Source organism: Setaria viridis, chromosome 2 (genome assembly GCF_005286985.2).
Source record: "Setaria viridis chromosome 2, Setaria_viridis_v4.0, whole genome shotgun sequence".
NCBI classification, from domain to species: Eukaryota; Viridiplantae; Streptophyta; class Magnoliopsida; order Poales; family Poaceae; genus Setaria; species Setaria viridis.
Window position 1 is genome coordinate 23,698,183 of NC_048264.2, and position 70,645 is coordinate 23,768,827.

Below are 70,645 nucleotides of genomic sequence, written 5' to 3' on the forward strand. Positions count from 1 at the left end.
CGTGGATCGGCAGCGAACTAACTAGAATTTTCTATCTAGCTCAACGGATCTAATCCTAACATGAAGCATAGATTGCATATGAAGGGTAATCTTGATGTAAAGATTAATATCATGAATAAGAGTAGATCACATCCACAGATATATATGAAATAACACCACCAAGGGTACCAAGAGCCTATCATCTTCTAGTTGTAGTTCTAGCTAATAAGTAAGCACATCATGCATCTCATCTAAAGCAATCTTTAAACTATTACCTCCGGTCAACCTCTCGAAAACCCCCACCTTCCACGGGAGAAGACCCCATCACGATCCCCCCTATCGGCGCAGGCTGTTTCAGGGCACTAACATAGGTGAACGAGTCTAGATAACATGAAGGGTTAACATACTAGATCTAATCACCATGATTACATAAAGCATGCTATGTAATCTAACCACGAATTAGACTGAGGAACAAGTATATTCATGATAGGTAGAAGAGCATAAAAGGAGGCATCGAGTCGCTAACATATCAGATGACATAAAGAACAATGCTCATATAAAAGATATATTTAGATCATCACCTCCGAGTACATACCATTGATGATCACAGCTAGCTCCTGAACTCCACCATGGCACAACTGCGCAAGGAGGCCATGGTGGCTAGGGTCGGCCTAAGCCATCTCCTAGACAACTTCGAAGACTTGTAGCGGCCCCTGAACTCCACCATGGCACAACTGTGCAAGGAGGCCATGGTGGCTAGGGTCGGCCTAAGCCATCTCCTAGACAACTTCGAAGATTTGTAGCAGCCTTCAGCTCTCTCTGGTGAACGCCCTTGGTTTCGTCGAGTTCTGGTGGTGGATCTAGGTGCTCGATGAAAAATTGGAGTATTTATAGTCTGGAGGATTTGTGCCTGAAATTGAAAGGTGATCGGGTGAAGGAATACCCTAGGCTGATCGGCTTAGGGGGTCTAAGCCGATCGGCCTGAGCCTTCCTTTCGTCGTCTTGCGCCCTCCTTCATCCCCAAGTCATCTCAGGTGTTTTGGATTCTTATTTTCACTTTCATGTGGCCCTGGCACGTCGATAGCTTCGGGATGAGATTGATCTTTGATGAAAGGATCTAGAATGTCAACTAGAGGGGGTTGAATAATCGAACCTGAAAATTTTACACAACTTCGAACAAATTTATCAGCAACTTTCGGAGTTTCCGAAGATTGTTCTAAAAATTCCACAACTTGCGAAATTTTCAGAGAAATCTGCGGATTCTTCGGAGATTAACGTGAAATCACTACAATCTTATGAAATGCTTGACCAAAAGTAAATCGCCGAAAATAGGTGATGCAACAGGTATACTAGGCCTCAAGGACAAGATAGAACAGCAAGCAACTTTCTAGAAAAGTAGATCAAGCACAAACCTTAGAAATATGTTTTATGCTTGAATATGAATGAAATGAAGAACAACAAGCACAAGAGACATGTGGGGGATATAACCCCCGGGGACCACTCAGATGGGCCTAGCCGCCCTCCAAAGGGGGTGCCACGGCCCATACGAGGGGAACTCGAGATAGGCGTACGGATCAAGAAAAAGAATCGGCATCAAGAGATATAGTTGCATATATGCATGTTTAAATATGTTAAGAGATAACTCATACCGAAAGGCAGTAGATTTCCTTGTAACTGACTAGGATTAGGTCGAACCATATCTACAACCCTACCCCTCGGACTTAGGCAGGGACCCCCTCAAAAACACAAGCCATATTCGATGCATTATATGCTGAGAATACAACCTCGAGCACAGGACGTAGGGTATTATGATAGAGATGTAATTCCTCGTCTATTGGGCTAACCCTAGAAGGGTAGCTATATAGTAGTCATACATAAGCCTTATTGGGCCATAATACACACATACTCCAACACTCCCCCGCAGTCTGAACTACCGACGCAGCGGAGTTGCAGACTGGACATGAAAAGAAGAAGGACACACACACGAGCCCCCCCACAGATGCAACTAGCCACTGGTGATGTTGAGGCTGGAGCGAAACTCGGTGAAGGCAGACGACGGGAGGCCCTTGGTGAAGATGTCGGCAAACTGAGAGGTGGTCGGGACGTGGAGGACCCGAACATCGCCGATGGCGACCCGATCCCGGACGAAGTGAAGGTCGATCTCCACATGTTTGGTCCGCTGGTGCTGAACAGGGTTGGTGGAGAGGTACACCGCACTGACGTTGTCGCAGTAGACAAGAGTGCTCCAGGAGAGAGGAGTGTGGAGCTCGGCAAGGAGCTGTCGAAGCCACGATGCCTCTGCCACGCTGTTAGCGACAGCGCGGTACTCCACCTCGGCACTGGAGCGGGAGACCACCGGCTGACGCTTGGACGATCAGGACACCAGGTTGCCGCCCAGAAAGACGGCATAGCCGGAGGTGGAGCGCCGAGTGTCCGGACACCCGGCCCAGTCAGCGTCGGTGTAGACAACGAGCTCAGTGGAGGGAGACCTGTGAAGGAGGAGGCCGTAGTCCACAGTGCCCCGGAGGTAACGGAGTAGGCGCTTGAGAGCAACGAGATGGGGCTCCCTGGGATCATGCATGTGTAGGCAAATCTGCTGAACCGCATAAGTGATATCCGACCTGGTGAAGGTGAGGTACTGAAGGGCCCCAGCCAGACTCCGGTACGCAGTAGCATCTGTCACAGGAGTGCCGTCGGCCTCTGACAACTTGGCCTGAGTGTCAACTGGAGTGGAGCAAGGCTTGCAGTCAGTCATCCCAGCTCGCTCCAGGATATGAAGAGTGTACTGCCGCTGGTGAAGAAAGAGGCCGGCCTGACGAGGCTCAACGGTGACCCCGAGAAAGTGATGGAGCACACCCAGATCCTTCATAGCGAACTCCTGCTGAAGTGAGGTGATGATCTGCCGTAGGAGGGACGGACTCGAGGCAGTGAGGACAATGTCATCAACATAGAGCAGCAGATAAGCAGTCTCAGCACCATGGTGATAGATAAACAGAGAAGTATCGGACTTGGCCTCCACAAAACCCAGCATCAGTAGGTAGGCAGCAAACCGCGAATACCAAGCTCGAGGGGCCTGCTTGAGGCCATAGAGTGACTTGTTGAGCCGGCAGACCATATCAGGCTGAGAAGAATCAACGAAACCCGCTGGCTGGCTGCAGTAAACTGTCTCAGTCAGAGTACCGTGCAGGAAGGTGTTCTTGACGTCGAGCTGATGCACGGGCCAGGAGCGGGAGAGAGCCAGTGAGAGAACAGTCCGGACGGTAGCTGGCTTGACCACCGGACTGAACGTCTCGTCGTAGTCGACACCAGGGCGCTGAGTGAAACCCCGGAGAACCCAGCGGGCCTTGTACCGATCGAGGGTACCATCAGCCCGCCGCTTGTGTGTCCAGAGCCACTTGCCGGTGACGACGTTAGAGCCAGGCGGACGGGGCACCAGATCCCAAGTCTGGTTGGCGAGGAGCGCCGCGTACTCCTCTTCCATCGCGCCGCGCCAGTGAGGGTCCGACAGGGCGCCGCGGACGGAGGAGGGTACAGGAGAGACCGGCGGCTCGCCGGGCATTGCTGTAAGAGCCCGGGGCTGTAGGGTACCAGCCGCGTGTCGCGTCACCATAGGGTGAACATGACGCGGGTGCCGGTGTAGGAGAGGCGGGTGGTACACCGATGGCGCAACATGGGCAGTCGGGGCCGGCGAAGGTGGTGGTGTAGGCGTCGCCGGCGGAGAAGAGTCCACAGGTGGTGACCGAAGCGGCGACGGCGGTGGCGTGGCCGGCTCTAGGTGTAGTGGAGCCGGCCGCGCGCGGCGCTGGTAGACGCGCACTGGCTGCGCGAACCGTGCAGCAGGTGCTGAGGGCGGTGCCTCCGGCCCCGCGCAGGGCGGAGGGGTAGGGGCAGCACCATAGTCTGGCGCCGTCGGACCCTCGCTGGGCACAGGGTCAGGGGCAGCACCGGTGGACGTCGAGCTCGGCGAAAACCACGGTGGAGCAGTACCTGCAGGACACAACGTCAACGGTGGCTGGTCCACCGGGTCAGTGGGAAACAGGGAGGAGAGATTAGGGTCGGAGGTGGAAGGGGGTGGGGAGGTGGTGGAGAAAGGGAAGACGGACTCGTCAAACACCACGTGGCGAGAGATGAGGACCCGCCGAGAGGAGAGGTCAAAGCAATGGTACCCCTTGTGATCCGGGGAGTACCCGAGGAAGACGCACTGAGTCGAACGGGGAGCCAGCTTATGAGGAGCGGTGACAGTGGTGTTAGGATAACACGCACACCCGAAGACACGAAGGTGATCGTAGCGGGGGGAGGTACCGAAAAGAGCGTGGTGTGGAGTGGGAGCGGGGCAGGCAACGGAAGGTAGGCGGTTAAGGAGATAGGTGGAGGTGTGAAGACTCTCAGCCCAGAAGTGGGCAGGGAGAGAAGACTGGAACAGAAGAGAGCGCATGGTGTCGTTCGTGATACGAATCATGCGTTCAGCCTTACCGTTCTGGGAGGAGGTATAGGGATAGGACATGCGTAGTTGCACACCGTGAAAGAGGAAGAAGGCACGGGAGGTGGTGTTATCGAACTCGCGGCCGTTGTCACATTGGACGGCCTTGATGGTGAGGCCGAACTGAGTGGACACCCAGGCGAAGAAGTGGGCAAGCGTGAGGAAAGCATCAGACTTGGCACACAAGGGAAAAGTCCAAGAATAATGAGAGAAATCATCAACCACAACAAGATAATACTTATAGCCAGAAATGCTCAAAACAGGCGATGTCCATAGGTCGCAATGTACAAGATCAAAAATATGGGTCGCATGTGAAGAGGAGGTAGGAAACGGAAGGCGAACATGACGGCCCAGTTGGCACGCCTGACACAGGTGCTCATCGTGAGCCCGAGTACATGGTATGTCGGAACTACGACTAAGCTGTGTCAGGGCATCACGGCCAGGATGCCCAAGACGCCGGTGCCATGTAGTGGAAGAAGTGGTGGCGGCAAAAGCAGCTGACGAAGCGGAGGGCGAAACGGAAGGAGTGGACGCAGGAAACCGAAGGGAGTAAAGGGGCCCGGTGCTGTCACATCGGAGAAGAGATTGCCGGGTAGCCAAATCCTTCACAGTAAGACCAGAGGAGTCAAATTCAACAGAACAAGAATTGTCAGCTGTAAAACGGCGAATAGAAAGAAGGTTGTGAACCATGGAGGGAGCAACAAGAACATCAGGAATCCGAAAAGAACCGTGAGTGTGAGCGGTACCCACGGAAGTGACAGGAAGACAAGAGCCATTTGCGACCATGATGGACGAAGGGTGGGAGGAAGAAGGAGGGTGAACAGAAGAGAGTATACCAGGGTTGGGTGTAGTATGGAAAGTGGCACCCGAGTCGGCGATCCAGTCCTGGCCGACTGGAGGAGTCAGGGTCATGGTGCCGAAAGAGCGGGCCAAGGCTGTCGGGTCCCACCCGACAGGCCCAGGCGAGGCCCCGGGAGGTGGAGCCCACGGCGACGAAAACGGAGCAACCGGTACAGCGCCAGCGAGCATGGCGGCCGGTGGACGAGGCTCGCCGCCGGTGGCCTGGAAGGGCCACATGGAAATGCGCCCTGACCATGGGTTGGCAAAGGATGGCCAGGAAGAACCCCGTGGAGACGCCGGTGTGCCCCCACGACCAGTGCCCGCACCACGCCCTCCGCCGCGGCGACGGCGGCCGCCACGCCCCCCCCCCCACCCCCGCTCGGCCCAGGAGGAGGAGGACCAAGAAGGGACGACGGTGGCGAAGCGGAGGGACGTGGCGTAGGAGTCACGGCAAGAGCGGTCGAGGAAGACGAGGAGCCCGGCGCGGGAAGGGACCCAGGCTGGATGCCCTGAGTAAGCTCCTCCATGACAAGGTCATCACGGACCTGCAGGAAAGTGGGGAAGGGCCGCTGTCGGGTGATCTAGGTGCGGAGGTGGGCGTAGCGCTCGTTGAGGCCGCGAAGAACGTTGAGAACCAAGATCCGGTCCTCCACGGCCCAGCCAAGGTCACCGAGGGAGTCCGCCATGGTCTTCATCTTCCGGCAGAACTCGCCAACGGAGAGGTCGCCCTGGACGAAGGTGCGGAAGCTCGCGTCGAGACGAAGGGCCCGGGCTTCGGCGTTGCCCAGGAACTGGCCCTCGAGCGCCAGCCAGGCCCGGCGGGCGGTGGTGTCGGGGGTGCCGCGGACGAGGTCGTGGAGGTCGAGGGAGATGGTTCCCAGGATCCACGATAGGACGATGCTGTCGAGGCGAAGCCACGCAGCTGTCCGAGCCGCAGGGAAGGTGTCGGTGAGGACATGGTCGTCGAGGGCGTAGCGGCGAAGAATGAGAAGCACCATGTCCCGCCAGCGGGCGTAGGAGGGCGACTCAGGGTCGAGGACGACTGGGACCAAGCTCTTGATGTTCTGAACGCCCTCGGCCTGGTAATGCAGCTGCGCGACGAGTGGATCGGCCGGGTCGGTCCAGACAACCACAGGCGGACGGGGAGCGCCGAAGCCGGAGGAGGTGGCAGTGCTGTCGTGGTACACCGGGTGGACGAGGAGCTGCTCCGCCTCAGCAATCTGACAGGCCAAGACGTCGGCCGCATCACGCTCGCGCTCCCAGGTCAGGGCCGCTGCGCGCAGGCGTGGTTGGCCCTCTGCGGCAGCAGCCCGGGCGGCGACGAGGGCCGCAGCGAGGGCTGAATCGGGAGGGCCTGCTGCGTGTTGGTGAGGAGGTGGCAGAGGAGGCGGGGCAGGGAAGGGAAGGCGTGGCAGCACGAAGCCAGCACTGGGCCAGACGGCCGCCCGCGCCCGCAGCAGCCGCGGCTGCGGCTGGATCCACGCCGGCTGGATCGACGCCCGCGCGCCCGCCTGCGCTCGCGTGGAGGGCCGCAGCGGCGGCTGCAGCGGCGCCGTCAGGGTCGCGTCCCGCGCCCGCGCCCGCGCGTAGGACCGCAGCGGCGGCAGCAGCGGCGGCTGCGGCCTGGTCCGCGCCGTCCAGAGCCCCATCGTGGCCCGCGTCATCGCCGGGGGTTGGATCCGCGCCCGCGCCAGGGATCCCAGCGGCGGCGGCCAGCGCCGTGGAAGCGGCGGCCGCGCCCGCGGGAGGCCTTCCCGAGGCGACCTGGGCCCATGTGGAAGGAAGGGATGGGAAGGCATGGAAGTAGGAGGGAGGAGGGGGAGGAGGGCCGCCGACCATGGCGCCCACGGCTGCTGGCGGCGGCGCCCTGGCACTGGCGGCTGGGAGAGGGAGGTGAGGAGAAAACCTAGTCTGATACCATGATAGAGATGTAATTCCTCGTCTATTGGACTAACCCTAGAAGGGTAGCTATATAGTAGTCATACATGGGCCTTATTGGGCCATAATACACACATACTCCAACATATTACACCAATCTGGTAGCCCGAACCTGGTAAAGTTCCTTGTGTTCCCTGTGTCCTTGTGTTCATCCATCTAACTCTAGGCGCGGCGATCCGCTCCACATCTACCACCTTGGTCTACCCCGTGGTGGATTGCCAGACTATTCCCCGACAGTTGGCGCGCTAGGTAGGGGTTCGCCATATCAGTTGGCGAGCTTGATGGACGCTATCAAGATCCCGAAGAGTTGCATCATCTTTGCCGCAATGGGACTGGCAATTCCCTTCTGGGGACATCACGTTGTCTCCGCCGCCGGCGATCGTGCGGCCAATCACTCAGTCCCTCTCAGGGGCTAGCTTCTCATCGAGGAGGTGCCCTGCATCATCCCCAGTCTCTCGATCGAGAAGATCGAAACCTCCAATCGGCCTACAGTACCGGTCGCGAGTAACTCAGGTTTGGCTAACAAATCCGATTCCTCCAATCGGCCTACAGTACCGGTCGCGAGTAACTCAGGTTTGGCTAACAAATCCAATCTGATTGGCAACAAGGATCTAGCTAACCGAGCAATCCTCGGCAGACCGCTGCAGACTAGGAACCCTCGAGTTCCAGTCAACAATCTGCTGTACTCTGCAGCAAAGAAGGATGGAGCCTCCATGGCTCTCTCCGCTGACGATCTTGTCCAAACTATGGATCAGATCGCATCTCAGTTGACCGAGTGCATAACCCTCTGCGAGTCTACTCTCGGAGGGGCGCCGACTGGTTCAACCCCTCGGATCCGTATCCCTTATGGGCCAAGGAATGCCACCGCCACCTTCCAGGAGGTGACGAGGAAAGCTATGGCAAGATCGAACTTCTTTGACTCGGTCAACGACCAGTCGGACGAGGATGAACCGTAGATCATGACTTATTCCGCTCAATTACAGCAACGTTTTTCAGCCCATGTGGCTCACTCTGCAGGCATCTTTTCCAGCTGCTTTAGATACAGAAGTAGTTTCTGGATTGACGCTCATAAGATTGACGCTCATTTTTACTTTTCTGGGTGACCGCAAGATAAACCATGGCCAACAAGAAAATTTTCAGCCTTCTTTTTCTTACCCGAGATTGTGATCCAAATAACCATACGTTCATACCAAATGATGCAAGCACGGGCATGCCTGCGGAAGAAGCCCAACGCTGCAGCAAACCCAACAGAACTGGCTACTATATTCCGAGAATTTTCTTTAAGGAAGAGCCATCATGCAGACTTTATTAATTATCAAATATGTTACGTTGACCACGATCCTACTAATGATAAAATATGGAGGACCCAATTGCATACAATCTTATGTAAGAAAGGAATCAAAACCTAGCTATATCATGAGCAGCGTCATTTGCTTCCCTTGGGCAGTACACTGAGCTCTCAATCTTTATTACCTCTGAGCATGAAGATCGCCATTTGCTTCAGACCATATTTGATCCACAATTATGCGAGCTGTGTCAATAAAAACATGCAAGCAACGCTAGGTGAAATGAGATAACTCATTGCAAAGAACCATATATGCAAGAAACAGCAGCAATTGACCAACAGCAATTTCTTGGATTACACATCCTTCACGACCGTTTCATTCCATCCCATTAGCAACCACCAGGCAAATTACAAGGAACAAAGCTCACCCGATACATTATCAAGGTGGTTAACAGATAGTAGGCACACAATACTAGAAATCAATCATAGGCACAAGGTGCCGAAGCTGTTTTTTGGAGTCACCATGGATGCACAGGAGTTGTTGCTGTTGGATCCCGATATGGCCAGCAAACACTTTTTCAGAAGAATGTCCCCTCTGGAGGCTGCACTAGCTTGCGGTTCTGTGGTGACGCCATCTCTTTCTTGAGCTGGGTTAGAATGTACTCCATTGTGTACTCACGCTGCCAGTTTGCCAGCACACTGAACTTCTTCGGGTCAACCTACATGCCCACCAAAAAAAGGGATGTATCAATCAGAAAGTATCCTAAACATCAAATGTGAAAGTTATATTCTGCATGAACCACTGTAAGACAGTTGTTACCGCTCCAGTCTCATGATTAACACATGTCATGTTTATTCTTGAATGAAATCTAACAGATGGTGGCTTCTCAGGGTAGTCCTTGTCACAGAACAACTTCAGCTGGTAGATACGACCCTCATGGACAGTCTGCCAGTTGACGAAGATGCAGGAGTGTAAGACAACTCAATAAAGAAGTAATAACTGAAAGAAGTCATTACAAAATGAACAGAGTGCAACCTTTTACTACTTCTATCTTATATTTTAAGCAGAGTGCATACTTCCAATATGTGTTGGAACATGTAAGTGGCTTTGCAGGCCTTGTGTGAAAATTGGAAGGAAGTTGAAAGGCTGAAGAGCATCTCTACATATAAGTTTTATGTCGTGACTCTCTTCATGCATATATTGCAGCCTGTCAGTTGTTTAATTTTTCCACTAACAAAGACCAAGGCAAATGAAGGTAAATGCACTATTAAAGGAAGAACAACATAAAAGAGGTATATATAGATTTTCAGCTCTTTTTTAAGAAAAAATTCATATTTGCATTCTTTCCTGGGCTCTAGTGGTTAGGAAACCAGATTTGATTTGAATTCAATAAAATCAAAACAACAAAAATGACACTTATAAATTCTTAACCAAAACCTACAAACCAAATTTTCTGACCCAGGTTATAGAGAGGAAAAGGGGAATATACTAATGGATGGATTTAGAGTAAAGAGAGCCATAATCTCACGTTATGTGGGCCGATGATTGTGCCAGTCCATGACCTCATGTAGATGTCATCTGCATCATCCATGCCATAGCTCACTGTACCATCTCCAATGCCCTTCTCCCCACGCTCAAGCTCTTCTAGCAGTCTGAAGTTCCGAGGAACTGCGGGCATTTTACATTTTAGTCAGCTCCAGTAATGTAATAAACTTTTGATACCTATATACATGCAGTTTCTTCTGCCATTGGGAAAAAAGAAGGAATAGTATCCTCCGTAATTGAATCAAAGATAATTAAAAGTTAGCCATAAATATGCAACCTGTTTGTGCAGAATGTGAACTCATAAAATAAAATATCTGCTTCTAGGAATGAAAAAAAAAATGCAAAACAGACTCAGTGCATTATTCTGTAACAGGTTTCATTTGAACAACAATAGCTGAGTTATTATTTGCACGCGATCCAAAAGAAATGGAGTTGTTGGCAACAAGGGTCCAAGGATTGGTCCTACTATGCAAACATAGAGAAAAACAGAAAGTACAAAAGTATTAGAAATTGCTGCTTATAAAAAAATACTATATACATAAAGCGAAGCAATTTGATTTGTGGTTGGGAAAAGAAGGAAATCAAAGAGTGATCAAGCAGCCTTGCAAGAAAAACCCGCACTCAATAACCATCTGATCTCTTCTCAATACCGAGAGAATTTGTGATTAACACCACATGTACACGTGCCCAAAAACAAAGGCAACAAAAGAGGAGTGGCTATATACAATGTTAGAAATGCATAGCGTATTTTTGTGGTCATGGGTTCTTCTCTGATAATTCTAAAAGTGGGCGGTACCATATATTTGGATGTCTCCTGTAAGGCACTTGAATCCTAAGAACAAAAGGGATATTACGGTTTTCTTATAAACAGCTGCAATACATTTGGCGATCATCTCAGCACAACAATTTTTGCTTAGATCCACAGAACAACAAATATACACAGCACAGGTAGAATAATAGTGGTGGCGGTGACAGCACAATAGTCAGTGTGCAGCATAAGCTAAATGCCTAAATTGTGTACAGACTGTGGTACAAATTATATATATCCCCAATTCACAGCTCAAAGGGATACCTAATGGAAAATACACCTGTGGTATCGTATATTTGGATGTCTGCTGTAAAGCACTCAGAAATCCTAAGAACATAAGAGATATTCTGGTTTGCTTGTGAACATCTGCAACACAGTTGGTGATTACCTCATCTAAAGAAGCTAGTTTAGATCCTCAGCACAACAAATATAAGCAACATGGCTAGAATAAGAATGGTGATGGCACAAAAGTATGTGTGCAGCACAAGCTAAATGCCTAAATCGTGTACAGGTTTCTCAGTTCAAAAGGAACCCGAGCAAGAATACCCATTCTCTGCTTTTATGAGTAACAAGGCACCAATCAGCGTAGCACATGTACACACGCTTTGGTAGGCACCTAGAGCTATGAGCACTATGTACAACAAAGAGACAAATTATTGGAAAATAGCACGTCCATCTGATGTATCCCCTCTCTAGTCTTTTCTAAGAATTAAATGTCGTAAATCGCATTCACCACTTGGAATTCCTCCGCATGTATTACAAATCCCACCTCCCCAAATAAAGCAAAATACATAACGACTGATGCAAGCCCACCGCCACAGCACAGGCCGTAGTTTCGTCGCGCCTTCGATCTAAATTCGCCGGAGGACAACATCTGTGGCCAGTCAATTAACACGTCCGACCGCTTGGAATCCCCAAAATTCCCCGCGATCCGCGTGGTACGAGCGGGAAGCGCGCCGGCGTCGGGCCAAGAGGCAACCAGATCAGACCCGCAGCGGAGCACAAGATGAGGCGGGCACGACCGAACCGCGCGATTTTTCGGATAAAAATCGCGAGCAAAAATACGGAGCGAGATGGAACGGAGGAGGGGGATCGCTTGCTCACCGACGACGCCCGATCCGGCGGCGGAGCTTCCTGGCGTCATCGCCGGTGGATCGGCGGCGGCCGAGAGAGGCCGGGGAAGGAGATGGGGTTGGGTTTGGGGCTTGTTCGATCGCCTTGGATGGGAGAAGGGGGAAAGTGGTTCCACGCCGAAGCGAAGCTTCTCCTGATGTTGCCTTTGCTTACTCCTTCGGCCCCGAGTCCCCAACGGCGAGCGCAACGGAACGGAATTTATTTTTGGGCCGGCTACGCACCGTTGGATTCGGCATCAACGGCTCCTGTGGAGGAAGGCACGAGAAGCAGAGATCGGGGTGAATGGAAGATCGGGATTATTTCGTGTTTACTAAACGAACAAATGTTTGATGATAACTTTAGGTTTATTTTAAAATTGAAATAATCAGAAATAATATCATAATTTTTCTCTATGAACCTAGCAAAATCTACGCCGGCTGCCCCGCGTCGCTCACGTGGGCAACGCAGGGGCAACAGCACCACGCGCCACTAGCCTCCTCCCTTTCTCGACTAATGGCCGCCACCGCTAGGCTCCTCCCACATCTCTCTCCCGTCCCTATTCTCTCCACCCTACTTTACCACACAAAGTCTAGGTTGTCATGGACATTACCTCATGTTCACCTCCATCCCACTTGCACGTCGTCAGCCACTAGCTGCTGCCTTCCCCTACTGGACTCGGATGTTGGGAGCCGGATCCACCGCCCCTAGGTCCGGATCCGCACGGCCCCGATCTTGAGGGGCTTGCTCACGTTCGTTGCCAACCCTGATCACCGGTGAGTCCACCCCTAGTTGCCGGGATGGAGTGGCTGGATCCGTCTCTCTGTGGCTTGGATCTATACAGCCCTACCCGTACAACCGGTGGTGCCACCCACCACCCCCGCTAGGTTGCTCGGCTAGGCTAGCATGATGCCGCCATGTGCGAGGGGCATGCGAGCCTTGCCCAATGACTTTCCTGGTCCACAGCGGCTCGAAATTAGATCTACACTTTTGCAGCCCCCACCGACCATCGTTGAGGACTTGTTGCGGCCATTTCGACCCCAGCTCGTTGTGTGGTAGCGGCATGTGGGGTCAGTGCCCATGGCTAGTGGTGCCCCCTCATGCATCATGGTGGCTTGCTTGGGGAATAGGGCGTAGGCGAAAGCCTTACCCACTTGCCGGCTGTTGACAACTACATCCTCGGGTGCCGCTTACCTCCTAGGAGGCGCCAATCATTTACCCCTCTGCCCCTCCCTCCTCTTACCATCAAGGGCGGAGCTAGGTTATATGTGCTGGGTGCAGCCACACCAAGAAAAATTTCGTAGTCTCTTATCATCTCTAAATTTTCACCATGTTAAATTGAATGTTTATGTGTGTTGTGAAGGTGTCGCGCTGTAGCGGAACCATCCGACTTAAACTAGCTTAAGTGCGCCTAATCGCTGTTGGAACAACAATTATCTAAAACACATTTTAAACAATTTAAATCTGATAGTCCATCGAGTGTCCTCAGGACGCCTCGAATCATCCACAACTTGAATCTTTGTCGTACATCAAGATTGCTTCCACGATGGGAAAGCATCAACAAACATTTTTAAAGTTACAAATTATTACAAACCATAGATTGAAATAAATTTAAAGTAGTTAAACCATTCTAAGAGTTTCAAATTTAAATAAGTCTAGAGTTTCAAATTTAAATAAGTTGGGAAGTAAAGTAATTAAACAATTATGTTCAACACTAAGGCATTATGAGACCCGAAAAATACCCTAGTTCTTCGGGAGGAAGCTCGGGGCCTTCCTCTTCAGTAGATTGCTGCTACATGTTTGAAAACAACAACATAGGATCCCCTGAGTACAAAGGTACTCAGCAAGACTGACTCGTCTAACCAGTATAAATAAACTAAAATAAAGTTCCAATGAGTATGATAGCCTTTTAGATAGCCTTTTAGTGTATTGGACAACTCAACATTTTGCGAAAAGCTTACTACTTGTGAAACCTTAGTTTTATGATGTTAACCACAATTAGGTCTTACCTAACCAGACTAGATGAATAAAAATATTTTGATCAATCAAGTGGAACTAATATCATACAACAATATTAATTCAAGTGCATTCATAACCGAGAATTGTGGCGATCTGGACCGATTTACATCCTGCAGGAGATACCTAATCACCAGATATACACAACTGATCGGGTTGCACATAACAACCTTTCGATTAGTCGTACCCAAAGACTGGAAATATAGTTACCCGAACCCAGGGACGCACCCCCATATGGGACTTCACGTCTGGCCTGATCTCCATATGAGTTTCAGGCTATGCACCAGCCCTTCCACTGCACGCCAAGCACGAGTAAGGATATTTCTACTCAAAGAGCCAACTAACCTACCGGGCTTTGCTGGTCCCATAAACAGTAAGCAACCAGGTAATATCAGTTGATCAAAGGTTAATACAATGAACGAGCCTTAATTCATTAAGCGAGTATACGGAACTACAGAACTCAAGACTTCTTTCTCGATTCCATCCAAGCTTTCGTCCACTATTTTCACAATAGATCATTTCCTTCATACAAACATGTATGAACAAATTACCTCAGGTTGCTGAGCACCAGAGATACTTAGAATGGCAAAGATGTCCTTAATAAACAAGGTCGGATTGTGCATAAAAGTAAGGTTTCAATCAACTTCTAAACCTAATGCATAAACAAGGAAATAACCATTAATTTGGACACATGAATAGTAATTTGGACACATAAATAGTAATTTTTGAAATTAGATAGGTGTAGATGCTCCGGGGCTTACCTGGGGTCACAAAATGTTAGTTCCTGCGGAAAACCCTTCAGCAACTTCAACACCCTCCTCGAACTCCTGAGAATCTTCAGATAAATCCATTAATTTGGACACATGAATAGTAATTTGGACACATGAATAGTAATTTTTGAAATTAGATAGGTGTAGATGCTCCGGGGCTTGCCTAGGGTCACAAAATGTTAGTTCCTGCGAAAAATCCTTCAATAAAATGAGCAACTTCAACACCCTCCTCGAACTCCTGACAATCTTCAGACAAATCCACAAAATCCACTTCAGGACAAAATCCACTTCAGGAGTTTCAGGTTCTACGATATGATGCCACTTCAGAACAAAATCCACTTCAGGAGTTTCAGGTTCTACGATACAATGCAAGTCACAGTTAGGATATGCAACAGTTAGGATATGCAAAACCTTTTTGACACACTAACTGTACAACTTATCAACTTATCTTCATGATAAAGTTGCAGGTCAACACTAACTACCCATAAAATATTAACCCACAATTTAATTTCTTACTAACCTAACTTAAGCCTTTTCTTTTATTTAGAAAAGTATTATAAATAATTTCTAATCTTAAAACCTAATTCCTATGGATTAATAAATATTTGTGAATAATAAAATATTATTCAAAATTTATACATTTTATAAATGTTAAGTATTTATATACATACCTTAAACAAAGGCACTAAATAAATACCTAATTTTTATTATCTTTTCCTAGGATTTAAGAATTTTTAATGAATAAATGAAAATAAAATACATCTAATAAAATTAGTTTTACTAATTTTGGATATTTCTACAAATTAAAATGAATTAAATACGAAAAATGAATTTAAAACTAATTTTTGAACACCTAAACCATTTTCCCAGAAAACCCCCTTGGAGACTCTCTTTTCTCACCCGAACTCCACCTAGCCGAGGTCACTGACGTGCGGGCCCCCGAGTCAAGCCACAGCTGCTCGACCCTTGACCGTGGGTGCCCAGCGGGTCAGAGCAAAAGCTCACCGTGAGGGTGGTCACGGCGGCCGGCGGATGGGAAGGGCGGCGGAATCGGCCTCGCCGGTGATGAGTTGCAGAAGAGAGGGATGTGGGGTGGATTTTAAGTGGTGGAGGAACTGTGGAAACAAGGAATCGAAGCGGAAGGCAGCAGAGCGCACGGAATTGAACGCGAGATGAAGTTCTGTTCTTGCGTGCGTGAACAAGATGGAATTAATCAAGCTTGGCGCGGCGGTTGATTTTGTGGTTGATTGATGCAGTGTTCAAGCTTGTGGTGTTGCAGAGAAGCCATGGACAAAAGAAACTGGACGGCGGAGGAGCTGAGCTTGCAAAATTGCACGGTGGCGGTGGACTGGTGGAGCTCGGTGTTCTTGCGGCAGAAGAAAGGAGAAAGAGATGAGCTCGTTGACGCCTCTGGCCTATTTATACGCAGGAGGTAAGGTTTTCCGTGGCTTGACAGCAGCTGCTTGATGAGGTGCTGCGCTGGCGCTTGCAAACGACACGTGTTGCGATGGACTAAAGCGGCGCCGCAAGAGAGGCGGCAAGGAGGCGATTGCGTCGACCGTAAGCAAGAGAGGCGGCCAGCAGACTTGCAGATCAAGGTTCAGCTCCTCCCTTTGAGATGCAGTTTGCCCACTGAAATTCTTCCAAAACTGAATATCAACTTGCTGTACACCTTTTTCAACTTTTGTAGCTGATGTATAGAGCTATAAGTGATAGATAGGTCTTTTGTCCCAAGGATCAACAGATTTGCAGATAAAAATCTCTGATTTTTAGGCAGAACACGAGCTCATACTGAACCTTTGAGCCTGTTCTTCAGTTACTCCCGTCAATACAAAGTTCAAACTTTGAGCTCACATTTAAATATTTAAACCTCCTTTTTCTTGTACAATAGCTACTGACATTGGTTAACCATAGATTCTACGGTGGACAACTGTTACAACAGTTGATATCCGGAGGGCGCTGGGAGCTTCCCGTCGGTGACCACCCCGGTCCCGACGTCCACTTCTCCGACGACGGTCGCCCGGCTCGTGGGTCTTTCATCATCCCTAGTGGCCTGCCTCCCTTTGGCTGGTGTTTTCCCCCTTCTCCTGGTTCATTTTGGGTAAGATCCCATGGCTTCTTTCAAGTTTGTGCAGAGTCATGGCATTGCCTTCGCTGCTAAGGTGAGAGATCTGCTCGGATCCCAAGTGGTTCATCCTCCGTCTTCTCAGCAGCAAGGTTTTTCTCTGGTGATAGCTTTCAGCAGGAACAACTTCAGATTGACTCCGGCTTCTGTGAGTCATTGCCTTCAAGCAGTTCTTGGCGGGCATGCTTCTGGTCTTCATGTTTCTCACCTGGATCAACAAGTTTACAAGTTTCATGTGTCCTCCAAACATGTTGGCTTTCTTTGTCTGGATCTCAAGGATTTTTCTTGTGATGGTTTTCATGTTGGGTTTTTCTTCAACAATTCCTCCGGTTTAGCGCATGCATACACCTTTGCCAAGAAATATTCTGGATCTGCTTATCACTGGGAGCTTGTGCGCCCCAGAAAAGGAAAAGCAGTTTCTCTTATATCTGATGAGTCGAACTTGAACTCTAATAGCTTTTGGAATGTTGAATTCAAGAATGCTGCTAGTTATGGTAAGATGACTCAAGCTTTCTCTGGTCATCGATCTAATGGAAGCTCTTCTCAAGCAGTTAAGGATTTTCGTGCTGACAGTTCGCCTTCTTTGGCATCAAAAGCTCATCTTTCTTCTGGTTCTTCTCGGTCTTTTGTGGATGTTGTTAAGATGAATTCGGGTAACACTGTTCCTCTCTCTGGTGCCAATTTGGTCCCCCTCAGACGTCGATCAATCCATCGCAATTCGGTCTCTCTTGGTGGCGCCAAGTTTAATCCTAGACCTTCTTTTTTAGCCCCTAAGAAAGCCAGGCCTTCAGTGTTCCAACGTCTAGTTTTTCCAAATTCAAATCGGTCAAGGTTGCTGGAAAATAGGTCGGCCGTAGCCTGTTGGCCGATAGCTTCTAGGATCTTTAGCTCTGCCTTAGCTGGAAGCAGAGATCTCATGTGTTCCCGATGCCTATCTCCCAACCACCAAAGATCCTCCTGTGTCAACCGTATCTGTTGCTGGCACTGTAAAAAGAAGGGTCACACCCGTAATGACTGCAAACTTTACCACGATCTCCAAAGCTTCATTAAACGTTGTGGTTCGGCTGCGCTTTTTCCCCAAGCCTCTCAGCTGGTGACTGGCCCTCTGATTGCCATCTCACCTGGTTCAAGGCCGGCCCATCTTCAGGCCAGCGGCCCACTTCACCCGCCCAACCTTTTGCCCCCCCCCGGCTGGCATCGCAACCGTCGCTCCTGCTCTGACCCCTTCGTCTTCGTTGGGTCCCCCCCTTTGCGACAGCTCTCCCCAACCTCAGTGAACCTCCACACCTACCACCCACTGTCACTCCCCCCAGCACCCATGGCTTTTCTCAATGTAGACCCTCAGCCGATGATGCTCGCCGGTTTCAATAGGGTCATCATTCAAGGCTGCCAACAGTTTGCTAGGGTTGTTATCCCCCGGGCGACTCCAAGAAATGAGAATCTGGCAATTGTCACTGTGACAAATCTTCCCCCTGGTGAGATCCTCTTTGGTCCTCTGCGCAATGTCATCTTGCAGTTCTTGGAACATGATTTGGGTCTAGAGGTTCTAGATATCCAGCGTTGTCCTTTTGGAAGGGGGCAAGCTTACGTTCGGCTGGGTCGACCGTCAGATAGAGATGCCTTGATTGCCCAAAGTCCCCATTTCCGCAATGGGTTCGCCTTTTCTTTTGTACAGCACAACAGAGCTGCTAATGCTAGAAGGGTTAATTTCAACAGAGAATGCTGGTTAATGCTCATTGGGTTTCCTCTGGATAGCTGCTCAATCCGTGAAATTGAAGTTGCCATCCGGTCCTTTGGCAGAATGATCCTTTGGCAAAAAGATAATGTGCTGGCAAGAATAATTATAAAAGCAAGAGTGACGGAGCTCATTGATATACCGCATTATCTTATCTTATCTAAGGGAGATGATTTCGAAGGGGTCTCGTACACGGTTCAATGTGAAATTTTATAGCAGAATTTGTTGGGGGGTCTACTGCAGGATGAGGATATACCCCCAGGTGGGCTAGATGACAATTTTGTGCTTCCAGGCATCCAGCCTCAAGCTCCACCAAATCAGCTCGGTGACTTTCAGAACCCAGCCTTTCATCAGGATGAGGGTATTCCTGATCTGAATGACAACCCAATACAGGACAATCAGAACAATCAGGAAGATGAACTCATGGATGAAATAGGTGAAGAGGAAGAAATAGATGATGAAGTCATGTTAGATATTCTTTTGGAGGAAGCTCAGGCAATACACCAGGAAGAAGAGCCGCAAATGGAACTGGATCTTCACCTTCACTTGTCTCCATCGCTTCAGGCTTCTCCATCCCCTGACCTGGATGCTCCACTGCTACCTATGGTTGTCTTCAATGAGGGATTACCCCAAGCAATAGTGCAAGATCCCATTGCACCACCCCCCCAACAAATGGGTCAGCCTTTGGATTTTCATGCACAGCATTTGGGGGCTCAACAGGGAAACTTGGTCCAAATGGGGGCTCAGGAAGGGAACCAGGATGTCCAGGAGGTGGTCCTTGGGCTGCCAGCTCCTATTCAGGAGGAAGTGATCTTCGGTCAGAACGTGGCCCAGGAGGGTCATATGTTCGTTAACCTCAACATAAATATGGTCTTCACTCAAGACCAGCATGTGAACCACAACCACCTGCCCAAGAATGTCAAGGACAGAATGTCCTCGCTTTTACCAGACTGCCTTTCCCTACCCAATGATTTTAATATGGAAAAACGAAGGTCTTGCCTGAACCCCAATATTTTCAGACTTTGGGCCCAACATTTCTCTCCTGTTGGCTGTCCTGAGCAGGTGACCCAGATACCTTCTGATTGGGCTGCTTTCTTCATCAACATGCTCATGTCTCCAGAACACTTTAACTGGGCCAAGCAGTTTCTGGCCTCCAAGACCTGGGAATTTTTGCTCTCGTGCTCCAACTCAACAGCTATGATGGCCTTCGCAATACCTTTGAAATGTCCAAGCTCTAGCCCCCTCATCTGCTCGCTCCCTCAGGAAGAGGTGGGAACTTCGACCCCTGGAATTAGCAAGACAGATGAAGCTGAAATGAAGGGAGCAAGGACACACAAAAGAGCCAGAATCCGATTGGGTACAAAGGCCACACCGGAGTGTGAATCCTCGGTTAGAAGGAGTGACCGCATCAAAGCTAAGAACAAAGGCTTCCGCAGATCTTCTTGCCAGGACAATACCTGCTTAGCTTGCAATGCTTGCCCGCCAACAATCAACGCTGAAGTCATTCAGAGCTTAGGAACAAAGGTTTGTGCGCTCGACAGATCCAAGGTATGCCCGAGAAAGTTGCTCTCCAACCCTTGATCTCAGATGCCAATCGGGAAGATGATGGACGGAAGACGCACTGAAGCTTCCAGCAAGGGGAATGAGGCCCTGTCAGAAGTCTCGTCCAATAGTTCTACTGGCGCATAAGGCGACCCGAAGCTGCTAAATTGAACTTGTCTTTTGTTGATTACTGGGGTTTTCTTTGGAGCCGCTTGATTAGTGCCTCTCTAATGAACTTTGTTATGTTATCCCTTGAACCTTTTATGGCTCCTCTTGCTAGTGGTCGGATTTGTTCTTTGACAGATTTTGGGCTATATCTGCTTCAGACTTTTGTTCATCAGTGGTGCCTTTTTTATACTCCTTTTGCTTATTGCCTCCTATGCTTCACTAAGCTAGGCGTAAAGGCACAGATGACTCACCTCTTCGTTTAAATGACTGCTAAAAGATCTTGGAATATTTTGTCTTGGAATGTGAGGGGTATCAACTCTGTGACTAGATGGAATGCTATCAGAAGCAAAATAGCTGAATCTAAGTCTGATATTATTTGCTTACAAGAAACTAAAAGAGACTCTTTCTCTAAAGCCTATCTTAAGAACTTCTGCTGCTCAAAATTTAACCAGTACGATTTCGTTCCGTCAAATGGGAATTCAGGAGGTCTGTTGGTCATTTGGAACAACGATAAACTCAGAGGTGAACCTCTTTTTCAAAATAGATTTGCTCAGTCCATCGAGTTCCATTGCAAGTCCTCCGGGGATTCCTGGATTATAACAAACATCTACGCACCATGTACCCCAGAAGGAAAATTTGAGTTTTTAAGGTGGTTCAAACGAATTGACATGCCCGATGAGGAACGTTGGTTAGTTGTGGGGGATTTCAATCTTTTGAGAAGGCCAGAGAACAGAAACAAGCCAGGGGGTAATCTCCAAGACATGTTCCTCTTCAACGACGCCATCAGCCGTCTAAGTCTGAATGAAATTCGGTTAAAAGGAGGGAAATACACCTGGACTAACAAACAAGTCAGTCCCCTTCTGGAGAGATTAGACTGGTTTTTCTCTTCCTCATCCTGGATCTCCAAATACCCCAATACCAGCGCCTCTATCCTCTCCAGAGCATAACCCATGTGTAATTTCGGATTCAAACCACATGCCAGTACCCCAACTGTTCCAATTTGAAAACTATTGGTTGCATCATGAGCAATTCCCAGAACTCTTGCAAAGGGGATGGAACTACGATCCCCCTTACAGTGACAAGGCTAGGATCATTGGAGCTAAGTTCAAGAATCTAAGAAAGGAACTAAGATCTTGGAAATCAAATCTACAAAGTTTAGCTAAAACTATTCAAAATACCAAAGATGTGCTTCTCTTCCTTGATGTCATGGAAGAATTCAGAGACCTATCTTTGGATGAATGGAATTTCAGGGTCGTAATTTCATCACATTTGACCTCTCTTTTACAACAACAGAAGATTTACTGGAAGCAGAGAAGCTCTATCAATTGGGTTAAACTGGGAGATGAAAGTACTCGCTTCTTTCATGCAAGAGCCTCTTTTAGAAATAAACTCAATCATATTGCCTGCCTGCAAGATCAAAATGGTCAGCAAATCAAGGATCACCACGCCAAAGCCACCTTGCTGTGGGAAGCCTTCAGAGACAGAATGGGAAGAAGCAATTTCTCTCACATGTACTTTGATCTCCAATCTCTTCTAACTCCCTCAGATCACCTGGATCTTTTAGAAGCACCCTTCTCAAGACAAGAAATTGATCGTATTATTAAGGATTTACCTGCCAACAAATCCCCTGGTCCAGATGGTTTTAATGGTGAATTTTTAAAGAAATGCTGGCATCTGATAGCTCATGATTTCTACTCTCTTTGCGATGCCTTTTATGATGGGGAAGTATGTGTGAGGAGTATCAATTCTTCATATATCACTCTCATTCCGAAAAAGGACTGTCCCTTGGAGGTGGGGGACTTCAGACCAATATCTCTCCTTAACTCAACAATCAAGCTCCTCACCAAAATTCTAGCTGAGAGACTTCAGAAGGTCATCCCAAGGCTGGTTCATAAAAACCAATATGGCTTCATCAAGTCTAGAAGCATTCAGGATTGCCTGGCTTGGGCTTTTGAGTTCTTACACATCTGTAAAGCCTCTAGGAAGGACCTTGTCATTCTTAAATTGGATTTTGAAAAGGCCTTTGATAAAATAGAGCATCGGGCAATATTGGAAATCCTAAAGCATAAAGGTTTCGGGAACAGATGGATTAAATGGATTGAAAGTATTCTTACCTCAGGAACTTCTTCGGTGATTTTGAATGGGGTACCTGGGAAAGTTTTCCATTGCAAAAGGGGAGTCAGACAAGGTGATCCACTTTCCCCGCTCCTCTTTGTGTTAGTGGCAGACCTCCTGCAGTCCATTCTCAACAAAGCCAAAGATGAAGGAATGATCAGACTACCCATTGAAAACGGGGCGGGCACGGATTTTCCAGTTATTCAATATGCAGACGACACCCTGTTAATCATGGAAGCAGATCAAAGTCAACTCCTACACTTAAAATCCGTCCTAGACATGTTTGCAGAATCCACTGGCCTGAAGGTCAACTTTGCTAAAACAGTTATGGTCCCCATCAACACAAGTCCAGAAACCCTGCATGACCTTGCTAACTTGCTCAATTGTCAAGCTGGCTCCCTCCCCTTTACCTATCTTGGCCTGCCCCTGGGAATGACCAAACCGAAGATTGAGGATTTTCTTCCCGTTATTAAGAAGGTAGAAAGGAAGTTGGGTGGTATTTCTACCATGTTATCTCAAGGAGGAAAGTTACAACTTGTCAATTCGGTCTTAACATCAACGGTAATGTTTCACATGGCCACCTTCAAGCTTCCAAAAGGGGTCACTGCCCAGATTGATAAATTTAGAAAGCACTGCCTTTGGCGAGGTTCGGATTTGACATCTAGGAAACCATCTAAAGCGGCTTGGCCTTTGGTGTGCCTGCCCAAGAAACAAGGGGGTTTGGGGGTCATCAACATCAACACTCAAAATGAAGCCCTCCTGCTCAAATTCCTGCATAAATTTTTCTCTAAAGTAGATACTCCCTGGGTACAACTTCTTTGGGAAATTTATTATCAACATGGTAACCTCCCTGGAGGGCGTAGGAAAGGTTCCTTCTGGTGGCGAGACATAGTGAAACTCATTGACCTATACAAGGGGATAGCTTCTGCCAGAGTTTCGGATGGTAGTACAATTTTGTTCTAGAAGGACACTTGGAACAATCATCTCCTATCACGTGATCTTCCACACCTAGCTTCCTTTGCAAAAGATGAAAGAATCACACTCAAGGAGGTTTTACAAGGCCATTTGCTCAATACAGTGCATCTTCCTTTGTCAGCAGAGGCACATGGATAGTTTGCACAATTACAAGAATTCTTACAACAGATTGACAATCCACAGCCTCAAGACCTATGGGTTTACAACTGGGGTAATCCTATCTTTTCAGCTTCCAAGACATACAAAACCCTCATTGGAGAAAGAGGAGCTCACCCGATTCACAGTTGGCTATGGAGATCCAAATGTCAAAACAAGCACAAAGTTTTCTTTTGGTTACTTATCAAAGACAGAGTTAATACCAAAGATGTCCTAAGCAGGAGGTCCATGGTTTTGGAATCCACAACTTGCGAAATGTGCATCCTACAGAAACGTGAGACAGCAACACATCTCTTCCTGCGATGCAATTTTGCTAAGGCCTGTTGGCGCTCGGTTGGCATCACTTACCCTTCCACCAGATCGGCCACCTCCATTTTCAATAGTATTCGAAGACAGCCACATTTACCTTTCTTTATGGAAATCATAATTCTCATGACTTGGAGTATCTGGACAATCAGAAATGATTGGACTTTCAATAATTTGGCTCCGACGATCAGGGACGTCAAAAGGAAATTTGTTTCAGATTTTCGTCTGGTAGCTCTTCATAGGGCTAGGACCCATTTGCAGCTCCCTACGTTAGACTGGGTAGACGCTTTGTAACTTGCTGTTTGAACTCCTTTCTCTCCCTCTCCTCCCTCTGTTTTAGTCTTTGTTTATTTGCTTCGTTTTGTTTTGTACTTGTTTAACTACTTAATATATTCAGTAGGGGTCACCCTCCTGTTTCTTCAAAAAAAAAACCATAGATTCTACAATCCATTTTGCAGGTTATTGGCCAACACTCTTTTGTAGAAAATTTTCAGACTTTGAGCCAAATTTGGCTACTTATTACTGTTTTCAGAGTGCAAAGGCAACTGCCATTCAGTCTGTCAGTGATCACTGGACTTGCAATTTAGTTTGTCAGACAAACCTTAGAGCAGCAACTGGGTTCCATATTTGAGCTTCAAGTCAAATATTCAAACCAACCTTTTCTTGTCAAAGAGCTAATGTCCATTGTTGACTATGTATTATAGATCCCATTTTGCATGTTAAAGTCTAACATCTACATAAAGAATTTTTCACAATCCTGAGCTAAAGTTGGCCAACTATCACTGTTTTTTAGAGCTGAAAGGGCAAGGCCATTCAGTTTGTCAGTAAATTCCAGGACAGTTCAACTTGCAAATTTTGAGCCTCGTTTAAAATTTGAATCCTTTGAATTCTCTAAACAATAACTCCTCCAAATTACACACTGATGGTCCAAGTCCAATTGTAGTCCAAAACATCACACAGCTTAGATGAAAAATCCTTCAGAAATCAATTTCCATGTTGGCTGACTGTCACTGTTTCAGACTTGGACATTTTTCAGATGGTGAATAGTAACATCAAGTCAACCACTTTGATTCTAAATTTGAGATGCCTATGACTTGAATTTGATCTCAAATTTGATTCGTTTGACTTCTAAACACCCTCAGCTCTTGATTCCACATTTTTGTCAAATTTATCCAAATTTGAATCTTTAATTTGAATTTTTGGTCAAATTTGGCTCAAATTTGAACTTGACCCACAATACTTCTATTAATCAAAATTTCACCATTAACATCTTAATAACCATTCTTAGGCCTTTAATAACACGGGGTGTTACACACCCCTGCTGACCATGTGTGCTTTCGAGGTAAAAATCCAGACTGCGTAGATTGAGCAATGGCGGTGCCAATGGCGTCGCTTCCCCTCCCTGGAGGTGCTGTGTTTGAAGCCATGGCAAGGTTGTCACTACTGGTGCTCGTCGGTTTTTCTCATATACATTCATCCAAGGCTGCCTTCATTCAACATATAAGGCTTTCGGCGGGGGCAGTAAATAGAAAGGACTGAAAAAAGGTAAGGAAAAGGAAAAAGTTGCTCGCGCGAGGTCGTGCTCGCGTGTAACACGCGTCCATGCGTGGCCTGCTGTGGCCCATGTTAGGAGATTGGGCTCACGTTGTACGAGCCTTTTTTAATGTGTTTTACATTTTTAAAAATGTGATAACTTTCTTGTGAGATGTTCGTTTTCAATTCCATTTGCACCACTGCGTTCCTTACGATGAGATCTATAAAACTAGACCCATGATGCATATGTTTTGAAATAGTTTCAATATACCGACAACTTATGTTGAATATATAGTAGTTAGTTCTATATTAAGTGTAGCAACTATCTACCAACGAGTTATATACATAAATTGCTAAAAAAGAAATTTTACCTAGAATTCTTACCTATCTTGAGTATCTACTGTGCCATCTTCCTCTCTACATAAATTGTTCTATTGCCCCTATATAACCTGTTCCATTTTCTGTATGTAAGTTGTAATAATATAAAAGTTATCACATGCTCTCTACGTGAAATGATACTAATTATTGTATACAAGTTCTTTACATAAGTAAATATGCTACTAGACATACAAGTTACAGGACCACAACATAGGTTACTATATTTTCATCCACCAATTTATGCGGATAAATAAGACAACTTGTTAGGTCTCGAACTTGTTAGTTCTCGAAATATAATGTAAATATAACTAGCACTACACATAAGTTGATGATAAAAATAAAATTACTTGGAAACCTATGGAAAGTGGGTCTCATTTCGTAGATAAAATTATAAGGAACATAAATGTGGAAACGGATTCGAAATCTGAAGTTTAGTGAGAAAGTTAAAATCACTCAAAGAAAATTGAACAAAAGTAAATAGTACGGCATGATTTGCTCTATGTGACGATAAGAAGCTTGTACTGTTCGCATGCATACAATGGCGCTCTGCTCGCATGCACACAATTTGGTCTGTGTTGTTATTTAAAAAGATTTGCTCTGTGCGCGTGGGGTGTGAGTCCTAGCACTACGCTTATGACTTCTTGCACCGTGAGCAGCTCCGCACTTTGCAGGTCAAGCGATCGCAGTCCCATGGAAAATTACCGGAGCACAGAAAAAAGGTACCTTAATTGATCAAATCAGACACGTGGGCACATATCCGATGTACGGACACGTATAGGAAAAAGAACTCGACACACTACTGTCCAAACCGAACGGATTCGCACGTACGTGCAATTGCTCAGGCCCACTCCCAATCGCTTCTACGAGTCCGAGCAGGAACGTCTGCACGCGCTCGTCGGAATCCTGATCGGAATGATCGTCGCAGCCTCGCTCGTTCCCGGCTCAATAAATCCACGCGACGGCTTCCCTCCAAACCACAACAAACGCAAATCCATGAGCTCGTCTTGCAACTCGTGATCACAAACCAATCGCGTCGCGTTCTTGTGTCCTCGTTGATCGTCTTCGGTCCAGTCTACGAGTGAGTACTTGCGTACGTCGCAATGGCGGTAGGCGCGGTGGTGGCGCCGAGCGCGTCGGGCGGCGGGCGGCCGGACTACCCCGGCAAGCTGACGCCGTTCGTGTTCATGGCGAGTCTGGTGGCGTCGTCGGGCGGGCTCATCTTCGGCTACGACATCGGCATCTCCGGCGGCGTGACCTCCATGGACCCCTTCCTCCTCCGCTTCTTCCCGTCGGTGTACCGGAAGCAGCTGGCGGCGGCGGGCGGCGGCGACCAGTACTGCAAGTTCGACAGCCAGCTCCTGACGCTCTTCACCTCGTCGCTCTACGTGTCCGCGCTCGTCTCCTCTCTCTTCGCGGCCTCCGTCACCCGCCGCTTCGGCCGCAAGTGGTCCATGTTCGCCGGCGGCGCCACCTTCCTCGTCGGCTGCGCGCTCAACGGCGGGGCCGCCAACGTGGCGATGCTCATCCTCGGCCGCGTCCTGCTCGGCGTCGGCGTCGGCTTCGCCAACCAGAGCGTGCCGGTGTACCTGTCGGAGATGGCGCCGGCGCGGATGCGCGGCATGCTCAACAACGGCTTCCAGCTCATGATCACGCTGGGCATCCTCTGCGCCAACCTCATCAACTACGGCGCCGACCGGATCGCCGGCGGGTGGGGGTGGCGCCTCAGCCTCGCGCTCGCCGCCGTCCCCGCCGCCGTCATCACCGTCGGCTCGCTGTTCCTCCCGGACACGCCCAACTCCCTCCTGGAGCGCGGCCGCCCCGAGGAGGCGAAGCGGATGCTGCGGCGCGTGCGCGGCACCGACGACGTGGCCGCCGAGTACGAAGACTTGGTCGCCGCTGGCGAGGCGTCGAGGGCCGTGACCAGCCCGTGGCGCGACATCCTCCGGCGCAAGAACCGCCCGCAGCTGGTGATGGCGGTGGCGATCCCGCTGTTCCAGCAGCTGACGGGCATCAACGTGATCATGTTCTACGCGCCGGTGCTGTTCAAGACGCTGGGCTTCGGCGGCGGCGCGTCGCTCATGTCGGCGGTGATCACCGGCCTCGTCAACCTCGCCGCCACGCTCGTGTCCGTGTTCACCGTGGATCGCCTCGGGCGGCGCGCGCTGTTCTTGGAGGGCGGCGCGCAGATGCTGGCCGGGCAGGTGGCCGTCGGCGCCCTCATCGGCGCCAAGTTCGGGTGGAGCGGCGTGGCGTCGATCCCGGCGGGGTACGCGGCGGCCGTGGTGGTGGTGATGTGCGCCTACGTGGCGGGGTTCGCGTGGTCGTGGGGCCCCCTGGGGTGGCTGGTGCCCAGCGAGGTGATGCCGCTGGAGGTGCGGCCGGCGGGGCAGAGCATCACCGTCGCCGTCAACATGCTCATGACCTTCGCCGTCGCGCAGGCCTTCCTCCCCATGCTCTGCCGACTCAAGTTCCTGCTCTTCTTCTTCTTCGCCGCATGCGTCGTCGTCATGACGCTCTTCGTCGCCTTCTTCCTGCCGGAGACCAAGGGCGTGCCCATCGAGGACATGGCCGGCGTCTGGAAGAAGCACTGGTACTGGAAGCGGTTCGTCGACGACGGCGAGGACGGCGCCGACGGCCGGGGAGACATCGAGATGGGCTGCGGCGGCGAGGCAAAGAACTAGTTTAGCCTAGTTATTCAGATTTTCTTATTGTATAGTCGGAGTTTAATTAGTTTATGTGTTCATAGTACTAGAGTACTCCGTAGCAGCTAGTTTTTACTTTATTCATGACAATGTTCAATACGCATGCTCTATGTTCTTTGAATTTTTAATAAAGATATATTATTGCATTACCTTTTCTCCTTTTACGATAAGCCCTAGTGATTTCACAATGAGCGCTATTGCACATACAACCGTCACACCCTTGCAAGGATCATGTTCACCAAAATATAGCTAGCATCACTAGGCGAATTCCAAGTCGTAACATAGACACATCGACCAATCCTATTATTACAATAACACAAACATATCACATGTTACAAATAAATCCAACAGATGGCAGTCCTTTGAGCAGAATGGAAGCAGAATGCATCAGATCAATCTCGTGTATATCTCTTTTGTGTTCAAACCCTACACGCATAAGAGAGAACAGCATGCAGTGTCAAGTGTCAACACTGACCATGCCAGCCTGAACCTGAAAGGCGCAATGGCAAAAAAAACAGCATATACATATGGTCCTCACCAGGGACTGCAGAGCTGCAGGTGTGACTTTCACACCTTCTGTTAGAAAGGTTACCGGGGACAAGAGGAGGAACGACATCACTGTGGTAACCAAGAAAAGATTAACGGCTTAGTGTAAATCCCACTAGCTAAACTGTTAGTCTGCGGGTGAGCTGGTGAGCAACGGAGCCCATGGAAAAGGGGTAAGATCTTTGTGACTTCAGTCCCGATTAAGATCTCGTTGGTAGGTCGTTAACCCCTTGGTCGCTTCCGTGTGGACTAGTCAGTCTTAGCTAAGGTGGGTAATGGCTTTGTTAGGATCCGCACCGGCACTAAGGTGATCGTGCTGCGGTACCCTACTTGTGGGAAAAGTGTACAATGTCTGTAGAGTTAAAACCTATCCGGGTAGCCGTGTCCACGGCATTGGACGAGTTACGGCTTGGTCACATAACTAGCACGGGAGATGGATGGTTTTTAGGGCGTGTGTTGGATTTTGGAAGTGTTCGGCAGTTGTGCCGTGGGCTATGGCGGATGGGAAGTCCGATAGCAATAAAATATGGATCCTTTGTGGAGGATCAACCCCACTTAATGTTTCGGTTACTAAAGGAAAAGCTTTGCGAAAACTCCTTTGAAAATAAACCCTTGCATGTGTGAAAACCTAGTTTTATGGCAAAATGAACCTTAGCCTTATCCTTGTTAATATCCTGTGCATATTCTTGATTGTATCCCACCTCCGTGGATGGGGTTGGACTCTGTACTCACCCTTCCTTCATTGCTACAGAGGAAGATCCGAACTTCGTCGCCGAGGACTTTGAGTAGGAGGTTGTGTCCGCACCCAACGCTGCCTGTGGTGTTGGCCTTCGCAAGATGCTTCTGCTGCCGTGTAGTCCCGAGTGTTGTCTTTTGGCAGTCGCTTGGCTAGCCATTGTTATTTATCTACTTCTTATCGTGGCGTGGCTTTCACGCCCACTCCCTAAGGAGTTGTACGGCAATTGACATATCTGTTGAATAAATATGTTATCAGCCTCTTGGGACTGATATTTGCATCACATTTAGTCTCCGCTGATGTGGGGACGCTTCAGCGGTCCTGCCCGTACAACCTGTGGTGCCACCCACCACCCCCCACTAGGTTGCTTGGCTAGGCTAGCATGATGCCACCATGTGCGAGGGGCATACGGGCCTTGCTCGGTGACTTTCCTAGTCCACAGCGGCCCGAAATCAGATCTACACTTTTGTAGCCCCCGCTGACCACCGTTGAGGACTTGTTGCGGCCATTTCGACCCCAGCTCGTTGTGTGGTAGCGGCACGTGGGTTCGGTGCCCACGGCCGGTGGTGCCCCCTCATGCATCATGGTGGCTTGCTTAGAAAAAGGGCGTAGGCGAAAGCCTTACCCGTTTGCCGGTTGTTGATGACTACATCCTCAGGCGCCGTTTACCTCCTAGGAGGCATCAATCATTTACCCCTCTGCCCCTCCCTCCTCTTACCATCAGGGGTGGAGCTAGGTTATACGTGTCGGGTGTAGCCACACCAAGAAAAATTCCGTAGTCTCTTATCATCTCTAAATTTTCACCATGTTAAATTGAATGTTTATGTGTGTTGTGAAGGTGTCGCGCTGTGGTGGAACCGTCCGACTTAAACTGGCTTAAGTGTGCCTAATCGCTATTGGAACAGCAATTATCCAAAACACACTTAAAACAGTTTAAATCCGGTAGTCCGTTGAGTGTCCTCAGGACGCCTCGAATCATCCACGACTTGAATCTTTGCCATACATCAGGATCGCTTCCACGATGGGAAAGCATCAACAAACATTTTAAAGGTACAAATTATTACAAACCATAGATCAAAATAAACTTAAAGTAGTTAAACCATTCTAAGAGTTTCAAATTTAAATAAGTATAAGTCTGGGAAGTAAAGTAATTAAACAATTAGGTTCAACACTAGGGCATTATGAGACCCGAAAAATACCCTAATTCTTCAGGACCTTCCTCTTCGGTAGATTGCTACTACATGTTTGAAAACAACAACATAGGATCCTCTGAGTACGAAGGTACTCAGCCAGACTGACTCTCTAACCAGTATAAATAAACTAAAATAAAGTTCCAATGAGTATGATAGCCTTTTAGTGTACTGGACGACTCAACATTTTGCGAAAAGCTTACTACTTATGGTACCTTAGTTTTATGATTTTAACCACAATTAGTTCTTACCTAACCAGACTAGGGGAATAAAAATATTTTGATCAATCAAGTGGAACTAATATCATACAATATTAATTCAAGTGCATTCATAACCGAGAATTGTGGCGATCTGGACCGATTTACATCCTGCAGGAGATACACAATTGATCGGGTTACACACAATGACCTTTCGATTAGTCGTATCCAAAGACTGGAAATATAATTACCAATATAATTACCTAAACCTAGGGACGCACCTCCACATGGGACCCAACGTCTAACCTAGGGATGCACCCCCACATGGGACCCAACGTCTGACCTAATCTCCATGTGAGTTTCAGTCTACGTACCTGCCCTTCCACTGCACGCCAAGCACGGGTAAGGGTATTTCCACTCAAAGAGCCAACTAACCTACCGGGCTTTGCTGGTCCCATAAACAGTAAGCAACCAGGTAATATGAGTTGATCAAAGGTTAATACAACGAACGGGCCTTAATTCATTAACCGAGTATATGGAACTACAGAACTCAAGACTTCTTTCTCGATTCCATCCAAGCTTTCGTCCACTATTTTCACAATAGATCATTTCCTTAGGTTGCTGAGCACTTAGGTTGCTGAGCACTACAGAAAGGATTGGGATAGCATGACTACACTTTACTAAGCATGGGATATTTACTAATTATTTTGAATAGTGGCAAAGATGTCCTTAATAAACAAGGTCAGATTATAAAAGTAAGGTTTCAATCAACTCCTAAACCTGATGCATAAATAGGGAAATAACCATTAATTTGGACACATGAATAGTAATTTTTGAAATAAGATAGGTGTAGATGCTCCGAAGCAAGCTTTAGGTCACAAAATGTTAGTTCCTGTGGAAAACCCTTCAATAAAAGGAGCAACTTCAACACCCTCTTTGAACTCCTGAGGATCTTCAGATAAATCCATTAATTTGGACACATGAATAGTAATTTTTCAAATTAGATAGGTGTAGATGCTCCGGGGCTTGCCTGGGGTCACAAAATGTTAGTTCGGGCAAAAAACCCTTCAATAAAAGGAGCAACTTCAACACCCTCCTCGAACTCCTGAAGATTAACAATCTTCAGATAAATTCACAAAATCCACTTCAGGAGCTTCAGGTTCTACGATATGATGCAAGTCACAGTTAGGATATGCAAAAACTTTTTGACACACTGACTATACAACTTATCTTCATGATAAAGTTGCAAGTCAACACTAAACTGCCCATAAAATATTCACCCGCAATTTAATTTCTTACTAACCTAACTTAAGCCTTTTCTTTTATTTAGAAAAATATTATAAATAATTTCTAATCTTCTATGTATTAATAAATATTTCTGAATAATAAAATATTATTCAAAATTTTATACATTTTATAAAGGTTAAGTATTTATATACATACCTTAAACAAAGGCACTAAATAAATTCCTAATTTTTATTATCTTTTCCTAGGGTTTAAGAATTTTTAATGCATAAATGAAAATAAAATACACCTAATAAAATTAGTTTTACTATGATATTTCTACAAATTAAAATGAATTAAATACAAAAACTGAATTTAAAACAAATTTCTAAACACCTAAACCATTTTCCCAGAAAACCCCCTTGGAGACTTTCTTTTCTCATCCGAACTCCACCTAGCCGAGGTCACTGACGTGCGGGCCACCGAGTCAAGCCACAGCTGCTCGACCCTTGACCGTGGGTGCCCAGCGGGTCAGAGCAAAAGCTCACCGTGAGGGTGGTCATGGCAGCCGGCGGATGGGAAGGGCGGCGGAATCGGCCTCGACGGTGATGAGCTGTAGAAGAGAAGGATGTGGGGTGGATTTTAAGTGGTGGAGGAGCTGTGGAAACAAGGAATCGAAGCGGAAGGCAGCAGAGCGCACGAAATCGAACGCGAGACGAAGTTCTGTTCTTGCGTGCGTGAACAAGATGGAATTAATCAAGCTTGGCGCGGTGGTTGATTTTGTGGTTGATTGATGCAGTGTTCAAGCTTGTGGTGTTGCAGAGAAGCCATGGACAAAAGAAACTGGACGGCGGAGGAGCTGAGCTTGCAAAATTGCACGGCGGCGGTGGAGCTCTGTGTTCTTGCGGCAGAAGAAAGGAGAAAGAGATGAGCTCGTCGACGCCTCTGGCCTATTTATGCAGGAGGTAAGGTTTTCCGTGGCTTGACAGCAGCTGCTTGATGAGATGCTGCGCTGGCGCTTGCAAACGACGCGTGTTGCGATGGACTAAAGCGGCGCCGCAAGAGAGGCTGCAAGAAGGCGATTGCGTCGACTGTAAGCAAGAGAGTCGGCCAGTAGAGTTGCAGATCACGGTTCAGCTCCTCCCTTTGAGATGCAGTTTGCCCACTGAAATTCTTCCAAAATTGAATATCAACTTGCTGTACACCTTTTTCAACTTTTGTAGCTGACGTATAGAGCTATAAGTGATAGATAGGTCTTTTGTCCCAAGGATCAACAGATTTGCAGATAAAAATCTCTGATTTTTAGGTAGAACACGAGCTCATACTGAACCTTTGAGCCTGTTCTTCAGTTACTCCCGTCAGTACAAAATTCAAACTTTGAGCTCACATTTAAATATTTAAACCTCCTTTTTCTTGTACAATAGCTACTGACATTGGTTAACCATAGATTCTACAATCCATTTTGCAGGTTATTGGCCAACACTCTTTTGTAGAAAATTTTCAGACTTTGAGCCAAATTTGGCTACTTATTACTGTTTTCAGAGTGCAAAGGCAACTGCCATTCAGTCTGTCAGTGATCACTGGACTTGCAATTTAGTTTGTCAGACAAACCTTAGAGCAGCAACTGGGTTCCATATTTGAGCTTCAAGTCAAATATTCAAACCAACCTTTTCTTGTCAAAGAGCTAATGTCCATTGTTGACTATGTATTATAGATCCCATTTTGCATGTTAAAGTCTAACATCTACATAAAGAATTTTTCACAATCCTGAGCTAAAGTTGGCCAACTATCACTGTTTTTTAGAGCTGAAAGGGCAAGGCCATTCAGTTTGTCAGTAAATTCCAGGACAGTTCAACTTGCAAATTTTGAGCCTCGTTTAAAATTTGAATCCTTTGAATTCTCTAAACAATAACTCCTCCAAATTACACACTGATGGTCCAAGTCCAATTGTAGTCCAAAACATCACACAGCTTAGATGAAAAATCCTTCAGAAATCAATTTCCATGTTGGCTGACTGTCACTGTTTCAGACTTGGACATTTTTCAGATGGTGAATAGTAACATCAAGTCAACCACTTTGATTCTAAATTTGAGATGCCTATGACTTGAATTTGATCTCAAATTTGATTCGTTTGACTTCTAAACACCCTCAGCTCTTGATTCCACATTTTTGTCAAATTTATCCAAATTTGAATCTTTAATTTGAATTTTTGGTCAAATTTGGCTCAAATTTGAACTTGACCCACAATACTTCTATTAATCAAAATTTCACCATTAACATCTTAATAACCATTCTTAGGCCTTTAATAACACGGGGTGTTACACACCCCTGCTGACCATGTGTGCTTTCGAGGTAAAAATCCAGACTGCGTAGATTGAGCAATGGCGGTGCCAATGGCGTCGCTTCCCCTCCCTGGAGGTGCTGTGTTTGAAGCCATGGCAAGGTTGTCACTACTGGTGCTCGTCGGTTTTTCTCATATACATTCATCCAAGGCTGCCTTCATTCAACATATAAGGCTTTCGGCGGGGGCAGTAAATAGAAAGGACTGAAAAAAGGTAAGGAAAAGGAAAAAGTTGCTCGCGCGAGGTCGTGCTCGCGTGTAACACGCGTCCATGCGTGGCCTGCTGTGGCCCATGTTAGGAGATTGGGCTCACGTTGTACGAGCCTTTTTTAATGTGTTTTACATTTTTAAAAATGTGATAACTTTCTTGTGAGATGTTCGTTTTCAATTCCATTTGCACCACTGCGTTCCTTACGATGAGATCTATAAAACTAGACCCATGATGCATATGTTTTGAAATAGTTTCAATATACCGACAACTTATGTTGAATATATAGTAGTTAGTTCTATATTAAGTGTAGCAACTATCTACCAACGAGTTATATACATAAATTGCTAAAAAAGAAATTTTACCTAGAATTCTTACCTATCTTGAGTATCTACTGTGCCATCTTCCTCTCTACATAAATTGTTCTATTGCCCCTATATAACCTGTTCCATTTTCTGTATGTAAGTTGTAATAATATAAAAGTTATCACATGCTCTCTACGTGAAATGATACTAATTATTGTATACAAGTTCTTTACATAAGTAAATATGCTACTAGACATACAAGTTACAGGACCACAACATAGGTTACTATATTTTCATCCACCAATTTATGCGGATAAATAAGACAACTTGTTAGGTCTCGAACTTGTTAGTTCTCGAAATATAATGTAAATATAACTAGCACTACACATAAGTTGATGATAAAAATAAAATTACTTGGAAACCTATGGAAAGTGGGTCTCATTTCGTAGATAAAATTATAAGGAACATAAATGTGGAAACGGATTCGAAATCTGAAGTTTAGTGAGAAAGTTAAAATCACTCAAAGAAAATTGAACAAAAGTAAATAGTACGGCATGATTTGCTCTATGTGACGATAAGAAGCTTGTACTGTTCGCATGCATACAATGGCGCTCTGCTCGCATGCACACAATTTGGTCTGTGTTGTTATTTAAAAAGATTTGCTCTGTGCGCGTGGGGTGTGAGTCCTAGCACTACGCTTATGACTTCTTGCACCGTGAGCAGCTCCGCACTTTGCAGGTCAAGCGATCGCAGTCCCATGGAAAATTACCGGAGCACAGAAAAAAGGTACCTTAATTGATCAAATCAGACACGTGGGCACATATCCGATGTACGGACACGTATAGGAAAAAGAACTCGACACACTACTGTCCAAACCGAACGGATTCGCACGTACGTGCAATTGCTCAGGCCCACTCCCAATCGCTTCTACGAGTCCGAGCAGGAACGTCTGCACGCGCTCGTCGGAATCCTGATCGGAATGATCGTCGCAGCCTCGCTCGTTCCCGGCTCAATAAATCCACGCGACGGCTTCCCTCCAAACCACAACAAACGCAAATCCATGAGCTCGTCTTGCAACTCGTGATCACAAACCAATCGCGTCGCGTTCTTGTGTCCTCGTTGATCGTCTTCGGTCCAGTCTACGAGTGAGTACTTGCGTACGTCGCAATGGCGGTAGGCGCGGTGGTGGCGCCGAGCGCGTCGGGCGGCGGGCGGCCGGACTACCCCGGCAAGCTGACGCCGTTCGTGTTCATGGCGAGTCTGGTGGCGTCGTCGGGCGGGCTCATCTTCGGCTACGACATCGGCATCTCCGGCGGCGTGACCTCCATGGACCCCTTCCTCCTCCGCTTCTTCCCGTCGGTGTACCGGAAGCAGCTGGCGGCGGCGGGCGGCGGCGACCAGTACTGCAAGTTCGACAGCCAGCTCCTGACGCTCTTCACCTCGTCGCTCTACGTGTCCGCGCTCGTCTCCTCTCTCTTCGCGGCCTCCGTCACCCGCCGCTTCGGCCGCAAGTGGTCCATGTTCGCCGGCGGCGCCACCTTCCTCGTCGGCTGCGCGCTCAACGGCGGGGCCGCCAACGTGGCGATGCTCATCCTCGGCCGCGTCCTGCTCGGCGTCGGCGTCGGCTTCGCCAACCAGAGCGTGCCGGTGTACCTGTCGGAGATGGCGCCGGCGCGGATGCGCGGCATGCTCAACAACGGCTTCCAGCTCATGATCACGCTGGGCATCCTCTGCGCCAACCTCATCAACTACGGCGCCGACCGGATCGCCGGCGGGTGGGGGTGGCGCCTCAGCCTCGCGCTCGCCGCCGTCCCCGCCGCCGTCATCACCGTCGGCTCGCTGTTCCTCCCGGACACGCCCAACTCCCTCCTGGAGCGCGGCCGCCCCGAGGAGGCGAAGCGGATGCTGCGGCGCGTGCGCGGCACCGACGACGTGGCCGCCGAGTACGAAGACTTGGTCGCCGCTGGCGAGGCGTCGAGGGCCGTGACCAGCCCGTGGCGCGACATCCTCCGGCGCAAGAACCGCCCGCAGCTGGTGATGGCGGTGGCGATCCCGCTGTTCCAGCAGCTGACGGGCATCAACGTGATCATGTTCTACGCGCCGGTGCTGTTCAAGACGCTGGGCTTCGGCGGCGGCGCGTCGCTCATGTCGGCGGTGATCACCGGCCTCGTCAACCTCGCCGCCACGCTCGTGTCCGTGTTCACCGTGGATCGCCTCGGGCGGCGCGCGCTGTTCTTGGAGGGCGGCGCGCAGATGCTGGCCGGGCAGGTGGCCGTCGGCGCCCTCATCGGCGCCAAGTTCGGGTGGAGCGGCGTGGCGTCGATCCCGGCGGGGTACGCGGCGGCCGTGGTGGTGGTGATGTGCGCCTACGTGGCGGGGTTCGCGTGGTCGTGGGGCCCCCTGGGGTGGCTGGTGCCCAGCGAGGTGATGCCGCTGGAGGTGCGGCCGGCGGGGCAGAGCATCACCGTCGCCGTCAACATGCTCATGACCTTCGCCGTCGCGCAGGCCTTCCTCCCCATGCTCTGCCGACTCAAGTTCCTGCTCTTCTTCTTCTTCGCCGCATGCGTCGTCGTCATGACGCTCTTCGTCGCCTTCTTCCTGCCGGAGACCAAGGGCGTGCCCATCGAGGACATGGCCGGCGTCTGGAAGAAGCACTGGTACTGGAAGCGGTTCGTCGACGACGGCGAGGACGGCGCCGACGGCCGGGGAGACATCGAGATGGGCTGCGGCGGCGAGGCAAAGAACTAGTTTAGCCTAGTTATTCAGATTTTCTTATTGTATAGTCGGAGTTTAATTAGTTTATGTGTTCATAGTACTAGAGTACTCCGTAGCAGCTAGTTTTTACTTTATTCATGACAATGTTCAATACGCATGCTCTATGTTCTTTGAATTTTTAATAAAGATATATTATTGCATTACCTTTTCTCCTTTTACGATAAGCCCTAGTGATTTCACAATGAGCGCTATTGCACATACAACCGTCACACCCTTGCAAGGATCATGTTCACCAAAATATAGCTAGCATCACTAGGCGAATTCCAAGTCGTAACATAGACACATCGACCAATCCTATTATTACAATAACACAAACATATCACATGTTACAAATAAATCCAACAGATGGCAGTCCTTTGAGCAGAATGGAAGCAGAATGCATCAGATCAATCTCGTGTATATCTCTTTTGTGTTCAAACCCTACACGCATAAGAGAGAACAGCATGCAGTGTCAAGTGTCAACACTGACCATGCCAGCCTGAACCTGAAAGGCGCAATGGCAAAAAAAACAGCATATACATATGGTCCTCACCAGGGACTGCAGAGCTGCAGGTGTGACTTTCACACCTTCTGTTAGAAAGGTTACCGGGGACAAGAGGAGGAACGACATCACTGTGGTAACCAAGAAAAGATTAACGGCTTAGTGTAAATCCCACTAGCTAAACTGTTAGTCTGCGGGTGAGCTGGTGAGCAACGGAGCCCATGGAAAAGGGGTAAGATCTTTGTGACTTCAGTCCCGATTAAGATCTCGTTGGTAGGTCGTTAACCCCTTGGTCGCTTCCGTGTGGACTAGTCAGTCTTAGCTAAGGTGGGTAATGGCTTTGTTAGGATCCGCACCGGCACTAAGGTGATCGTGCTGCGGTACCCTACTTGTGGGAAAAGTGTACAATGTCTGTAGAGTTAAAACCTATCCGGGTAGCCGTGTCCACGGCATTGGACGAGTTACGGCTTGGTCACATAACTAGCACGGGAGATGGATGGTTTTTAGGGCGTGTGTTGGATTTTGGAAGTGTTCGGCAGTTGTGCCGTGGGCTATGGCGGATGGGAAGTCCGATAGCAATAAAATATGGATCCTTTGTGGAGGATCAACCCCACTTAATGTTTCGGTTACTAAAGGAAAAGCTTTGCGAAAACTCCTTTGAAAATAAACCCTTGCATGTGTGAAAACCTAGTTTTATGGCAAAATGAACCTTAGCCTTATCCTTGTTAATATCCTGTGCATATTCTTGATTGTATCCCACCTCCGTGGATGGGGTTGGACTCTGTACTCACCCTTCCTTCATTGCTACAGAGGAAGATCCGAACTTCGTCGCCGAGGACTTTGAGTAGGAGGTTGTGTCCGCACCCAACGCTGCCTGTGGTGTTGGCCTTCGCAAGATGCTTCTGCTGCCGTGTAGTCCCGAGTGTTGTCTTTTGGCAGTCGCTTGGCTAGCCATTGTTATTTATCTACTTCTTATCGTGGCGTGGCTTTCACGCCCACTCCCTAAGGAGTTGTACGGCAATTGACATATCTGTTGAATAAATATGTTATCAGCCTCTTGGGACTGATATTTGCATCACATTTAGTCTCCGCTGATGTGGGGACGCTTCAGCGGTCCTGCCCGTACAACCTGTGGTGCCACCCACCACCCCCACTAGGTTGCTTGGCTAGGCTAGCATGATGCCACCATGTGCGAGGGGCATACGGGCCTTGCCCGGTGACTTTCCTAGTCCACAGCGGCCCGAAATCAGATCTACACTTTTGTAGCCCCCGCTGACCACCGTTGAGGACTTGTTGCGGCCATTTCAACCCCACCTTGCTGTAAGAACTATGTTTCTTGATAATTATATTCTTCCCATTCTTTGTTATGGTGTCCCTTGCTAATTTTTTTTTTCTAATTGTAGAGATGCAACAATCGTGAGAAAGAAATCAAATGCCACCATATTAAGTTTCGAAAACAAGGACCCAAGTTTCTCGATGACCTGCATATCTTGTTTGGCAAGGCACATGTAACTGGGTCTTCTACATCCTGTCCTAGAGATATATCATCCGATGAGGCAAGTGATGAGAATGTGGATGAGGTAGTGAAACCTACGCAGAAGGATATGACAGTGAACCTAGGAAAAAGGAAACGCAAGGGTACCTCTATTGGTGTTGAAGAGAAGGATGAGAAGAGCCCATTCTTTCGTTTGTACAAGTCCACTTGTTTGAAGATAGAAAATGCTACAGAGAGGATCTCCACAAGTGTTGAAGCATCATCAGCTCCTCCAACTAACCTAGTTCCTACCATTACAGAGACTATGAAGATGGTGAAAGAATATGGGGTGCAAGAAGGAACTACTCTAATGCACACAGTCGCTTCCCTAATTGTTAAACCTGAATTTAGGGAGCTCTTTAGCTCTCTAGAAACAGCTAAAGGCAGACTGGATTTGATTGAGAGGGAGCTAGAAAAGGAGATGATGAAGCGCCACTGATTTGTTTCCATGTTTGTCAAATTATTTTATTGTCATATGTGACAACAATTTCCCTATGTTGAACCATAATTTGTTACCCTATATTGAAACATTATTTATCTATTAGTGTGTTATGTTGAGCTTTTTCATTTAGTATTGTCAAGATATTTGTTGTATTAGTACTAATATCTCATGTAGATGGATGATAGATTGGGAGATGTGGCTAAAGGAGGACAAAAAGGACTACTACTGCTAGCTGAACTTGCACAGCATGCTAGTGCTATTGGAGAAATGGGCAACTTGTATACTGAGCGGTATTTGCACAAAGCTGAATACAGGACTGGAATTCAATGAGTGATGAGGTGTATGTCACGTCCGAGATATTTTTATAAGATGTTTCGGATGAGCACCGAGATTTTCGATAAACTTCATAATTTGCTAGTCTCTACTTACGGATTGGCCTCAACCAACAATGTTTCGTCTATTGAGTCATTGGCAATGTTCTTCTGGATCGTCGGAGGACCACAATCTTTTTCACAAGCTGAAAATCGTTTCACACGGTCACTTTGGACAGTTCACATGAAGTTTCATGAAGTATTGAAATGTTTGCGCAAGTTAGCTAAGGACAATATTAAGCCGAGAGATCCTACTTTTTCTACGGAGCATGAAAGGGGGAGAGAGGACCGTTTTTGGCCATACTTTAAAGGCGCAATTGGAGCAATAGATGGTTCGCATGTCAAAGTGGTAGTACCAGTGGACGAAGTGGTTAACCACACATGCCGTCATGGATATACATCTCAAAATGTGCTAGATATTTGTGACTTTGATATGAGGTTCACCTTTGCGGTTGCCGGGTGGCCGGGTTCTGCACATGACACACGTATCCTCAATCATGCATTGGTAAATTTTCCTTCATTTCCCATGCCTCCTAAAGGTATACATGGTTCTTTCAACAAATTAGTAATATTTGTATTATTGTGTACCTTACTAACTTGATTTTGTAGGAAAGTATTATCTCGTGGACTCAAGTTACCCAAACCGAATTGGGTATCTTGCGCCTTTCAAAGGAAGCACATTCCATATACTAGAATTTCAGCATCGTTCGGGGCCTCCTCAAGGAAAGTACGAGATGTTCAATTTTTTACATTCATCTCTTCGTAATGTCATTGAAAGGTCTTTTGGAGTCTTAAAGCAGAAGTGACGTATTTTGAAGGACATGCCAAGTTTCTCACCTCGTACTCAGAAACATATCATTATGGCTTATCTTGCATTGCATAATTTTATTCGTGATAGCAATTTGTGTGATAAGAAGTTCAAGAGATGTGATGATGATGAGGATTACTTGGTACAACATACATGTGGTATGAGACAAACACAAGGAGATGATAGTGATGATGTGGAGAATGAGGATACCATGAATACCATTCGTACTAGGATAGCTGATGCTTTGGTTAGTGCGAGAGGAGGAGAGTAATGTTGAGGGATGGCATCCTTGTATAGAACTTTTTGATGGATGGCATCCTTGTATAGAACTTTTTGATGGATATAGTTCTATTTATGTGGACCAATTACTTTAATGGATGAAAAACATATAAAATTTATTTTTTCTTCCTAAAATAGTGGTTTACATTTGAATTAGTGAACGCATTATTTTGTTACGAGCAATTTGCATATAAACATACTCACAGACCTTTAGGGGCATTACAGGTATTTTTTACACAGCCTACAGTTTCACAGCTCCTCTAACCAAACGATCTTCTGCTTTTCCCACAGCTGCTTTCTCACAGCTGTTTTTCCACAGCCCACAGCTCACAGCAGCTTTTCCAAAAGATACAGCCCAACCAAACGCACCCTTAGACATATATGCTTGCTTAAGGAATTGCTCCCTTCGTTTTTATTTATAAAGCGTACACACATACCAAGATTCAAACTTTGCAATCTTTGATCAATAATTTTACTATTAACTCTTTTATTTTTATAATGTAAACTTTATACGGTTGGATTCAGAATCAAATATACTATATAATGATTATAAGTTTATAACCATAAACAATATAATATAAGGTAAATGAATGGTTAAAGTGTTATTTGGAAGACCGTGCCAAATCATGCCATGCCTTATGAATATAGATGGAGGGAGTAATTAACAGATGAATTCCTAGTTGATTATTCAAGAAACTAAGTTCTAGACTGATAATTCGGTATTTCGGTTACCCTCAGCACATTCCTTGACTGGAAGGTCACAATTAGAACAAGACACAATCCAACCCAAGCAATAAGCAACTGCAAAACAATAAAGACGTTCATGAGTGGTAGCAAATAGAAGGGGAAAAAATTGATCTAATCATATTGCAGATAGTTGTATCATAGCAAGTTAACAACCGTATATTTTATTAGGCAAAAGTACATGTTGGACAGGAAATGAAAATCACCTGACGGAGGAGATCGTCGCGGAAAAGGAGAAGCGGAAAGGAATGCTTCAGCTCCCTGTGAGCCTTGTCGACATGTGTAAACGACACCGCAACCTTTCCAGGGCTCATGTTTGTGAAAGACTGGCCATGGTGTGGACAATGGCCAGGGGGAGGATAGCAGCAAGCTGGGAAACAAGAATAATAATATATCTCCTTTTCAAAAAAAAGAATAATATATAATTGCAACAGAGGTAAGTTTTGGTGCAATGATATAATGTGTGCACGTACTACTGCAAGCTCACCAAATGGGGAAATGAAAAACAAACAAATGTTTACCTGTGCAACAGAAACCTTTGGTCTTTTAAGAACACCAGTTGTCCACACGAGCAAAGCGACGACAGTTCCAAGAGCAAACTGTGCTGTCGTGACGTTCATCGGGAACGGGAAGACCCTGAGAACCTGCTATGCATGCGTTTACAGGAACGGTTAAAGAAAAAAGCCGTGTAATTGCTGGTAAATGGTAATCGATGTGATCATCTAGATGGTCTTCAGATAACATCACGACAAATCAAAACTACTGTGATTCAACAACACGCTGCTTCCCGAAATTTCGTACGGCATGTCGGAGTTTTGTCAGTCAGCTCACCTGTTTGTTGTGCATGGTGAAGAGGGGCCAGAGCCCGAAGAGCGCCGGCGCCCCCAGCTGGTGCAGCATCGTCGTCTTGGCGAGCCCTTCCCCGGTCCTGGCCTCTTCTCCTCCAGCCGCCTTCGTGCTCTTCTTCGTCTTGGCCGTCGCGTTCTTAATTTGTGCCGTAGAGCCCCTTGACTAGAATGGCAATGACGCTGACGACCATGGAGACATCGAAGACGGCTATACTAGGAGAGTAGTCAGAGTAGAATTTTCCGTCTATTTCTTTTCGATACATGTATGACTATTTCTCAAGAAGCATAGAATAGGTAGGATAATCTTTTTTCACGCTGAATTTTTAGTAGGTGACCACACAGTGCCCAGGCCACGCGAATTAGTTTTGGCCGAAAGGATCACGATTATGTAATCATTACACCACTCTTTTTTTGTCTATCTTACTAATTTAGCACTATACTAGATCGAAAATGGTACCTTGGAGCAACATCCACGCAGCTCAGTTTCAGAGGCATATAAACAGCACAAGAAAAATGGCACCACAGCAAAATTATTGATTACATCAACAGATCCGTTCAAAAATGCTAGTAGTTAAATCGCAAACGATCACATTAACTGACAGCAAACCAGAGGGGATTCTCTCAATATCATTCTAAACTACGGCACTCACTAGCCACTCCAACAGCATGGCAAGGCTTCGACAGTTCTACTGGATAGACCTGACCATATATGCGATCAAGCAGCCTTTGCCTTGGGCTTAAGCCTCTTCAGTTGCGAGTAGAGGAAAACTCCTGCGAGGGCAACCCCGGTACCTGGACAAATCAAGTGTTTCAGATTCGTGAGGGAGGGTGAACGACATAACATGATTGATTTAATCAGAGTGGGGAGGAGGGTGAACGATATAACATGATTGATTTAATCAGTGGGGAAAGGAAAAAGATGCGGACCGAGAGAGTTGACAGGTGAAACAGGGGTCCTGAAGAACAGAACGGAAGTCACAATGACCACCACTCGCTTGACGCAGTTGCCCACTGAGTGGGTGACTGGGGACACCCTAGCGAGGATCATGTATGACACCTTCAACAAAATAAGCAGAACAAGATCAGTCAGTAAATTCCAAACTGTGAATGCTCTGACACCATGTATACACATGGAATGGAATTTGTACATGCATATCAAACAATCTGAATTCAGCACCAATGGTGTAATTTAAGGAACAAATAATTCCAATAATTTCAACAAGATGAGTCATCAGACAGCTGAATAGATGGCTGACCTGTTGGTAGGCATGGAAGCAGAATGCAGCAATCAGGGATCTGGTGTATATCTGTTTTAAGTTCAAGCCCTGCACAAGAAAGATATTTTTTTCTCCAGAAATTTAGAATTGTCCTCAAGCCAGTCTGCAAGGTGTCATGGATAAATAAACAACAGGATACTCACAGCAGACTGCAACACTGCAGGACTGACTTTGACACCCTCTGTTAGTAAGGTGACTGGGGCCAAGAGGCAGAATGACATGACTGTAATGATAGAGAAGAGGTTAATGTTGTCCAGAGATTCCTGAAGTGGGGAAAAGAGTGTTAGGCATACACTTGAAGGGTAGGGCATAAAATGCCCATCCATAACTAAAAACAATAAATCAATAGTTCAGGTAAATTGCTTAATTATTCCAGAAAATTGCAAAATGATAGTCCAGAGACCTCTTTCTTCACCATCAGCTTCTTGCTTAGCACATTCCTGGACTGGAAGGTTACATTTGAAGCCATTGCACTCCAAAAGCCAGCCCTGTGTCATAGAAGTTGAACTTACACATGAGTATGAAATGAGATAACAAGGAAGCCATTGCTTCTAACTTCCTGATGGTGTGTAAAAAGCATGCACACACATCATACACAATATGCACAACAGAGAAAAACTAACTACAATTGTAGAAACAATGGCACTGGAACACTGGTTCAACTTAAGTTTGAAGTACATCAGATGATTGAAGCAATGGAGAAAAGACAGGCAATCAGTAGTAAAAGATAAGTTGAACAAGCATATACTATAATTGTAAGTTGCACAAGAATCATCCTAACACCTGCTTGTAGTCAAAAGAAGGCGACTATATTCCTTACCAGTTAAAGGAAGCCTCAGTAAGAGATGCCAGTGCCACACCACCAACAATTGGAAGAAGAGACAACACAACCCAAGGAGTAGGCAACTGCAAAATCATTCATTTTCCGGAGTAAAAACAAGAAAATAATTTAGCATATTACCTACAAATAGTTACTATGTATTGGGCTACAGAGTTCAAACAGATAAATTACCTCACCAAGGAAGATTGCTGAAAGGAGAACCGAGAAGAAAGGCTCCATGGCTTTGATAGTATGTGTAAATGACACTGCAACCTTCCCAAGGCTCATATTTGTGAAAAGATTGCCCATGGTGTGGACAATTGCCAGAGGAAGGATAGCAAGAAGCTGGAAAACAAGAACAAAGCTGATGTCATTTTGATGCCCTATGTGTATACTGAAAGTTTGTTTGGGGAAACTAAAAAATTACCTGGGCACCGGAAATCTTTGGTCTTTTAAGGATACCAGTGATCCACATGAACATGGCAATGGCAGTTCCAACAGCAAACTGCACGGTTGTGATGTTTATGGGATATGGCAAAACCTTCAGAACCTGCCAAGAAAAGAAACATTTCAGAATGTTGTACTCATTACTGGTAATCGATGTTCATCATCTAAATGTTTCTCATGTAACTAAAATGTGGCATCGTGTACATCAACAAATAAAACTAATGCAATTACACTTATATTCTCTTTACTTACAAACAAATGTTTGTCAGTAGATAAAGCCTTGGCATATCCACCACAAAACATAAGGGCTATATTCACCAGAAAACATTGCGGCTACATGGGTGAATGTTGAAACAATGGAAAACGTAGCAGCAAGGTTTCCTTGTGCACACAGCCTCTTATCACAGTAGAAGAGCACCATTCTGAACTATTAACTACAGATATACAAAAATGATGACCTATGTGACTGACTAAAAATGGAAAGACATCACTGGGTGCAATCTGCACTCCGCAGTGCAAAATGACAGGCACATCCTGAGAGAAATCATCAACAAAAGTTAGCTCTGTAAAAGCTTGAGAAAAAAGGCAGCATCTGCTACGTATTTACACGTGTATGAAACAAGGATTGACTTGATCGTAATCACTAAAACAACAAGCGTACATACTTCCTAGGCTTGGCTGAATGTTACAAAGTTGAGCAAAATCTTGTCCAAAATTATTATTGGGAAACTATCTAAAAGGAAGAAGAAAAAAGGGAGCAAAAGCAATATTTTCTTCCTGTTTAAGGACGTTTGGAGCTTGTACCAGTTGAAGATCATGATGGATTTGAGCAAATTCGTACATTCACAAAGAGAGGGGGTTGGCCTACATTTGTTAACTTGATTTTTTTTTATTAATTTTATAGAGAATGGCAAAAGGTACATCCGTTACTATTGACTCATAAATTTCTCAAGACAGTAAGCTGAGGCCAGCTAGCACTTCACCAAAGCTAGTGAAAATTTCCATGTGAAAGCTCCATCAAGATCAATCACCAATATCGATGAAGAAAATGACTTGAGTAGCCACAAGTACAACACCTTATGGAAAGGAAAAATAGAAAACAAATGAACAGTTCACTCCATGCGTCTCTTCTAAGCATACTGTACAGGGCAAGCATGAACGGAGGATTGCAAAAGATCTGTCCCTGCCATCATCGGAATTACCGAAATGCAAACTAAGAGAAGGATCTGTTCTGTCCTTCGTGCATACGAACCAAAATCACTAGCACCCAGTTCACAGATCTGCGCAAGCAAATCACTGGTGCGCGATCACTAACGAAGGAAAGTCAGCAATCCAGCCAAAGTCCTCGCACGGCAGGAATGCAACACACCCAAACAGGAGAAGGGGGGATGGTGACGGCATGCCAGTTCGTCGTCAGTCAGCTCACCTGCTTGTTGTAGATGTTGAAGTAGATGTTGAAGAGGTACCAGAGGCCGAAGAGCGCGCCCAGCTGCAGCGTCTTGGCGAGCCCTCCTCCCGCCTCCTCCCCGGCCTCCTGCGCCGCGGCCGCCGCCGCCGACACGTCCCGTTCGGCCCTGCATCTCCGCTTCTCCTCCTCCTCCAGCGGAGAGGCCGGCACGAGCCCCGCGCGCGCGGATAGGCGGATCCCGCGCTGCGGGAGGACCGGCCGGATCCCTTCGCCGGCGACGGCGCCGCCGCGGCGGTGGCTAGGGCAAGCGACGAGCGGCCGCGCGGCGCATGGCCGGACGAGCCCGATGGCCGCCGCGCTCTGCATTGTCCCCGGGTGAGGGTCGCCGCGCCTCCCCGCCGAAGGGTTCCGGATGCCTCGGGAGGCCGGCGGAGGTCTCGAGGCGGCGGCGGACTGCACGAGGTTCCCACCGGTTTTGGCGAGGTGGTGCTGGGCAAGTGACAGTGCGCGAGATTTGGAGGAGGGGCTTTATGCAGGAACGAGGCAGCGCTTAGGGCAATCTGTGTCGCCGACATGCGGGCCACAGGAGGAGTAGGTGGGCGCTGGTGGATCCGACGTGGGCTTTGACCGTGTCGCCGCGCGTTGGGCGCAACGAACAGCTGTCGCTGGCGAACAGGCAAGCCATGCGGGCCCCGCCGCTCAGCGGGTGAGCCGCCGGGCGATCCGTCCAGCGTGTGGCTTGCTGGTTGGACCGGAGCGTGCGCGATGCGACGGTTTCGATGGGAAGTGATCTCTGCGGGGCCCGCACCGCACCTGTGCTCATGCCAACTCCCCGCTGGCGCTAGTATTTTAACACGACCTTTTCAAAAAAAAAAAGTATTTTAACACGAGAATTTTGCGGTTGTTTCTTTTTTTGAAAGAAAGAATTTTGTTTCTTATCTTAAAGAAACACGCGGGTTTTTCTTTCTTTACATTCTGAACCTAACAACCCGTCAATTACGGGGCGAACGGGGAGTCACTTCTAACATAAACTAGTTGAGACGATTGCATTTACTCTTGGTTTAGTGGCTACACATCTAGAACAATGACTACATTCTCCCGAACTAGTTGGAATTCCTAACCATTAGTACATCTTGTTGACAACAACACATCATCCACCTAACACAGCCATTGTTTGGAACTGCTTATCGAGTAGCTTCCAAGCTGAAACGGTGCTGGAAAACTTATGCATGGTTTATTCCTCCTGCACTTCTCGCAAATGAACTAGCACGGAGCTTTTCAAGCCAGCGGGTCACAAGCAGCTTCTCGGCTTTTCCCGACCCGGTGCCGTCTCGAGCTCTCTGCCCGCACCTGCAGGTCGCCTGCGTCCCCCGACCGCCGTTGACAACACCCAGAGCTCCCAAGATCCAGCTACACCATTTATTTGTTGGCGGCAGATAGCACGTCAGTTTAAACCGCAAGCGTACGGATCAGTTGTAGCTCTTCTCTCAGAGTATTACCCTAAGATTTATCAATCCGTGGAACTTATAGTACAAGATCTATTTCAACTAGCATTGTTAATATTAACTTAGTGTTTATGAGAGATTCAGTTCCAATCTACTAAGCATATACAGACAGATAACAGATAGAGTCGAGATAATCAATTTAGAGTAATCTAGACTATACATATGTTGTAATCTGAGCATGGATAGAAAAGCAACACAGATATGATCTTAGTAAAAAGCATATTTAAATCTACACCTCCGGTCCGGCTCCCGAAACCTCCCCACAGATCCTATCACGATCACCTCTATCAGCGCAAGCAAGTTAAGGACACGATCAAAAGAACATGTTATACTCATTGGTAGATCAGGCATGCAAATCCGGTCACCACGACCACAAGAACACCCTAAGCAATCTATCATCGATTCATAGGTTGAAAAGTAAGCAAACCCGAAAGAGCATAAAACCATATAAGGAAATACTTAGATCGTTAAGAACATGAACACATCTATTACTTCATCATGAATGATTGTACATCACAAGATCACCACCAGGATCCTACCTTGGTCTTGATGACTCCTAGCTCTCCATCGGGATCTTCCTCGTAGGGTGATCACGCCGGCAGAGGCTCAGCTACGCTAACCCCTGACAACTGCACGACCCTCGACTCTCCGAAGTGGTGTCCCTCAAGCTCCTTCTACTTCTCTGTTGCTTCACGTCGAGTACGTCATCTTGGATATCAGGCTCGGTGGATTTTCAGGGTATTTATAGTCTGGAAAGTACGTGGCAAAAATTGGAAGGCGAGGGGGCGAAGGAAATCCCCAGGCCGATCGGCATGGGCTTTTCTTTTGCCCTCTCGCATCCTGCTTCGTCCCCAAGTCTTCTTAGATGCTCTGGAGTGTTATTTTCACTTGCATGTGGGCTTGGCATGCCGGTAGCTTCGAGATGAGATTGATCTTTGATAACTTTCTAAATCTCCGCTTGATCCTCTTTGATCCCGAATTGATCCTTATCATATCTTCACAAACAAAACCCTTAAGTCATTTTGGAGGATTGCTCGTCAAAAATGAGCTCGAGAGGGGTCAGGGGACCCTGGGCCCGTTGGCCTTCATTTTTTTCTGGTTCGTTGCTTGTTTCGGGCTTTATCCAAAAATACACTTTTAGGTCCAATTTCCTGAGAGTAGAATATCCTCCAAAATATGTTGCACATGTAAAAATGACCGGTTTATTAGGTGTGATTAATAGTTTATGAAGATAAACAGGGGTCCAAGATCCGTGAGGCTAACTAGCGGGATCCTCACCATGAAAAAGCCAAGAATAACTATGCTGCCAAACACTTGACTTTTTACTTCCACGGCTTCTTCGAAAAGTAACCTATGTGGGCAGCTGGGGAAAAGCTGACCTAAAAATAAGTTTAACCTGTGCCAAACAGGGCCAACCGTTGTGTCAATATAACTGGTTGGTGACTAAAACCAGAAGTAAAGGCTGACGTAAATACAGGATATGCTTTCATATGAAAACCATATTTCTCATCTGTTACCTACAATTTGATGGTCCAAAGTTTTTGTGGCGCTAACAGAAATTGAAGTTAACTTTTTCCCAAAATTGAGAACATGACACATCCTGTTATTCTTCATGGACTTTCAACCCCATTATTTTCAAAAGCTACTATATTTATTATAATCATTATCATCTGTAAACGTTTTTGCGATCTTTTACTTTGCGTCTTCTTTAATGGGATATTTTATTATTAAAGTGCATTGCCAAGTCAACATTTTCTATGTGGGTTTTTGGAATACATTATCGTTCATGATGGGGTATTGAGGTGTCAGACAAGAACATTCGATATAATCCATCCATCCCAAATGGTAAGTCATTTTGACATTTTTAAATTCATACAGCTTTTGCTAGACACTATATGTCTATATACATAGTAAAAGCTATGAATTTAGAAATATTAAAATAACCAACAATTTGGACGGAGGGAGTAGATTGTAGTGAATGGTTGTATTTGAATGCTATTTTATTTCCTCATCATCAGAGTGCTTACAAGTATCATTGATCATATATAAGATCATTTGCTTTAGCTTCATCAAAACATTTTCATGAGGGATATGGAATATTTAGTTTCAGAAGAGATGGAATATTTTAGTTTAAGACCATTGATTAAGTAGAGTTTTTCTTTTGTTGTTTGAGTTTGCTAATAACCATATGTATAGCAATTCTTGCGGATGACCTTTTAAAGTCACGTAAATTACGTTTAAAATACGGTTTAAAAAATGTATTGTGTTCAAAACTTGTCATTATAGTGTACATGGGAAATCGTATTTTGCACGGCCTTCTCGTAATAAGGACCATATAACTTTTATATACCATAATTTATGATTAATGCAGCTGTGAGCGCGAAGGGAACGGGTCCCCTGAGAAGGCAATTACAAGTGTGGCCCGCCTATTCAAAAGGGACTCCCTCTTGGAGAAGCCCAAGTAAGGAGATAGGCCGGGAATCTGAGGTCCAGGAAGGATCATGAAAATATCGCGCCTGCAAAGTGGGACCCACAAGTGGTCCACATGGCGGGAGTAGGACGCACCCGTGGAGGTCTCCCGGGAAGGCCCCCGGGAGGCCCCTGGGAAGGCACCCTTTGAGGTGAAGCAAGTGGTGATGTATCCTGGCGTGTGAAGGGTGTGGCAGCCGAGGCAGGCCATTAGCAGGTGCCCTGTCCCCATAAAAGCATCATCATTACGGTTGATGGGACGTGCCTGAGAGCCTCGGGGACCGACGGCCTCACCTGTCTCGTCCCACAGGTGGCTGGCGCCGCCCTCGTGTCAAGGGCGCCCTGCCACGCTCCTGGCCGCCCTCTGCCAAGGACCCAGGCGGTAACAAAAAGTGTCCCAGGAACTCTGTCAGACAAGTGGACCCCACACTAAGGACTCCCGGGAAGGTCTGCGGCAGCCAGGTTCAGTGCTCCCCGTCCCAGGATGTGGGCTCCAGATGATAAAAGCAAGGGTTACTGAAGTAAGATGGTAAAATATAAGGTTGACATACAGAGGACTTGGACGGGGTGTTTCGACGCCGTGCATACCAAGGCAAGGGAGCGTTAGGGCAAGTGGATGGCGCGTCAAAGGAACTATTGCAAGAAGGGCACACGCACAGAGTAGAGGGATGGATTGGGGTGCAAGGCTCGCCCCAACCAGTCCCCCAGTAGGCCTGAACTATAAAAGGTAGGCTCTTGTGCAAATACAAAAAAAAGAACTCTAGCAACTCAACACACAGGACATAAGGTGTTACGCTTCCAAGCGGCCTGAACCTGTCTAAAAACTCTCTTAGCAAAATCATACAATAACTCCCCTAAACACCTCTTGAATCCCAACGCACGAACTAACCCCCAGGCTGGATCTCTAAAAGAGGGTCCCATCAGATCCCCACTCTCGGTGCTTGACCACCGTTAGCTGGCGCGCTAGGTAAGGGGATAGTGGTGCGTTGAGATTTGAAGCTTTCCATCCGTGCCTGAACAATAGGGAGCCATTTTGATCGTTGTCAGGCTTACCACAATGAGTCAGATGGTGAAGCCAGCGGTGGGCAAGAGACGCCCCGTCGACGAGCAGTTGCGTCGCAATTAGCGACACCCGTCCCTGCTCCGCAGTGGCTGGACGCCACAACTTCAACGCCACCACGCATCAACACTCCCCACTCGGTCTCCAGCGGACCGATCTCCACCGTGGGTCGGGTGGCCCACTTTTGGGAGGAGGCCAACAAGCGCGCTGAGCCAGTGGCCCATCGGTGCGGGTCCCGCACCCTCCGCTGCCTCGACTTTGATAACTTGCTGCCAAGAGATGCCCTGGTTGCTGCCCAGACCCTCCTCCAGCACCCACCGGTGGAAGCTGGGGTCGAGACCCTGGAGGGGCGGTAGTTGGAAGAACTGGCCAAGCTAGTAGGCAAGGCCTAGGCCCCGTACAGGCCGGGCGAAAGCTCACGCGGCCAAACCGGTCGGGACGGATGCGGGTCCGGTTCGGCCCACCGATTGTCCCCTAGCCGCTCGTGGAAGTCCGTCATGTCTCCCCCCCCGTTCTGGGCAGCAAGACCTGCGCTACCTCCTTGAGCGAAATCGCTCGAGGGAGGATGCGCGTGTCACCCTAGAACGAAGCCGAGAGCGACATCGTGAGCCGCCCCGAACGGAAGACCAAGCCTCATTAGGATCCGCCCCTAGGGGGGATTCTCGGTGAGAAGGGAGGACCCACACGAAAGGGGATGACGACGCCGGCCCCTACGGGGCCGGGTGCTATGCCTTCACGCCTGACCTTCGTCAGGTCAACTGGCCAACCAAGTTCTGTCCTGAGATCCTGGAGAAGTACGATGGCATGATCGACCCGGAGGAGTTCCTCCAAATCTACACGACGACCATTCAGGCCACTGGCGGGGAGCCGAAGGTCATGGCCAATTACTTCCATGTTGCCCTTCGTGGGTCGACGTGGTCGTGGCTCATCAACCTCCTTGCGGAATCTGTCAGACCTGAGTGAGGAGTTCGTCGCCAACTTTACAGGCGGAATCTTGCCTACCGCTTACAAGCCGATGAAGGTAACAAAATCTAATCAATGTCATGACTGCGTATTGAACTTAGACAAGGTAACACGGTGAGGGGGCATTAACTTTGACCCATTAATCTTAACAGACAAGCTCGAGGCAGCAAGATCTCGCATGCGCCCCTATCGGCTCAATGAAGTCACCATACTTCCGTGAGATACGGATAAGACCCGACCGAAGCATCGGCTCTCAACAACAGTGTGCTGACGTCAAGGTCCCGACGGTTAGCAATACGAGAGGCAGGGGTAAAGATCTATCGGACCTAGCATATATAAAACAAGCGGAGCATGCTACGTCTAGCCAGTGATGCTATCAGATAACTGGTGAACGCTTAAAAGAGACTAGGAAGCCGATGAGAACAACCTAATCAGATCTAAAATGTTCGATAACTGTGAGCAACGTCGAAGACAAGAAGAATATTGGTTAAAGCTAAGCAACTTCTACTTGCAATCTAAGATAACTCGATAACTAGCCATACAACAATATCAGAATATTAGACTTAACTTAGAAAGTTTTGATAGAGGTAGTAATGACCAGGTGATGGTACTTACAAGCTCGCTTAAGATCGTAGTCGATGCAGCCTTACGCACTAAAAGGAACTCGTCGAATCTACGTTACTCCTACTCCTAAGGGTTTTGGCGGCGTGGCGTTGAAATGTTGTATCGATTAATTGATGATTGATTATTTTACAAGCATCGGGATGCACATATTTATACCCTTGAGGTTACCCGTATTCATACAGCCAAAAGGACTAAAAGCTTCCTAATTACAACACTCGGACATGGCCACAACAAATGACCGATACAAACTCTCCTAATTTAAAATAAGGAAACTAATCTCTAAGGAAACTAATCTGTAAGATACAATTACGACTCTATATGTCCCATATACAAACTCAGCCTTGTGCGCTAGAAGGAACTCGTCGAATCTACATTACTCCTACTCATAAGGGTTTTGGTCGTGTGACGCTGAAATATTGTATTGATTCATTGATGATCGATTATTTTACAAGCATCAGGATGCACATATGTATACCCTTGAGGTTACCCAGACTCCTATAGCCTAAAAGCCTCCTAATTATAAGACTCCGACATGGCCACAACAAATGACCGATACAAACTCTCCTAATTTAAAATAAGGAAACTAATCTCTAAGATCCAATTACGACTCTATATGTCCCATATCTCCGTTTGCGTCTTCAGGCAACTTATCATGCTTCTTAATTAATCAAACCAGCCACCATCCTTTCCTTAATTACAGTTTAGAGACGTCACTTTCCATACACGCATCCATGCATCTACGTTTATTTTAACCACCTTGCATGCACGTGCTGATCCTCCTTTCTAGCACCGTATTCGGTCACCCCATGACGTCACCGTCATCCTCGGCGGCGGCGACGGGAGCGCCATATTGCTATCCTCGGCAGCTTTGTGGGATTTTATAGGTCAAAATCCGGTTTCAACACATGTCCTCAATTTTAGAATATAATGTTATATCCAAAATTCTTTTCTCTTGTCAGCATCTTCATAGGTCCCAAGCCGATGCACTTCTTCATAGGTCCCAAGCCGATGCACTTCATGAGAAATAAAATCATCATTATAGTTATGCCCCCTTCTCCAAATCTCATAACGGCACTCTGCCGGTCTTAGGATTGAGCCCATTACCGCTCTGCTTTTTCTCGAGTTTCTGATTTACTCAAAGGCTTAGATAACTTACAAGAATCAAGTCAACTTTATTTCTCCTGCTCAAATAACTTCAGTTTTTTAAGGATTTTTAAATCAAAACGTAACCTTGCTTCTCAAATGATTCTCTCAGATCCTCTACGGTTTCTTACCAAGGCATTGTTGCCTCTTTTTCTGTTTATTTCTAATAAGGCTTTTTCGTGGAGCTCAAGGTAGAGGATGAAAAGGAAGCATAATTGTATTGCATATTTTGCAAAGTTAAAAACCAGATCCAAGGAAATAAACAAGTCATACAATCAGAAAAAGATGTTCATGTGTGTGGAATTTCTGGATAGAATTTATTTGAACTCCTTTTTTTGCATGACTCTCTCTTTTATTTTATTTTTTCCGAATATCCACCTTTCGTCTGTTTTTATGCTTTTTGAGCATGGATATTTTTTCTTTTCCTTTCTTCTTTTTAGCATAGCCTATACCCTTTTGCATAATGAATATAAAGAGTCATATTAAAGGGATGGAATATTTTTATGTGGATGGAAGACTTGTTTTTGCGTAACTTTCAGTGTAGAAGTCAACATGAGTATATGAGGGTGTATGTGATTGAGGGATATGGGTACCCCAGGATCCCTACCGACCAGGATACTGGTCGGACTTGATAAGTGGGCTCGCCTGACCAGGGCGTGCGGGCTAAGGACACAAAGATACTTGGAGTACATGTCAAGGCAACAAGACAGTCCAAATCTGCTCGGATATCATGGAATGCGTATTGTAGTCCGACTTAGATTACCTCCCATGTAATAACCGAGTAGATTAGATTCAAATCGACCAGTGCGAAACAATACAATCCAGCATACAGGATGTAGGGTATTACTCTCCGGAGGTCCGAACCTATCTAAAATCTTCGTGTCCCCTTCGTGTTCTCGCGATCACCTTCGAGTTCTTGGTTTCGCAATCGCCCTCACCTACAAATCAACCACTTGTGTAACCCCCTGGTGGACTGTCGGGCTTATAAATTCGATAGTGATCTTTACCATGAAAGCATGAAATGAATCTCACAAGGGTCACAAACATTTTGACAAAGCTCAATGTAAAAACAAGTAGCGTATGTATAAGGTTTTTTCAAAGATATCAACATATGGCATTGGTAGAAATTTATCATATCATTGAGGAGCTAAGTGCAAGATAAAATTTCCAAGTATTTTACGGTAAGAAGTAAGATTTCTTTCATCGTGCCATATCTCCTTTTCTTGAGTCTTTGTTAAGCCTGGCGCCGTCCCTATGTTCCAGCAATCCTACGGCGGCGTCGGCAGCAGTAGCGCCATCTTGTGATCCTGAGTCCTTGCTGCTCAGTAATAACCATGGGCTGCACTTTAACTGGACCATTGGCTGATCATCGGCTGCACAGTAATAGAACCATCACCATCAGCTTCTTGTATTTCCATAGGCCAACGTCTGAACCTAGGCCTTTTTCCTTTTCTAACTCAGATGCACAGCCGACAATCGAACGTAACTTGCAGCTACCACCATCTTTTCAGTTGTATCCACCATGCGTGTGCATATCTTCTCGAGTGGTCCCATCGATCTTGATTACATATAGTATGATGGTTGATCGGCCGGGCGGCAGGCGTTGGTCCAGCACGTAATCCTATCGGCTTGCCCCGGCCGGCCAACGCAAGCAACCAACCATAACGCCTTGTGCTTGTCCGGTGTATGTACATACCAACACACAGGTAGTAGTACTATGCGGCTTGCTTGCATTGAGCTTCGGTCTCGTAGCTGTGCCAATGAACGCCTTTGGCAGTCAGTATGATAAGGGCGTGCATTATCGTTGCGCCGCCTCGTCGTCATCGCAAGCGTCGTCTTGTCGGCCACGCGGTCTCGTCGTCGTCTCGGCGCCGGTTTGTCGGCTCCGTCGGTCATGCGGCCTCGTCATAGTCTTGGCGTCGGTCTTCCGTGCTTGGCAGCCTTGGGATGTCATCAGCAGCGCCATCTTATCCTTCAGCTCCGCGTCATCGCCGTCTTGGTCGTCCTGGCGCCGCTCCTCTGTTCCGGCAACCCTATAGCATCATGGAAGCACTCTGGCATCCATATATACCGTCGGTGGCGACGTCGATCATATCCGGCACTTCCGGTAGCCTCATGTCAGCGGCGGCCAGGTTATGATGGGTCCGTGGCGCTGTTAGTCCTTGGTCGACGTGGATGGAGTGATCGGCGGAGTCGTGGAGGGGCCACGTACGTCCTTCAGAGCTTTCGTCGCTAGCCTTGTGGTCATCTTTAGGTAGTCCACATGCAAGTACATGTTAGACAGTAGATATACGGCCCATGGGCCTGCCCCTAGTGGCTCCCCTTGTGGCCTATATGTATACACTGATTATGTCTATTGAGAATCAATCCAAGTATTATACAACCCTAATACTCTCTCATGGTATCACGGGTCGGTTCTCGATCCCGCTTCCGCTAGAGCCGCCGCTGCAGCGCCTCTCGCCGGTGCCCGCCGCGCCGTCGCCGAGAGTCCCTCGCCGGCTCCCCTCTCCCTACCCATGGCCGATGACGACGTGCTCTCCGAGGAGGAGCGCGCGCAGCGCGCCGCCGCCGCCGCCGCGGCCGCCGCCAAGGCCGCGGCCGATCGCGAGGCTGCCCTCGATGCGCTCGAGGCCAAGCATGCCGCGGTCCATGCACAGGCTCTCGCCGTCGTCAACATCAAGGTGTTGATCCCCATCACCCTCGATCGCGTCTCCAACAACTATGATCGATGGCGCAAGGTCTTCCTCGTCGTCCTCGGCAAGTACGCGCTGACCGATCACGTCCTGTCCGATGCCGCCCACCCCACGCGATCCGCATGGGCGCAGATGGACTGCACCGTGCTGTCGTGGATCTACGTCACCATCACCGCCGATCTGCAGCAGCAGGTCATGCTCAAGGAGCCCTCCGCTCGCGTCGCGTGGCTCGCCCTCGACGACGAGTTCCTAGGGCAGCGTGAATCACGCGCCCTCCTCCTCTCCGCCGAGTTCCGCAACTTCAAGCAGGGCGCCCTCAACATCACCGACTATTGTCGTCGGTTGGAGACGATGGCGAGCGCCCTCGCTGAGTTCGGCGATCCCGTCAGCGATCGGACGCTGGTGATGACGCTGATCCGCAGCCTCAATGGCACTTTCCGCCATATGATGTCGCATCTGAAGCTCCAGCGCCCCTTCCCCACCTTCAACGAGGCGCGGAACCTTCTTCTCCTCGAGGAGGTCGATCTCAAGGACGCGGCCGCCGAAGATCCGCCTCCCCCTGCTGCCCTCTACACGTCCGGCGGTGGCGCCCCGCAGCACCCCTCCAGTGGGCAGTCGGGCGGTGGCCAGGGGCGCGCCCCATCCGGTGGCGGCAACGCCGGGCAGCGCAACAACAACCGCCGCCGCGGCAAGAACAAGAACAACGGCAACGGCGGCGGATCCAACGGCAGCCCCGGCGGCCCTGGCGCCGGTGCGGGTGGCTCTGGGGGCGGACCTCGGCCTGGGCCTCCACCGCCGATGAACCCCATCCCCAACTCGTGGGGTGGCACGGTTCAGTTCTGGCCGTACCCCTACGGCCCCGGCGGCGCCATGCATCGTCAACAACAGCCGCCGGCCGCCTTCCACGCCCAGCAGCAGCCCGTCTACGTGCCGCAGCAGTTGCCCTACATGCTGCAGCAGGGCGCGCCGAGTGTCCCACCCGGCTTCGGCTATGGGGGTGTGCCCTCTTCACCCATGGCACAGCAGCAGCAGCAGGCGCCATGGACTCCCATGGCTGGTGGATCGTGGAATCAAGGCTCCCTCATCGACAATTTCAGCACCATGTCGCTGAACGTGCCCTCTCCTTCGAACGAGTGGTACATCGACTCGGGCGCCGGCTCTCACATGACAAACAACGCTGGTATACTCACCTCCTCCTATCCCTCATCCTCTCATCCTTCATCAATTATTGTCGGTAACGGTGCGTCCCTCCCCGTTACTTCCGTCGGATCCTCCTCTTTTGTTACACCGCGTCGGTCACTAGTTCTTTCTAATGTTCTTGTTGCTCCTGGCATTATTAATAATCTAATTTCCGTTCGCCGCTTTACCATTGATAACAATTGTTCAATTGAGTTTGATCCATTCGGTCTTTCTGTGAAGGATCTTCAAACTCGGAGCGTGATCGCCAGATGTAACAGTTCGGGTGACCTCTACCCTTTCTTTGTTGCACCTACCACCAGCACCACTGCCCTCGCCGCCACTACATCCACGTCCGCCCTATGGCATCGCCGTCTAGGTCACCTAGGGTCTGATGCTTTGTCCAAGCTTATTAGCTCCAATGTCATTTCATGTAATAAGTGCACGACTGACCCTTTATGTCATGCTTGTCAATTAGGTCGTCATGTACGGCTCCCATTTAGCTTGTCATCCAGTCGTGCGTCCAAACCTTTTGATCTCATTCATTGTGATCTTTGGACATCTCCTGTTTTGAGTGCCTCGGGATATAAATATTATCTTGTTATTCTAGATGATTGCACTCATTATGCTTGGACATTTCCTTTACGTCTCAAATCTGAAACGTTTGAGCTGCTGTCCCGTTTTTTTGCCTTTGCACGCACTCAGTTTGGCGCCTCCGTTAAGGCTGTCCAGTGCGACAACGGCCGCGAGTTTGACAACTCCTCGGCCCGCACGTTCCTCCTCACCCATGGCACCACCCTTCGCATGGCGTGCCCCTACACATCCCAGCAAAACGGTCGTGCCGAGCGCATTCTTCGAACGATTAATAATATTATTCGTTCTCTTCTTTTTCAGGCTAGCTTACCCCCTGTTTACTGGGCTGACGCTCTCCATACCTCCACATATCTTCTCAACCGTCACCCCACAAAAACCTTAGCTGGCCGCACACCTTACCTAGCGCTCCATGGCACCCCTCCATCCTACGATCATCTCCGTGTGTTTGGATGTGCCTGTTATCCTAACTTGTCTTCCATTGCTGCAAACAAGTTCTCACCTCGCTCCACTCTTTGTGTCTTTCTCGGCTATTCCGAGGATCATAAAGGTTATAGGTGTCTTGATCTTCACTCAAATAGGATCATTGTGTCTAGACATGTTATCTTTGATGAGTCCTCCTTTCCATTCGCCAACATGTCTACATCTCCTATTGATCCTACCACCCTAACCTTTTTGAGCGATGAGGACACTGTCACTTTGCCCATTGGGCCTAGTGTCGCTGCTGCAGGTACCCCGACCGTCGCTGATGCTGCCCCCGGCGCTGCTGCCCCTGCGGACACACCGTCCCAGGCTGCTGCCGGTAGCGCCCCTGGCACTCCCGGCGCCTCCAACGGCGCCCACGTCGCCCCGGCTAGCCCCGGTGCTGCTGCCCCTGGGGATCCGTCGCCCCAGGTCGCTGCCAGTAGCACCAGCGCTCCGCCTGGTACCGCTGCCCCTGCGCCGCAGGTTGTTGCTAGCGGCACCCGGCGTACTGCCTCCACAGCGCCACTCGTCATCATGCCGGTAGCTAACGAGCACAGCATGCACACTCGAGGCAAGTCCGGCTTCGTGCAACCGGTCGATCGTCTCAACCTTAGTGTTGCTGCTCTTTCTCCGCTACCGCAATCCGTTCGGTCTGCACTTGTTGATCCGAACAGGCGCGCGGCCATGCAGTCTGAGTTCGACGCTCTCAAGGCTAATGACACCTGGTCGTTAGTGCCTCGACCTCCGGGAGTCAACATTGTTACTGGCAAATGGGTTTTTCGGCACAAGTTCTTGGCAGATGGCACACTTGATCGCTATAAGGCTCGATGGGTTTTGCGCGGTTTCACTCAGCGACCTGGCGTTGATTATGATGAGACATTCAGCCCTGTTGTGAAGCCTGCTACGGTCCGTGTGGTTCTCAGCCTGGCTCTCTCTCGCTCGTGGCCTATGCACCAGCTCGATGTGAAGAATGCCTTCCTCCATGGTCATCTTACAGAGACAGTGTACTACTCTCAGCCTTCGGGGTTTGTTGATTCGTCACATCCGAATCATGTCTGTCATCTCAACCGGTCACTCTATGGGCTGAAGCAAGCTCCTCGTGCTTGGCGCACTCGGTTTGCCACTTTTCTCACTTCGATTGGGTTTGTTGAGTCGAAGTCAGATGCCTCCTTATTCACATACTATCGAGGCAGTGAAGTGGCTTATCTCCTGCTTTATGTTGATGATATTGTGCTCACAGCTTCATCGTCAGGTTTTCTTCAGCGGATTATTTCAGCTCTCCGCCAGGAATTCTCTATGACTGACATGGGTCCGTTGCATCACTTCTTGGGCATTTCAGTTGAGCGCCGAGGTGATTGCCTGTTCCTCTCCCAGCGTCAGTATCTTTTGGATATTCTGGACAGGGCGGGCATGCGTGACTGCAAGCCTTGCAGTACTCCCATGGAGACTCACTCCAAATTGTCGGCTGATGGAACACCTGTGACAGATGCTACAGACTACCGCAGTATTGCCGGAGCCTTGCAGTACCTCACCTTTACTCGTCCATATATTGCCTTTGCAGTGCAGCAAGTGTGCTTGTTCATGCATGACCCCAGAGAACCACATCTTGCTGCTATGAAGCGCATTCTCAGATACTTGCAGGCAGTCGGGACCTTGGCCTTCACCTCTCTCGCAGTGCACCAGACACTCTTACAGTATACTCTGATGCTGACTGAGCAGGATGTCCAGACACTCGCCGTTCTACCTCGGGGTTTGCTGTGTTCCTTGGCGACAATCTCATTTCATGGTCTGCCAAGCGTCAGGCAACAGTATCCCGTTCGAGTGCAGAGGCTAAGTACCGTGGTGTGGCGAATGGTGTCGCCGAGGCTTGTTGGCTGCGTCAGTTACTTGGTGAGCTTCGCTGTCCTCTCCGCAGAGCTACCATCGTCTATTGTGACAACATCAGTGCTGTTTATCTCTCCACCAATCCAATCCAGCACCAGCGTACCAAACATGTCGAGATTGATCTTCACTTTGTTCGTGAGCGAGTCGCGCTTGGAGAAGTCCGTGTGCTGCATGTCCCTACCTCTTCGCAGTATGCTGACATCTTCACCAAGGGACTTCCGACATCAGTGTTCACAGAGTTTAGGTCCAGTCTTAATGTTCGCGGTGCTCCTACCTCAGACTGTGGGGGTGTGTTAGACAGTAGATATACGGCCCATGGGCCTGCCCCTAGTGGCTCCCCTTGTGGCCTATATGTATACACTGATTATGTCTATTGAGAATCAATCCAAGTATTATACAACCCTAATACTCTCTCAGTACATACGTCATGACCTTGTGAGCCTTCTTACTTGCATGCATGCTGGAGGGTGTCGGCCTTCTTGCTTGCATGTCGAGAAGTACGTCGGTCATCCAGCTACGCGTACGAGCGCCTCTGGCCGTCGGCGTGTGTGGGTCGCACACTCGCATGATGGCATGGCACCATCGCGGCTGTGTCGTGTCGATTCCGGCCAGTCAGCATGGCATCGTCGTCGTCGACGAGGACGGTTGTGTCGCTGGTCGCGAAGCTGAAGCGGGCGACGAGGGTGTCGCGCATGGTGAAGACGTCATTAATGCAGCTCCGCAACTTCGGCCAATGCTTCTCTACTGAGCAAGGGATCGGCCGATGTGCTCGTTGTCATCAACAATATCATCTCTCCAATATATTCTTCATTGCCTTGTAGTACTAGTGCACGTGCATGCCCATGCAAGTCCAGAAGGTTGTAGCATGCATGTCCAAGTATGCCAGCATGCGACGATTATTGGCCTCCTGCCGACGAATGATGATGCTCTCAGGTACCATCCATGGCAACTGGTAGCTAGGGGGGTCGTCTTATACTAGCGTCGTCTCTGACAGCCCGCGGCGTCGTGTCGTTGGCCGCTCCTTCTTGTTGCCCCTGGCAGCCACGTGGTGCCGACATGGTCCGTCATCTTGGCGTCGTTCTCCCATCCCGCCGGCCTCGTGCCGTCGTCAGCATCAGTAGCGTCTTGTCGTTTCAGCCTAGCGACGACGTCATCGTCTTCTCCGAACTACCTCCGGCAGCCCCGCGGCGGCGGCGGCATCAATCTTGTCGGCAGCACCGTGTTGTTGTCTAGCCCGACAGCCTCCGTCATCGTCTTCATTAGCGCGCCGCCTTGTCGTATTTACGGCGTCACCTTAATTGGCAGCAACTTGCGGCGGCGTCGCTGCCGGGCGTGGGCGCCGTGTCTCCGGCCCTGTTTGTATACGCTTCTTCTAGCCATGCTTGAATTATAATCTAAGCGAAGATTTTCTCGCTTCTCGTTTTTCGCTTCTCATAGTTCAAATTTCTGAAGCGGCTTATCACATAAGCGAGAATCGGTGGAAATAAGCAAAACGTTTGGCGGGATTCTCACTTATTTCCACCGATAAGCCGCTTATAAGTGGAAACAAACAGGACCTCCATCACGGATACAAGACTTCACGCTGCTTCCGTAGCCGATTTGACTGCAGGCCTGACTCCTCCATCGTCTAGCATACAATGATAGAAGAACAGGCAGCTAGGAAATAGCTGCCCTATGAGAACTGGCGCTGCATGTAATAGATGAGCCGATAAGAAGTTTTTATGCTAATAAAGTAATACTAGCAGAAATGCCCGTGCGTTGCTACGGGTCATTACTTGCTCTCACGTTATTATACGTTTGTTCATAACACTTCAACCAATGTCTTTTCCATATGCTGATCAACCAACACATCGCAGAGAGAAGAAAAGTTCATATGAAATGCAAGGCAATTTTGCTAATTGGTACGAGTCTGCAAATGCTGAAAAAATAAATATTTCAAAAGTTCACACGCAAATAGAAAAAAAAAACTGCAGATCTCTTGGTGGGAGTTGTTTTCCATCAAACAGTAGGATATGTCATGTCTTTTACAAATTCTAGGTGATCAGGAGCCAAACGTGATAATTCACCTACTACACCTCATCCAGGAAAGAGAGCACCAGACACACAGGGGAAAAACTAATTGAAGTTTTGAACATCAGAAACAAGATGCACCCACTGCATATGGGAAGATTAGTCCACAAACTCTGCACCACGGCTCCTGCAATTCTCCCAAGCCACCAGCCATTTACTCAACATCCTGGGCATATTCACAGAAAAATGCCCAAACATCCATTCATTAGTAATCTTCCTTCTAAGAAAAAAATTATTAGTAACCAAAGGCGATAAATTATTTCATATTATTTAGTAGATATTAAATTTTCAAAAGTCAATACAAATTATAGATAAATAGTATTCTAATCTTACTGGCAATGTACACAAATATACAGTACATCTATGTTGATGACAGTGTGTTGCTGCAATAGAAAAAAAAAGAGTTCAATGTAATAAATAACGTGAAAAACGTGATGTTTTGACCAATATGCATCGCAATCTACTGATCTTATAGCAACATAATATTCTTAGTGCTCGTGAGATACGCACAAGTTTTCAAAAAATATAGTAGACAAGAATTTTATATTCATATTAAATTTAGATGGAGGCACAATTACTTTCATCCCTTGAAGTTCTCATGAATAAAATAAGATGCAGCTCTGGTGCCTTCATGTCTTTTTCTGCTTTGCGAATCTTCCCCTCTAATTCGGCTCTCGAGTGTCTTCTCCTTTGCCCTTTTTTCAGCACAACACATGAAAGCACCCTCTTTTTGTACATTATTATTATATTATTTATAAGTGATAAAGATGGATGCACCTACATGGTTTGAATCAAAAAGCCAAAACTCAATCAAATGTTAACCTTAGAGTTATGCCAGGCACGTGTTTTTAAGTAACTTAATAAATAAGAATTCTATATTCATATTAGATTTAGCAAAGTGCAACACACACATATATAAAAGAATTTCAAATCTTCGAGAAGTCAATTCCAATTAAATTTCCTTGATCCATACACATGAGCCATTAGCTCTACAGTCATGAAACAAAGAAATTAATGGCATCTGTCTTCACGGAGCTAGCTAGAGCATTGTGAGAGATCAGAATTCTTAATGTGAAAATTAAATTTCCTGGTCCATCAAGAAAACCCTTATATGTTGGACGATTAGTATCTTGCAGTATGGATGATTTGCAGTATCAAAGAACACAAGTTTTGACAGGGTGTCCATTATCTCAATAAAACCTACGTATGTGCAACAAAATGGTTCCATAAAAAAAGTGCAACAAAATGGCGAATAGAAATCAGACTTGAAATGAAAAGGAATGTTTCACTGAAACAAAAGCATTGGTAAGCAAACTTACCAGGGCATTTTTCATCGGTCGGCAAGCCTAGCTCCTGTTGCAAAACAATTCAACAGCCTTATCAAGATTTTAATATCATCCTAGCTCCTGTGCAATAGCAAAACAATTGAACAGCCTTATCCAGATATTTTGCAGCTAAGTAAATTTAACTATAGTTGATGATTAACTCCACCAACCAAGGAGGAAATATAAGGGAAGAACGTAAATGTCCAAAACTGTGAGGCCATGTGAGGCAGATAGATACCTACTGCAGGTTGGGTCCTCACCGGAATCATCACTGATTGTCTCATTTCTGGTAACCACATTTCCTTCTATGATCTCATGAAGCCAAACCTGATGGGAAACAAATGCAGAAGAAATAGATAATGTAAGAGTAGTCTGGAAAAAAAAGCTTCAGCAGCCAGATGCATTTTTTCAATTCCTTTTATGCATACCTCTCTAGCACAGTGGTGATATGTCCATTGACCTAGGTAATAATAGTATGGTGGCAAATGTGGCACAATATCATTCTGATGGGTCACGCAGATTGTTCTAGGGACTTGAGCACCAAAGTTACATTCTAATTCTTACTTAACCAACATATGAATTATATTCCCACTATAACAAGTACTGCTAAGTCCACAACTGAAAAATCATAGCGCCAACAGAAAGAAGTTCAACAAAAGGAAAGGAAAAGGAGAAAGTACAACATGTTCGAACGGACCTCCATACCCTTGCTTCTGCGGAAAGCGAGCGATCTGTTCAGGTCATGGGCTTGGCTTCTCCAAACCTGCAAGATGCCACCAGATCACCTCATAAAATTATATGAATAGTAGCAGGGCATTAAATATTTCAGTTGGAAAAAAAAGAAATATCCTTTCACAATGTTTCTATGACTTCATCAAGCAAACCTCCAAAGTCAAGTGCAGTGCATCAAGTTAAACTTACATCTCTTCAAAGGTAAAGAAATGTTCTTATTAAATGCATAACAAGCAAGATTAGAATATCCTGTCAGGCACGAAACAAAGAGCAGGGCACTCCTTGCCTCCTTGGTGTTTGACAAAGAAGCAGCAAACTTCCAATGTGATGCCATAGCTTGCTTAGTACAATACACTATCAAGTATTCTAAGAATAGTTAGCTTTCCCAGTGTCACACCAGTTAGTAGCAACTGCTAATCCAACATTACTTTCATATCACCACGAATAATTGGGAGGAAGAAGGATTTCAACAAACATGTAGCTGGCGTATGTTACCTCATCTTTCTAGCAGGCACAAAAGATGCTTCTTTGTTTATCTTCCTCTCTCCTTCCAAGCTGTGTCCAAAAAAATGACTGAGGACAGTAATTAATAATTAAATAAGATGCAATACTAAGAGATAAGGATACAGAAGAAGAAGAAATTACGGACCTCCGTGTTCCTCGCAGATCAGGCTTTTCTTTACTCCAAAACATCTAGAGCTGACTCAATTCTTTCTCTTCTCCTGATTATTTTTTAGATATAAAGGGGTATTTAGAATTGACTTGCATCACTACTGAACATCTCGGCAAGCACGCAAGCATTGATATTCAAGAATTGACCCACATCAGTACTGAACATCCTTTCTAGCGCAAGCAAGAATTGTATCAAACAGGTGTTAGGCATAATGAAAACTAAATGCAGTAGAGTAGATCAAAGTTGAGATTGATAATTCCGTTGATTAAATCAATCAAACAACTCATCCATCACAAGATTAAAGGAACCGCTGAGGGGGGAGATATAAAGAGATCTGGTAAATGGAAATTGAGAAGGAACGACACTTACACTGATGCCATTGATGGTGTTTTGCCGCTGGGATGCGTTCCTCCCAACTGCCCTTGTGCGACCCCGCCGCTACCGGCCTCGGAACCGCATGGTCTTCTAGGGAAGGGAGGGAAAAGGGTGGCGGCAACTGCCGCGCGGAGAGGAGGAGGAGGGCGGGCGGGCGGCGCCGGCTGCGTAGGGCGACCGAGGAGAGGAGGAGTAGGGTGGTCGGCGGCGGCGGCGCAGGGAGACCGAGTCGAGGAGAGGAGGATGGCGGGCGGTGGCGGCGGCAGCAGCGAAGTAGGGCGAGCGAGCCGAGGAGAGGAGGATTGCGGGCGGTGGCGGCGATGTAGGGCGAGCGACGGCGGGCTCCCCGCTCCGGCCGCCGGGGCGCCCAATCCCCTCCGATCGGCGACGGTGCTGATCCGTGGGTGGCGCAGGCGGGGTGGGACGGCGTGCGGAACCTCCTCCCACGAATTGGGAGCTCCCACAAGCTGGGCGGCGGAAGGGGATGGAGGGGGGAGGCGGAGACGGGAGCGGGGGTCGCGACGCGACACTCCGGCCGCCGCCCACGCGCAATCCGCTCCTTTGGCTGTATGTTTCGAAGAAAGAGAAGAACTCTCCCCTTTAACCCCCTCCCTTTCCTCTTTTTTCCATCCGACCCCCAGTCTCTTCATAATAATTGGACCGCGGGTTGATTTCACAAAACGTCAGGAGTTTTTTTTGCAAAATGACCACGACGTACGAAAATCCAGGCAGAGACGTTACTTGCTTTAATAATAGGTAAAGATATGTTGTGATCAGCCGATAAGATCAATTGACATTCCAGGAGCCGATTAGCACTTCCTGCGTCATTCCCAATGGAAGAAGTACGTCCTCGTTTTGCCCTTGGATATAATTTCATCCTTAGAATATTCCTTCATCATAGCATGAGTCATCGGCTCAAGTGCTCATTGAAGTTTCAATATTGTCAGTAACTGATGTGGTGGCCAATCCGACGCCTAGCATCATTATCAATTTAAACAAGGCGTCGTCAATCCACCTCCCCTTGCTATTATCTCAATATTGGCATCTAACTGATCGTGGTGTCATAGCCAATGCCGATACCAGCTACAAGCCGATGTCAACAGGGCCCGTAGCCGACGCACGAGCTACAAGCCAACGCCAACCTGTCGTGCTTTGGGGTTGAAGAGCACGGCGCTTGACGAAGTCGGTGAGCACGAGCACGGCGGCGGGCTGCGGCGTGGCGCTGTCACCGCGGGTGCACTTACTGCCTGTAAACCAGGCGGCGCGGACCTCCGCGACCTTGCGCTGATCCTCGCGGTGGACATATTGGCCCCGGCGAGCTTATGGACGTCGGTGCTGTAGACGAGTCAATAAACTCCTGTATGGCCGATACTTCTTTCATGCCGGCCAAAATAACCAATTTCGGTAAGCAAAAATCCTTCTGTTATTTCCGATCCAATCTCCATCTTTGATGTTTCCTTTTGCTTCTTTCTACTTGCATGTGAAATCCAAGTCATGTCTTGCTTTCTAAAATATACGTAGCAACATCGGACTTGCCATTCAACGTCATCAGCCAAACTACTGCAAGCAATAAATTAATCAAGCTCCACCAACACTATCGACTCTTCTTCTATTACTCCCATCGGCTATCCTTTTGAACCAAGCAGCCGATATGTCCTATCTGAACTGAGCATTTTGTCTTGATCCCATGTGCGGCATGTAACCGATTTGATTAAATGAATTTGCATGCATCGAATCTTCTCTCTCACCATTGTGTGTCACGTAATTAACTTGGCACCAAATCCATCTGAATAACACGTAGCCGACAGACATATCTCATCAGCTTTCAGCGTCAATGTTATACTTTGATCTGCCCCCAAGACGATATAAGGATCGATTCTGCATCTTGATCGCCTTTAGATTTTTTAGATTTTATGAACGTGTTCCACTGGGCGTGCCAAGAGCGTATTGACGCAAAATCTGGACCTCAGGCTTCTGCGTTGAACAATACAAAGGACATGAGAGATCTGCTTAACTCCAGTGCAGGCTTCAAATCGGCTCGCGAGTGGTGCAAGACGTGCTCTGAAAATTAACAAGGTAGACATTAAATTCCTAAGCCGATCGGTGGCGAAGCCTTTCGAACCCAAGGGTAGGCGTTCTTGGAATAAACACCGTAACAAACGGATATTCAATGTAATCATGCAGTGTAAATAAAGAAAGCATTAATGACGTGTACCATCAGCTAAAACAATAATCACAACAGCTATAAAAGGAAGCCTTTGTAAGCCACACGCTTATCAGATAAACTATCAGATCTAGCCAATGTATTGATAAGTGTATTGAACTCAGACAAAGTAACATGAATGAGAAAGCATTGGCATCAATCTACTAACTTAAAATATTAGAACATAGCAATAAGGACTAGCCGATGCTGACTATACGCAATCCAGATACATTAACAGATCTTAATTAATATCTTGATAAGTATATTGAACTTAGATAAAGCAACACGAATGATAGGGCATTAACCTCAATTTGTCAAAATAAAGGACTAGAGCACAATCACCAAAGGCCTCTTGCCTACCACTTACAAGCCGATTAAGGTAACAAAATCTAATCAATGTCATGACCGTGTATTGAACTTAGACAAGGTAACATGGTGAGGGGGCATTAACTTTGACCCATATATCTTAACAGACAAGCTCGCGGTAGCAAGGCTTCGTACGCGCCCCTATCAGCTTAATGACGTCAACATGCTTCCGTGAGATACGGATAATACCCGACCGAAGCATCGGCTCTCAACAGTAGCGTGCTGATTTCAAGGGCCCGACGGTTAGCAATACGAGGGGCAGGGGTAAAGATCTATCGAACCTAGCATATATAAAACAAGTGGAGCATGCTAGGTGTAGCTAGCCGATATGGTCATATAACTGGTGAACGCTTAAAAGAGACTAGGAAACTGATGAGAATAACCTAATCAGATCTAAAACGTTCAATAACTGTGAGCAACGTCGAAGACAAGAAGAATATTGGTTAAAGCTAAGCAACTTCTACTTGCAATCTAAGATAACTCGATAACTAGCCATACAACAATATCAGAATATTAGACTTAACTTAGAAAGTTTTGATAGAGGTAGTAATGACCAGGTGATGGTACTTACAAGCTCGCTTAAGATCGTAGTCGATGCAGCCTTACGTGCTAAAAGGAACTCGTCGAATCTACGTACTCCTACTCCTAAGGGTTTTGGCGGCGTGGCGTTGAAATGTTGTATCGATTAATTGATGATTGATTATTTTACAAGCATCGGGATGCACATATTTATACCCTTGAGGTTACCCGTATTCATACAGCCAAAAGGACTAAAAGCTTCCTAATTACAACACTCGGACATGGCCACAACAAATGACCGATACAAACTCTCCTAATTTA

General features: G+C 47.5%; 6 protein-coding genes and 1 long non-coding RNA gene across 7 annotated transcripts; 3 read left to right on the forward strand and 4 right to left on the reverse strand.

The window, feature by feature from the left end:
* Positions 1-5,880: 5,880 nt before the first annotated feature.
* LOC140221878 (uncharacterized) lies at positions 5,881-6,297 on the reverse strand. The gene has a single exon (XM_072291838.1). It carries the CDS (start codon positions 6,295-6,297, stop codon positions 5,881-5,883), a length of 417 nt encoding a protein of 138 aa, XP_072147939.1.
* A 2,556-nt stretch (positions 6,298-8,853) lies between these two features.
* On the reverse strand, positions 8,854-12,175 carry LOC117843732 (ubiquitin-conjugating enzyme E2 variant 1C). Its single transcript, XM_034724413.2, has 4 exons — positions 11,981-12,175; positions 10,052-10,191; positions 9,343-9,468; positions 8,854-9,241 (listed from the first exon to the last, which is right to left on the reverse strand). The coding sequence occupies exons 1-4, from the start codon at positions 12,018-12,020 to the stop codon at positions 9,101-9,103; spliced, it is 447 nt and encodes a 148-aa protein (XP_034580304.1). The 5' UTR covers positions 12,021-12,175; the 3' UTR covers positions 8,854-9,100.
* A 14,011-nt stretch (positions 12,176-26,186) lies between these two features.
* LOC117843729 (sugar transport protein MST6) lies at positions 26,187-28,667 on the forward strand. Its single transcript, XM_034724411.2, has one exon. It carries the CDS (start codon positions 26,906-26,908, stop codon positions 28,484-28,486), a length of 1,581 nt encoding a protein of 526 aa, XP_034580302.1. The 5' UTR covers positions 26,187-26,905; the 3' UTR covers positions 28,487-28,667.
* A 7,035-nt stretch (positions 28,668-35,702) lies between these two features.
* On the forward strand, positions 35,703-38,183 carry LOC117843731 (sugar transport protein MST6). Its single transcript, XM_034724412.2, has one exon. It carries the CDS (start codon positions 36,422-36,424, stop codon positions 38,000-38,002), a length of 1,581 nt encoding a protein of 526 aa, XP_034580303.1. The 5' UTR covers positions 35,703-36,421; the 3' UTR covers positions 38,003-38,183.
* Positions 38,184-44,050: 5,867 nt separating this feature from the next.
* Positions 44,051-47,995, reverse strand: LOC117841935 (phosphoenolpyruvate/phosphate translocator 1, chloroplastic). Its single transcript, XM_034722260.2, has 9 exons — positions 47,507-47,995; positions 46,061-46,183; positions 45,826-45,978; positions 45,634-45,719; positions 45,217-45,301; positions 44,957-45,076; positions 44,793-44,861; positions 44,464-44,593; positions 44,051-44,328 (listed from the first exon to the last, which is right to left on the reverse strand). The coding sequence occupies exons 1-9, from the start codon at positions 47,852-47,854 to the stop codon at positions 44,252-44,254; spliced, it is 1,191 nt and encodes a 396-aa protein (XP_034578151.1). The 5' UTR covers positions 47,855-47,995; the 3' UTR covers positions 44,051-44,251.
* A 10,082-nt stretch (positions 47,996-58,077) lies between these two features.
* Positions 58,078-59,399, forward strand: LOC140221879 (uncharacterized). Its single transcript, XM_072291839.1, has 2 exons — positions 58,078-59,125; positions 59,365-59,399. Exons 1-2 carry the CDS (start codon positions 58,078-58,080, stop codon positions 59,397-59,399), a joined length of 1,083 nt encoding a protein of 360 aa, XP_072147940.1.
* A 4,640-nt stretch (positions 59,400-64,039) lies between these two features.
* On the reverse strand, positions 64,040-66,262 carry LOC117843285 (uncharacterized). Its single transcript, XR_011897492.1, has 3 exons — positions 65,695-66,262; positions 65,451-65,484; positions 64,040-64,297 (listed from the first exon to the last, which is right to left on the reverse strand). It is a non-coding gene; the product is annotated as an uncharacterized lncRNA (long non-coding RNA).
* Between the last annotated feature and the right edge of the window lie 4,383 nt (positions 66,263-70,645).

Excerpts from the sequence above, each read along its gene's own strand:
- LOC140221878 (XM_072291838.1), bottom strand. The coding sequence starts at position 6,297 with ATGGTGCTTCTCATTCTTCGCCGCTACGCCCTCGACGACCATGTCCTC.
- LOC140221879 (XM_072291839.1), top strand. The coding sequence starts at position 58,078 with ATGGACTGCACCGTGCTGTCGTGGATCTACGTCACCATCACCGCCGAT. Across the intron at positions 59,126-59,364 it reads TCACATGACAAACAACGCTG|GATCTTCAAACTCGGAGCGT; the intron begins GTATACTCACCT and ends CTTTCTGTGAAG.
- LOC117843732 (XM_034724413.2), bottom strand. The coding sequence starts at position 12,020 with ATGACGCCAGGAAGCTCCGCCGCCGGATCGGGCGTCGTCG. Across the intron at positions 9,469-10,051 it reads CAATCATCGGCCCACATAAC|ACTGTCCATGAGGGTCGTAT; the intron begins GTGAGATTATGG and ends GTCAACTGGCAG. Across the intron at positions 9,242-9,342 it reads TTAATCATGAGACTGGAGCG|GTTGACCCGAAGAAGTTCAG; the intron begins GTAACAACTGTC and ends GTGGGCATGTAG.
- LOC117843729 (XM_034724411.2), top strand. The coding sequence starts at position 26,906 with ATGGCGGTAGGCGCGGTGGTGGCGCCGAGCGCGTCGGGCGGCGGGCGG.
- LOC117843731 (XM_034724412.2), top strand. The coding sequence starts at position 36,422 with ATGGCGGTAGGCGCGGTGGTGGCGCCGAGCGCGTCGGGCGGCGGGCGG.
- LOC117841935 (XM_034722260.2), bottom strand. The coding sequence starts at position 47,854 with ATGCAGAGCGCGGCGGCCATCGGGCTCGTCCGGCCATGCGCCGCGCGG. Across the intron at positions 45,720-45,825 it reads CAGCAATCTTCCTTGGTGAG|TTGCCTACTCCTTGGGTTGT; the intron begins GTAATTTATCTG and ends ATGATTTTGCAG. Across the intron at positions 45,077-45,216 it reads AGCTGATGGTGAAGAAAGAG|GAATCTCTGGACAACATTAA; the intron begins GTCTCTGGACTA and ends TCCCCACTTCAG.